Here is a 68,956-nt window from a genome sequence, read left to right as displayed (position 1 = left end):
CACCCAAGCGGGGAGCAAGAAGAAGGCTTTGCTCAGAGACAAAGGTATCCCCCGGCCCATGCCAGCACCCCATGCCCACATCTTTCTCCCTCATCTCCCATCCCTGCTCCTGGGGGACTCCCACCTTGTATTAGCAGCCCCAGCATCTACCTGTGACGTACACATCGTTGTTCAGAGCCACCAGGGAAAAGCCCCATTTGTTGTAATCAGGGAAGTCAGGCAGAGCCATCCATTGCCCTGAAACCCAGAAGAGCCAAGTGATGACCGGCCAGCAATGACATTTTTAAGCCAGCCCTGTTTTACTCTTCCCTCTCCCCCCATCTTCCCCAGGTGCCCCTCCTGACACCAGATCATTTGGCAAGAGGTGGCTTTGCGGTGGATCGGAGGGTTAATGAATATGCGAGGGTGGTGAGCGCTTGTCCCATCCCTGCCATCTGCACTTACTGCTTTTGGGGTTGTAGAAGGCAAAGTTCCTGGGGGCAGCTGGCATGCGCAATCCCCCATCCTCATCCTCGCTCTCCTCCAGCACACGGCCACCAACCACCACCAGCACCTCCTCCAGCTTCTGTGGTGGGCTTGGGGGGTTCTGGGCCCCGGCATCTCTCTGCCCCTGATGAAGAGGCCAGGGCAGGACTGTCAGGCTCTGAGCTGGGACTCCCTGCTGGCTCAGGGGGCACATTTGGGGCAGGGGTACTCACCCTGGTGCAGGATCGGGCAACTAGAGCCTTGCTGGCATCTGAATCACGAACGAGGGGCTCAGTGGCAAGCAGGTTCTGCAGGTACTGGTCAGGCAGTGAGACGAGGTGACTGAGTTCCAGCAGCTCTGGCAGAAACTGGGCTCGGGGCCCAGGATCATGACGCACCCAGCGCAGCACAGCCTCGGCCAGGCTCTGCTCCTCCTGCACCTGCAGCTGCTTGTTGGAGAGATAGGTGGCCAGCCTCTCCTTGGAGAGCTGGAGGAACTCCTCCTGCTGAGACACAGCTTCAAAGTTCTCCTGCAAGAAAGCCCAGGCCTTGGAGGAGACTTCAGGGCAACCGTGGCTCTCACCGAACTCACAGATACCTAAACAGTTGGTGGCGTCCATCTGCTGCCGGAGGTAGCGGCTGCAGACCTTTTGGATAGTGGGGAAGTGGAGCTGGCTGGCAGTCCGCATCAGCCCCTCCACGTTGCCCTGGTTGATGGTCACCTTCCCCGTGTAGGCGAAGTCAAGCAGCATCTCCAGCGCGCTGGAGTCCACCTCCTTCAGCTCCACCCGTGCTGCAATGCTCTCCGCAAAGTCACCAGAGAACATGGCATGGAAGTAGTGGCTGCAGAGGGCCAGGACACTGCGATGGCAGGGGAACTCCCGTCCGCCCGCCAGCAGTGTCACATCCGCCAGTTTGGGGTTGGCGCGCAGCCGTTGCAGCCCCTCCAGCACACCCTGGGCGTGTGAAGGCAAGCAGAAGTCGAAGTCATCCACATTCCTCACCATGCTGCTGGGGATGGCCGTGGACACTTGCTGGCAGACAGAGCCCAAGCGCAGCTTGGCGAGGGTGTCCCTGACAGGAAAAGGTGATGACATCTCCATCCTTTTCCTTCTCCCCCCCCCCCATGCACAACTGCATCTTCCCAGCACCCGATTTACAGGCACAATCAGGGGCAGGAACCCCCCCACTCCCGCTTCCACGGGTGGCCATGATTTGTCCTCCCCACATCCCGAGCTGCCCTTCAGGGGCTGCCACCAGTTTTCTGGAGGTGGGGGTCGTTTTGGGGCTCCGCTGAGCCTCGCTCCGGCTCTCTCCCTCCTGGTCTCACCTGGGCTATGCAGCCCTCCGGCTGGCCCACCGGGAGGGAAGCGGCCGCGGTCCCGGCACTGGGAAGGGACACGCCGGCGCGACACGGGATCCAGCCGGGACGGGGGAGGGACACACTATTTTTAGGCAGCACCGGGACACCGCTCCCTGCTCTTAAAGGTACAGTACGGGCAAAGCTGCCCGTTGCTGTCCATCCCCGCCGCCGCGCGGCTTTGATGCTCTTTGGAAAGCATCTAATAAAGCGATAGCCGGGCCCCACAAGCCTGGGGTAAAAGGCTCTCCTCAGCAACGCCCCCCATTTCTGCCTTATCGGTCGCCGGGGGTCCTCACAATGTTCCTCCTCCCCCTGGCTGTGGCTGCCGATGCCGAGTGTTAAATATAGGATTGTTATCTCACTTCTCGGCGGCCATAAATAAAATGCGGCAGCCGCCTCGCCGCAGGGAGCCGGGGCCAAGACACCGATCATGGGGAAGGTGAATACGGGGTGCTGGGGCGGTCCCCCTTAAAAGCTTTCTCCGCCTCCCCCGCAAGCCTCGCTCAGCTCGAACAGACCCGAAAAGGCATTTATTTCAGCCCGCGGCTTCACGCAAATCTCCGCCCTCCCCGCCAGAGGGCATCACCCCTCCAAGCTGAAGATCTCGGCTTCCTTCTCCTTCCAGAAGGCGAAGCTGCGGTCGATGTAGCGGCAGATCTCTTCCCCCTCTCCCTCGGCCTCCCCCGGCCGCCGGGCGGAGGTTTGAGGGGATCCAAAATACCTGGCCTTGATGTCATCGAAGCCATCCAGCCAGCCTCGTCGGCCGGCAGCGATCTCGTCGGTGACGGCGCGGTGGAAGGAGCGCACCGCCCGCCAGCCGTGCCGGCCCAGCTGCTCGAAGACCTCGAAGCAGAGGAGGTGGCGGCCGCGGCGCTCCTCGGGGGGCAGCTCCTGCTCAAGGATGCGGAAATAACCCAGCATGAAGAGCTCCAGGGACAGGCTGTCATAGTCGGCTGCCCCCCCCCCCGGCCTGGCTACGAACTGCTCCGGGGAGAGCGGGGCGCAGGCGGCGGCGGGGGGCGGCGGGGGCGGGGGGCGGCGGGAGGCCGCGTCCCTCCAGCCGCCCAGAAGCCGCTGGATGGCCGCCCTCTGCCGCGCCAGGCGGGCTGCTGCCCCGTCCCCGGTCCCCGCTGTCTCCCGGGGGTCCCCGGCTGCCGTCGGGGCGGGCCCGTAGGCGGACCGTCTCCAGTGGCTCAGGAAGAGCATCACGATTCGCTCCTTCCTCAGGCTGCTCCACTCCGGCCCCGGCACCGTGGAGCCGCCGCCGTCGGAAAATGCCTCCTCGCAGCTAATGCCCGAGTCACTGGCGGCCTCCACGCCGCTCCCCCCGGCCGCCTTCCCCGATGCCGCCCTCCACGCGGGCTCGAAGGCGCCGCGGAGGCTGCGGACACAGACCCCGCACTGCCGAATCTCCCGCTGCGCCAGGCTGCCTGTCGGCTCCCGGGGCTGCCCGTGAGCGGCGGCGGGGGGAACGGCAGCTGCGGCGGCGGGGGAGCCGGGCCGTGCCCCCTCTGCATGGGCCAGCAGCGCGGTCAGGCTGCTGACGGCGCCTGCCAGGCGGCCGCACCAGAGCGGCAGGGGTAGCCCGGGGGCAGGCGGCGGGCTGCGCACAGTGATGCTGAGCAGCGGGGCGGGCAGGAGGGCACGCAGCTCCCGCGCCAGGCGCCGCAGCTCACCCTGGTACACCTCGCCCCGCCGCCGCAGCCGTAGGCTCTCCACCGCCCACTCCAGCTGCTGCAGGTCTGCCTCTGTCAGCAGCTCCCCGAAGGGGCCCAGCAAGGCCTGGCGGGAGGACGAGAAGTGCCAGGAGCCCTCGTCCTGCAGAGAGAGGCGGTCAGCATCCCCATGAGCCACCAGCCTGTGACCCCATCCCCAGGACGCCTTGTACCTGGGTGCCCATTGCCTCCTCGTCTGCCAGCCGGGCCTGCAGCCGCCGCACCATCACCTGCCGCTTCCACTCAGGTATGAGGTGGCCCTGCTCGTCATGTGTAGGCACAAGAGAGTCTGCATCTGTCTCTGCGGGGTCCAGCCCGGAGGTGTCTGCTGGCTCCGCCACCCCATCCTGCGTGGACAGAGTCAAGAGAGGCTTGCTGGGGGCCCAGATGAGGGGATGAGCGGGGGCTGTGGTCAGAGCCAGCGACCTACCGGGTGGGTGAAGAAGGACGCTGGAATCCTGGCCCGCTGTGAGGGCTTGTGGAGCTTCAGGTCGGCTGGCATTGACCTGCCAAGCTCCATCCTCTGCCGGGCCAGGCGGCTGCCGGGGGAAGAGGCACAGGCCTCCTCCTAGAGGAGGACAGGCAAAGGGAGATGGGACCCCAGTATCTCCAGGATCCCCCACACGTGACTGGGTGAGGGCTGCCCCATGAGGATGCCCGTTACATCACCCCAGTCCTTGTGCTGAACCCTCCCCGCGAAAGACCCACTGGTGGGCTTTTCTTTCAGAAAACAAGACTGAGCTGCAAAGAGTGTTGCTGCCCCCTCTTACCCCAGGGGACACTGCAATGCCCCTGCAGCTGAGGACCAAGCCTGGGGCCGCCCCCATTGCTGTCAGCCCTTCTCCAGGCGCCCCATGACCCTGGCCCTCCTGCCCCGCTCTCCTGCAGGTGACAGACTGGCTGTCCCCAGGGGATGGAGGAACCCGCAACCTCAGTCCCAGCGGGCCTTACCTGCCGTGGGAGGCTGATCCAGCCACTGGGGACAGGAGGCACCAAGGAGCCTCCTACTGAGTGCAGAGGGCCAGGTCCTGCCCTGCACTGACTGGACAACACCCAAAGGTGGGTGCAGGTGCACCCCCAAAACCCCCGCACAGGGATCAGTGCACACAGGAGGGGAGGCTGGAGGGATCGCGCAGCCCTGGAGAGAGCAGGGGCCACAACTACGGCACTGGGACAGGGCAGAGAGTGCAGTGAGCATCGCATTAATATTTGACAGGAGCATCAAGTGGCAGCGCCAGGTCTCAGTGGGTGGCACTGGCAACTGGTCCGGGAAATAGCAGCTCGGTGGCTTGGCTCCCAGCCTCAGCTAACTCCTCGGACCAGTGGAGAATGGCTGAAGCTGGTCATGGTGCCTGCCCCTGCACACTGCCAGGCCAGGTTTTGGGGAGGGGGTTTGCGCTGGCTGACACAAAGGGCAGGTACTGGAAATGGGGGATCTTTGGCAGAAGGATGTGCTGCATTGCTTCCTGGACATCTGTTACTGATACTCAGCCACATTTGTTTTCCTTCACTCCGCTGCCATCCATTATATATGGCCAGGATGGATTAGTGTGGCTCGCTTACACATGAGAAATTCTATCAAGGAGCTGGAATATAATCAAGAAGCAGTAGATCAAAGTTTTTAAACACCAATCGCCTGGTGAGGATCCATTACAGATTCAGCCTCTTGATCTCTCCCTGGCCCTGGAGTGGGCTGACATCCAGCACAGAGCAGCTCTTGTGGGGGGATGAGCTGATGGCTCCCTGCTATGTTGCCATGCCGGCAGCGGGGCAGTGCTCTGCAATATTGATGGGGACGCTGTGCGGAACACAGGAACATGGCCTGGTGCCGGAGGCGCCGTGCGTCTCAGGTTAAGCAGACAGATGTTGTGAGCTGAGACACGAGTCCACTCCCTTCTCATTGTCAGCATGGCTGGGGATGGCTGGAGCTTTGCCAGCTATTGGGTCAAAAGGGACTTTGCAGAAAGCCCAGTGAGGGTTGGATATTTCTCCGGGTACCAGAAAGCCACTCACAATCATTCTGCCTCGTGCTCCCCTGGAGTGCTGGGGAAGGACAGAATGTACCTTACATGGCACCTGGCCTGTTAGTGGCAAATGGGATGCACTTGTCTCAAAAGGGGAAAGGGATCCTGGGCCAGGAGTTAGCAGGACTTATTGAGAGGTCTTTAAAGTAGATTTGAAGGGGAGGAAACCAGGTTTGGCAGAGGCACACCCAGGGGTGACATGTGGGCATCTGAGGGTAGTGCTAACAAGGCCCTTCAGTCTGCCAGGAGGCAGATGGGGTAGACATGTATGTTCGGAAGGGTTTGGATTGTCTAGAACTTGAGGAGGGTGATGCGTTTTGTGTTTATGCATATATATAGGGTTGAGTGTTTATGTATAAGAATAAAGGCAAAGGGCAACAAGGTGGACATCTTGGTGGACTCTGTTACAGACCACCCAACAGGATCAAGAGGCAGATGAAATATTTTGCAGGCATCTGGGAGAAGTCTCCTGATCACCAGCCCTTGTTCTTATGGGGGAGTTCAACCTACCAGATGTCTGCTGGAAGTACAACACAGCAGAGAGGAAACAGTCCAGGAGGCTCCTGGAGTGTATGGAAGACAAATCCTGACACAGCTGGTTAGTAAGCCTACCAGGGAAGGAGCCCCACTGGATCTATTGTTTGTAAATAGAGAAGGACTCATGAGCAACATGTCGGTTGGAGGTTGCCTTGGGTATAGTGATCATGAAATGACTGAATTTACTATCCTTGAAGAAGTTAGAAGGGTGGTCAGCAGAACTGCTACTTTGGATTCTAAAGGGCAGACTTCGACCTGTTCAGAAGATTGGCTGGCAGAGTCCCTTGGGAGACAGTCCTAAAGGACAAAGGAGTTCAGGAAAGCTGGTCTCTCTTCAGGAAGGTGATCTTAGAGATGCAGGAGCAGCTGTACCCATATGCTGGAAGGCGAGCCGGTGGGGAACAAGGCCAGCCTGGTTGAATAGAGAACTGTGCCTAGAACTTTGGAATAAGAAGAGAATTTGTAACCTTTGGAAGAAGGGCCAGGCTACTCAAGAGGAATACAAGAACTTTGTGAGGTTATGCAGGGAGAAAATTAGAAAGGCAAAAGCCCAACTAGAGCTGAGCCTGGCCACCACTGTGAAAGGCAACAAGAAATGTTTCTATAGATGTATTAGCAACAAGAGGAGGGCTAAGGAGAATCTCCATCCCCTGATGGATGCGGCGGGAAACACAGTGACAGAAGATGAGGGAAAGGCTGAGGTGCTAAATGCATTCTTTGCCTCAGTCTTTAATAGTCTGACCAGTTGTGCTCCAGGTACCCAGCTCTCTGAGCTGGAAGACAGAGACAGGGAGCAGTATGAAGCCCCAATAATCCAAGAGGAAATGGTTTGCGACCTGCTACACCACTTGGACACCCATAAGTCTGTGGGGCCAGATGAGATACTCTCAAGGGTGCTGAGGGAGCTGGCAGACGTGATCACTGAACCACTTTCCATTATCTATCAGCAATTCTGGCTAACTTGGGGGGTCCCAATTCAGTGGAAGTTGGCCAAGGTGACACTCATCTACAAGAAGGGCCAGAAGGAGAATCTGGGGAACTACAGATCTATCACTCTAACTTTTGTGCTGGAAAAGGTCATGGAGCAGATGATCTTGAGTATCATCACACAGCACATACAAGAGAACCGTGTGATCAAGCCCAGTCAATATGAGTTTATGAAAGGCAGGTTCTGTTTGACCAACCTGATCTCCTTCTGTGACAAGGTGACCCACCTAGTAGATGAGGGAAAGGCTGTGGATGTTGTGTACTTCATTAAAGCCTTTGACACCATATCCCACAGCATCTCCTGGAGAAGCTGCAGCTCATGGCCTGGATGGTGCATCTATGATGGATAAAGAACTGGCTGGAGGGACAGGTCCAAAGAGTTGCGGTGAACGAAGCCAAATTCAGTTGGTGGCTGGTCATGAGTGGTGTCCCCAGGGCTCAGTATTGGGGCCAGTTCTGTTTAATCTCTCTGTCAGTTATCTGGATGAAGAGATTGAGTGCACCCTTAGTAACTTTGCATATTACACCAAATTGGGTGGGAATGTTGATCTTCTGGAGGGTGGGAAGGCCACACAGAGGGATCTGGACTGGCTGGATCATTGGGCTGGGGCCAGTTGTACGAGGTTTAACAAGGCCAAGTGCTAGGTCCTGCAGTTGGGTCACAACAACCCCATGAACGCTACAGGCTCGGGGAAGAGTGGCTTGAAAGTGCCTGGCAGAGAGGGACCTGGAGGTGTTGATTGACAGCCAGCTGAATATGAGCCAGCATGTGCCCAGGTGGCCAGAAAGGCCAACAGCATCCTGGCTTGTATCAGGAATAGTGCGGCCAGGAGGACTAGAGATGTGATTGTGCCACTGTACTCGGCGCTGGTGAGGACAAACCTTTAATCCTCTGTTCAGTTTTGGGCCCCTCATCGTAAGAAGGACATTGAGGTACTAGAGAGAGTGTAGAGGAGGTGACGAAGCTGGTGAGGGGCTGGAGCACAAGTGTGATGAGGAGTGGTTGAGGGAGCTGGGGCTGCTCAGCCTGGAGAACAGGAGCTGAGAGGAGACCTTCTTGCTTTCTGCAACTGCCTGGAAGGAAGTTGGAGCATGGAGGGTGTTGGTCTGTTCTCCCAAGTAGCAAGTGATAGGACAGGAGGAAATGGCCTCAAGTCATGCCAGGGCAGGTTTAGATTGGATACTAAGAAAAAATTCTTCCTGGAAAGGGCTGTCAGGCATTGGAACAGGCTGCCCAGGGCAGTGGTGGAGTCACCATCCCTGGAGGGGTTTAGAAGGTGTTTAGACGAGGTTCTTAGGGACATAGTTTAGTGCTGGAGTTAGGTTAGGTTATGGCTGGACTCGATGATCCTGATGGTCTCTTTCAACTGAAATAATTCTATGATTCTTGATGCTCCGTGTGGCCTGGGACCTCCAGTGAGAGGATGTTACTCAGAGAGAACCTTTAGGAAGTACCAAAGAGCCACCTTCTGCTTGTCAGCATTTTCCAACCTAAATCTCCATGAGACTTTCATCTTTGCGTTGATCTTCAGGGCCCAGAAGGCACTGAGAGGCTGTGGTCACACGGAGCAGCCTCACCCCATGCTCAGCTACCCTTGCTGGGGTAGAGGCAGCCCCCAAAACTCTCAGCAACAAGTTTGGTTCTGCTCACTGAGGAGCAAGGTCTGCCAAGGTGGCAGGCAGGTGTGGGCAGCAGCTCAGTCCCCGTGCTGGGAGCTCGCCAGTCACCCAGTCCATGGAAGCGGATGGAGCAGGGTAGCAGCAGCAAGGGTCTGGCACTCTTTGAGGCATGCAGCCATTGCACAGCTCTTGGGGATACCCCAGAGTGCAGAAGGTCTACAGGTTTCCTTGAAGAGGGTCCCTAAATACAAGGCACACTCCAGCTGGGGCTGCTTCTCCCACCGGCAGGACAGGCAGCTGCCCTTTGGCAGGGGCTGTGCCAAGGCTGACTCCTCCAGCCCCGAGAGCCTCCCCATGGGACGGCAGCCCTCTGCAGCACAGGGGTGTGTGGGACCAGAAGAGGAGACAACGGTGTCCCTCCCCTCTCGGCCTCTTCCCTTATCCTGACCCTCAGGAGAGAAGACACTGACCCCCTTGTGGACATGCTTGGGAGAGTCCCGGGACTGTGCTGGTTTGACTGAAAGCAAGTTGATTTTCTACATGCACTTAGAAACTTTGTTTTTTTTCTTTTTAGCTAGCATGGATGTTATTTGGATTTAGTTTGTGTATAGTAAAATAACACCCCGAGACCGTTAAATGCTTTTCTCCAAGTACATCTCCTGTGGCTTTGAGTTGGAACAAAGAGAGTGTAAGAACTCACAAAACAAGACAACAAGACAAACAAGTCTACCATCTCTACATTAATTCGATCACTGTTCCCCATAACACCTTAACATCTCTTCTCCCCTTTTATTCTTATTCAACTTCAAGTCTTGCAAACAGGTTACCAAAACTTATACAGCATACTCAGGATAAGACTCTCAAAGATATTAATACAACTGCACTAATTCTTCCCACTTTACAATAAGAACATCACCTAGATTCAGTAAGTAACTTGTTCTCAGTTGAGTTCATCACATTGACTACATAGGCTCCTCCACTCCAGGAGCAAAGATGCTCAAATCCAATTCAACTCTTTCCCTAAGTTCTGTAAAAGAAAATTTTTAAAAGGAAATCCAGGCACACATATCATCAGTAACAGAGTTACTGTATTTGTGACAAAGAAGCCCCAATACTTGCTAATGTGCAAATAGGTTGTTCTCACACTCTTCAGTTGACATTGAGTCTTCAACTTAAGCCTGGCTTAGAACACCAGCAATAAAATGAAGACCAGCATTCATAAATCCAACAGCTTATTATTTTAGTGCTATGAATTTCATAGCATAGGGAAAAAATTAACATTGTAACCAACTATAAGCTCCAGATTGAAGAAGAAAAAGTCACCTGATGACAATTATAAAAGAGACAATTAAGCTTTTCAAGACAAAATTGCTTTGGGCAGGGATGGTTGTTCACAAATAGCGTTCTGTGTTAGAGACAATTAGTTGACAATTAATTTCTCAGCCAGCTGAGAAAGCAATATGAAAATAAAACCCAAACCTATAATCAGTTTTGAGGAAGTTTCTGCTGCCTTTTCAGAGACCTGCATTAGTTAAAACACCACAATGATTTTGGAGACCTGAGACAGGTTCCTAACAGCAGAAATGAGCCACAGCCAGTCCCACATAATTGACAAATGTTCAACTCCTCAGGCCATAAGCTAAACCCTTATTTCTGCACTTAATATCATCTGACCTGCAGCCACAACCGGTCAAATCTTTTTTACACATCAAGAAAATAAGAAGAGTCAACACAAGGAGAAAGTAATTTCAGATGATCCAGACAGACAACTTCAGTGTTTTGTTGTTTGGGTATTTGTTAAATAGTGAGTGCAGTCAGTGCTAAAAGTTAATATCATCATCATCTATGTGGAATTCAGCTCCCTGGAACAGGCTCCAAAGCCCATGAGCAGCCATCCAAAATGCCACCACACCAACTGTACTTACCCCAAGCCATCTCGCTCCTTCATCAGCAGCCTGCTGGATCTGCACTCTTTTCAGGGTGTCACAGTAAACAGCTCCTTCTGCTTCTTCACCCGCATCCTCAATGGTTCTCTGCCAGGAGAAGAGCAATGAGAAAAAAGAGAGAAAGGAACACGGTCCCTGCACAAGCACCGGCTGCAGACACCAGCATGCCAACACGAGGATCTCAAACCACCTCAACAACTATTTCTGGTAGGAAATGTTCCCAATATCCAACCTGAGCCTCCCCTGGCACAACTGGAGGCTGTTTCCTCTCGTCTCCTCACCTGTCTCGTCACCCTTCTCTTGGCACTCCGTGCTGCCACCCCCCGGCCCCGTGTTCCCCGCATGCCCGGGGGAGGGAAGGTGCCGGGGCCCAGCCTTGCTCATACCCACCCGCAGCAGGGCCCGCAGCTGATCCCGCACCTGGCGCTGTGTCCGCGTCCGCAGGCAGGGCTGCTGCCGGCTCCGCCAGCCCCGCACTCCCGGGAGCTGCTTCACGCACACGCACCACACACTTTGATTTTACTCCTGGACCTTGCAAACGTAAACCAAAACCCCACTGCCTGACCAGTGCCTCCTGCAGTTAATTAATTTGTTGCCCTCAAGCCAGTTTCTACCATATGCATGTCAACAGTCCACAGGCTACAAGCACAGCTGCAGCCAGACTGTGGCTTCCCAGCTGAGGCAGCTTTGGTGGAACACAAGACAGATCCCATGTTCCTCCTCAAGCAAGAAGGTGGTTCTGCAGGGAACGCTGGGACATGAATCAGGTTTTCACACCAGCTGCTTCCTTAACAACGGAGGGGTTTAGACACACATAGATATGTGTGTATGTGTATTTTTTTCTAGGGCTCCTGCCTTCCATGAAGAGGAACCTCATGAAGGTGTGTAATGTTCTGATTAGTAAGAAATATTGAAGAGGATAATATAGATAACATGGATCTACGCAGTCCAAGTGTAACTGGAAAATGGAAAAAAAAGCATTTCTGTCATTTAGAGCGATGTTTTCACTTTGCGATTCAATAGTTTCATTATTCTACTAAAGGTTTTAAAGAATAGGCAACTGAAATCACAAACATGTTGTTCCCCAGCAAAAGGGGGTTCCTTCCCCAGAAATGTTAATTGTGGATAAACACACTGGCTCATTTTGTGGAAGTCAGTGTTTCTGCTCTTTTTTTTTTACCCTGTCTATAGTCAGCGCAATTATGTATCTGAATGAAAAGATGAGGCTGCTTCCCAGTGGGACCTTAAACACCCTTCACTTCAGCAGAGGTGACCCCACTTGTTCAAACCTTTTCTAACCTCAAACATTTTTCTGAGTCTCTTATGACTCTAAGAGAGGCAGAAACGTGCTGGAATCCACCAGACCCCTTGTAAGAACAAGTGATTCAGGCTGGCAGAAAAAAGCAGAGATCTGAACAAAAGCCCTCTCAAGCTTTTGTAAAACAACAAAACCAACCCAACCTTGAATAACGTCTTTCTACAGTTCCTTGTGTAGAATACTGTATTTATAGAGATTAATAGGTGTACAAGTGTTCATACCTTTCTGGATAGCTGTAACTAGGCGGCTGTGTAACTGCTACTCCTCGTAGGTTCACAGGCTTTTTCTAACCCCGTTCACTGGGAGAAACTGAGAGTGAGTGTTTGGGTTATTTGGGTTTGTTTTTTCAAAGGGAGTCAAGGTGGTTTCCAAAACCCTTCAGCTCACTGGAGCAGCGCTCCTCTGCAGGGTCATCTCCTTCATCACATGGCAATAGAAAACTGTTGCTGGCTCCCCCTCCACAAATCTCAAAACTTGGCACATCTAAAAGGGCCTCCCAGTCCAGAGCTGCTGTCTTGGCATGCCTAAAATCCTGGGAGCTGGCAGTAAGGGTGGAGGTTGCAAAAGGGAGGAGTTAGTCCATGTCATGTCCTGCTTCACCCCCTGTGCCTCCATTTATTCCTTCAGGAAAACAAAGCCTGACAACCTGTTTGCAGGCCTGTTTAATTAGGCCCTAAAACCAAGTGTCAGGACTTTTAGGAACTTTAAATTTAAAAAGTCTGGTTACAAACTGCTTGACATTATCAAACCAAAACCACCTACAGAGATGTTTGTGTCGTCAGCTGTACTGTTCTTGACAGCCTCTATAGAGTTATTGCACATTACAGGATGGAAAGGCAACTTGTCTGGGTATTTTTTAATGTGGGAAGCCAACCTGTCTCATTTTTGGATGAGTTCGGCTCTGCCGCGGGCACCACGCGCAGCTGGGGCATTGCTCTCTGGCAGCTCCTCTCCTTTCCTCCTCAGCTCTGGCTTTATGAGTGGCAACCCTGAGCTGTTTGAAGCGCCGTCGAGCACGGCGATGCTTGAGACGTTGGCAAGACGCTCGGCATGGCCTTCAGAAGCAGGACGTGTGTGAACCACTGAGCACCCAGCGTGTTGTTGGGTGCCACTGTGGGTAGGAGCAACACATTTGTCAGCACAGCTCTGGTTTTCCCAGCCCTTCCTCTTCTGACCTTTCATGATCCTCCTGAAGCAGTTTCTCCATGAACACCTTGGCTGGAAACGCCCCTGGTGTTCCTCACGGTTCTCCCCACGTTGGGCTGGGGGCTGGAGAGGGAAGGGACAGACACGCTGGGGAGTTTTATTTAACTTTGATTTCCCTAAGAAGAGCAGTAGCAATTTATTAAAAACTGCTCAACACCAGAGCTGGGGTTTGGGTTTTTTTTTTGTGTGTGTGTGTGCGTGTGTGTTTTTTTCTTTTAGTTGACTCAAGAAGCGAGTTATTAACAGTACAAGGGGTTTGGCGGTTTCAGGGGCAGGAGGGAAAAAATTAAGAATTAAAATGTAATGAAGTAAATTAATGTGTTCATTTCAGAGCAGACATGGCCTCAGTCAAGCTGACTGTTCTTTCCCCTGTAGATGTATGTGTGTAGGTACAGTTTTCCATTTATTTCCATCTGCAAGACCCGGTGGTTGCCCAGCAGTTCCACAGCTCTGACAGGTGCTGGTTCTCCGTCTGTACTTTCAGATCCTTGGCAGGTGTTGTCCGGGCTTTGCCCTACTCAGAACTAACTGTGATTTGTAACAGTAGGAGCCACTTGAAACACTTCTCTGTTTCTCTGATATTTTTCCCCTTTCCTGTGCAGCGGGCTCGTGGCTCCGCTCGGGCAGGGCTGTCCCTGTGGAGCCTCTGGTGGGTTTGGCACCCGCAGTCGCAAACCTGGAGCTGTCTCGTGTGGGGTCACACGTGAGGCTGTAGCTCTGGAAAATGAGATGCTGTCAGCAGAACCCCACAGGGATGTTTGCTCGGCTGCTTCATGAACCATCATGGGCTTCTTTTATTCTTTTTTTTTCTTTCTCCTTTTAGTGTGGGGTTTTTCCTCTGCTATGGAGCATCAGAGTAAAACCCCTGGAACCCCAGCTGATGGAAACTGGCCCAGTGAGGGGTGACAGACCCGCGAAGCTAGGAGCAGGTTTCCCCAGTGTCAGTAGGAAGTTCGACTGCAAAGGCAACTGCTCACAGAAAGGTCACAGGCAGGGCTGGTGCAGATCATGGTTTCTAAAGCTGTCACCATAACCTGACAACTGTGTCTGTGCTTTTTTAAGGTGGGAGAATTGCTCTTTTACCCTCAGTATGGCAATGTGAAATTCCTGCTGCACTTACAGTATTTATCTGAGGGAAACGGATTAAGGTTGTATTGTTGTGTTTTGTCTCCCTGGGTAGTTTAATTGTTAAAAAAAAAGAAAAAAAAAGCAAGAGGCAGCTTAAATTCAGGGTCATCTTGGATTTGCCTTTGCTGTTGTAACATGAGAGGCCCTTTGGTGACAAAGGCTACGGCTATGGCTCAGGGATTCTGGGTGTGACTTTGGGCTGGTTCAGGACTCCCTCCGCTGTGTCCACTGGGATGTGAACTCCAACATGTCTGTTGTGTGCAGTGGGTTGAAAAAACTCAACAGGGTCATGGTTGTGAGGCCAGGAGCAAAAAATGTCGTGATGGAGACAATGGGGAAAAAGATGGAAATTCTCAAACCGTTTTTTCTTTGTGTGAACTTGGAGCAGAATCCCTGAGAGAAACAGCAGCTGCCTCCCAGCAGCTTCAGTAACTAAACCCAAAGTGCCCCAGTGGTGGGAGCTGGAAGAGGTCGAGGAGTTAAAATGGGAACGGGGATGGAGAGAGTGACAGGAGAGAAGGGAAGCAGGTGAGGGGAAATAAAAACCCACAACTGCCAGGAGTGATGAAGTCTAAGAGAGGAAAAGATATTAACGGCAGACACAGATTAGTGGGAAAAGTTTACATATTTATTATAGAAACATTGAATGCTATATAAAGATTAAATATAATACAAAGATGAAATACATATACATATACATATGGAGCACCCGAGGGCTCAAACGAACTGCCGGGAAAAAGAATAAATTGGCAGATTACAGATTATACTGCTAGACAAGCTTCTAAAAAGACAGAGACAGATATGAAGCTAATGGCTGCCTCCTCAAACCAACATCAGGAAACTATTCCTTGTAGTGTGTTATGGGAAATTGTATTAGAATACAACAAAACTAATTAGTGAGCTGATGCTCTATACCAAGATTTGATTAAAAGGTAAGAGTGAATCTATATACTATTTAGAAACAAGTGACCCAGCAATGTGAAATATGTCTGGAAAACAATCTTAGTACTGTAAATGGGGTACAAATAAGAACAATTGGAAAAGGGAAATGTACCAGGACAACACTGGGAAATTGATTTCTCCAAACTCCCTAGAAAAGAGGGGTATCGGTATTTGCTGGTGTTAACAGGTCCCGTTTCAGGCTGGCCAGAAGCATTCCCCTGCCAAGCTAGTAAAGTCAGAAAAGTAACTAAAGCTTTGTTAAATGAACTCATACCCCGATTTGGGGTACACTCTGATAGAGGCCACATTTTGTTGCACAGCATTAGAGACGCATGGGCAGTTGCAAACTCCCTACAAGCCTTAAGCAAGTGGGCAGGTAGAAAAGAAAACTAAACATATAGTGAAACAGCAGTTAAATAAGCTTTGTCAAGAAGCTAATTTGAAGTGGAATGAAGCACCACCTTTAGTGCTGCTCAGAATTCGAGTGAAATCTTGAGCCAAGGAAAACTTAAGTCTTTCTGTTTTTTTTTTTTTTGTAATTGCTCCGTCTCTGTCCTGCAGCCCATTGCTATTTTTTTCCTCTCCTGCCCCTTTGTCCTGCTCCTCGTCCTTTTTTCTCTGCCTGCGTTCTGCCCCCCATACTTTTTCCCCTTCCTCGCTCCTTCTCTCAGTCCTGCTCCCTGCCCACCCCCGTTCCTGTTTCTCTGCCCTTCTCCTTGACTTTCCCCTCGTTTCTCTGTCCCGCTCCCTCTTTGTTTTTGTTTCTCTGTCGGCCTGCCCCGCTCCCTGTCCCGCGGTCCGGCGCCCGCTTCTCCTTCCTCTGTCTCTCCTGCTGCTCATCCTAGGATTTTCCCCCACCGTCTCTGTCCCGCTTCTTGTCCTTGTTTTTGGCCTCTCCTTCCCTTTGCCTAGCCTCCCTGATCGTTCCAGGGCGAGGAAGGGAATCCTGGCTACGCTCAGGCTTGGGGAAATGTGTGTCGGTACGTGTGTCTGCCACCTGCGCGGCTCTGGGAAAGCACGTTCAGGGCAGCTCAGGCTGCCCGCGGGTCAAGAAAAAGGGCCGGGGTGTAATAAATTTTGACTTAGTCTTGTAAGTAACAAAAGTTTTATTTCTAATCAAGCAATAAGCAAAGACAGCGCTGGGTACGGCCTAGGGACCTCAGTCTCCCTTGCGGCACACGCACACAGCTAATTCAGTTCTCTGGGTTTTATAGTCCATCTCTGGTCCACAGCTTCCAGGTGTAACTTTTCACTCATGTTGAAGGCTCGTACTGTGGTGCAGCTCACGGTGTGCCTTGCATCATGTGAGGTTGACTGCTGTGTAGCCAGTTTCAATGGCCTAACTTTGGTTACTTATGAGGTAAATACATCAAGCAGAACAAAGCAAGTAAGAACTCAAACAACTGTCTCCTTGTTAGGTAAATACATCAAGCAGGACAAAGCAAGTAAGAACCCAAACAAACATCTCCTTGTTAGGTAAATACATCAAGCAGGACAAAGCAAGTAAGCATACAAACACTTCTCAGAACTCAAACAAACATCTCCAGGAGCTTTAATGAACAAACATTTCTCGGAACTGCTTGTGACAGGGGGGCTGACAAAAAGCGCCCGCGCTGCGGGACCCGGGGGGCGCTGCAGGACCGCTCTCGGTGCTGCCGTCTGGTGGGCACAGCCCGGTACTGCAGCTGGGGAGCGGCGCCCTCTGCCCGTGCCGTGCCGCGCTGCCGCTGCGGGCGGGGCCGTGACCGCCGGAAAGGGGCGGGGACGGGGGTCGAACGAGCCGCCGGGAGAAAAAGAGGAATAGAAAAGAAACAGAAAGAGAAATGAACCAGAACTAGAATAGAAATAGAAGTATATGGGGCGGAATAGGAAGAGAACTCCGCGCCAAACATGCAAATCGCCTCGGGGCGATTTTTAGGCAAACAGATGCAATTATATATATACATTTCTCTCTCTCTCTATTTCTGTATGTTGTATATTTATATATATATTTATACACATTTTTATATGTTTAAATTTTGGCATATTTTTATCTTTATTATATGTATGTTTTTATATATGTATTCATATATGAATGATACTACTACTACTACTACTAATAATAATAATGAGATGCCTTTTTTTTTTCTCTTCTTGCTTTCTTTTTTTCATGCCATCTCGTTCTGCCCTGGAAATATAATTGCTACTGCAACTCTGGGCGCAAAAATAGAGGCCAATACAGTTTTACCCGTTCCCCAGAATTCTATGTTATCCATAAAATCTTTGGCAAAGGCATGAATTCTTTTTCCTCTTTTATGCATTTAAATGGTTGATGTGTTTGAAGGTAACAAGGTTAACCTCCCTAAAGAACATGGGCCCTCCTTTTATGGGGGAAGGAATCTCATGCCAGGCTCTATGGCCACAAATTAAAGATATTCCTGGGGGGAATTTCAAAGGGATGTTGGTGGCCTTAGATACCTTGGGACTGGTATAATTACACCAACAACTCTGATTGCGATATACAGCTGATGAAGCGTAATGAGCTGAAAGTACGGATGGTTCTTGCGCCTTGGATGTTTGCAGTCAGTTGTGTTTTATAGTGTCGTTCTGGGCTGTGTCAGCAGCTCTGCTCTCTACCCATCCAGTTTAATGGGCTGGCACTTCTCAGCATCTTGAAGTTTTTAGGTCTTGCAGAGGCTTCTTGCACTTGCATCGTCTCTGTTTCTCCAGTCCCGTCTCATGAGGAGCCATGACATTCAGCTCCTTTTTCTTCTGGGGTTGCAATTCTGGGCGTACCCCACACAATCCCCACCCCGAGTGGGCTGTCAAGGGGTGAGGCTTGTACAGGCTCCTCCCACAGTGCAGAGCATAGAGGCTCCACCCTCCACCCCAGGCGGGGCTCCCTGTGGGCGTGGCCTCCCACAGTCCCCGCCCCTTCACACTGACCCTACCCCCTGTGGGTGGGGCCACACCCAGCTGCCCCTCCTCCTCAATCGCGGCAGCCGCTGCTGCCTCCCACCGGTTGGCTGCCGGCGCCCGGCGCGAAAGCCGCCCATGGGCTCACCACCTCGCAGCTTTCTCTGAGGGAGTGGGAAAGGTGCTGATTGGTCAACGCGACGCGGAGGGGAGGAAGGCGCTGATTGGTTGCTGCCTTCCCGCTTACGTTCGCCCAACGAGGTGCTGATTGGCAAGCGCGGCTGAGATGAACGGCTTGCCCATTGGCCGTAGGGCGGGCGGAGGGCGGGACAACGAGGTGATAGAGGGGGTGGTGCAGGTCCAGGCACGTGGCGACAGCAGCGGCTCCGCGCGCTCGCCAGCGCTGTGGATCCGGCTGATCAGCGCCCCCTGCGGGACCCGCAGGGACCCCCGAGAGCCGCGGGAACGGGGTTGGAATCAGTTACTGGGGCCAGTTAGGGCATTAATTATCGTTCGGGTGTTGATTTGGGCTCGGCGTGTTAATGAGTGACCGGCAGGCTTGGGTGTATTTGTGGATTTTGGTTGAAATTGGGGGTTTAAAGCTGCGGGTTTGTGGATTGGGGTGGGGCAGGAATTGAGGCTCCTGAAGCCACTTTAAACTGTTAAAACTGTTAAAACTGTTAAAACTGTTAAAACTGTTAAAACTGTTGCGTTTAAAGTGGGAGGAGCCGGTTTGGGGCTTTTCTCGGGAATCGGGGGTGGTTTGGGTCGAGTTTGGCTTTTAAATGATTTTTTTAGATATTTTTGGGTGCCGATCTGTGCCAAATGACACCTTTAAAATCTGTTTATTGACATCTTATCAGGAGAATTAATGTTGAAAGCTCAGGGGGAGATTTGAGGCTTTTTCCCGGGATTTTGAGTCAAAATTATTATTATTATTATTATTATTATTATTATTATTATTATTATTATTATTATTATTATTATTATTATATTTATTATATTATATTATATATTATATTATTATATTTAAGCCCTTATTTATTGTGATTAAAGGATTTATTTGGGGTTTTATTTGGAATGTTTTGGGTGGGTTTGAGGCTCCTAAAATTTAATAGTTTGATTTATTAAACTTAATGTTGAAATTATTGTACTTAAAGTTGGGAGGGGCCATTTTGGGTTGAATTCGGGTTTTAAAGGGTGATTGAACGTATTTAAAGTTGAGGATCCCACTTTGGGGCTGATCCGTGCCTTTAAAACTTTAAACAACTGTTTATTGGGAACTCCTTATTGAGTAGTTTAAAGCCGGGGGGATTTGGTTTTTCCGGGGGTTTTGAAGCCGAATTTTTTAAAACCGGCTGATTCATTTAAACTCCTGTACTTCAATGGGGCTTTTTGCGGTTTTATTTTACCGAGTTCGGGGTTTTGGGTGGTTTGAGGCTCCTGAAGCCGCTGAATGGTTTAAAGTGTTTTGTTTCAGGGTTTTGTTTCAGCTTTTAAAATGTTCGTTTAAGGTATTTACAGTTTGAGATCCACTTTGCGGCTCATTGCTGCTTTTCAAAGATTGAAAAATATATTTATTGAAAGCTAAATGATGAAACAAGTTAATATTTAGATGGGGGGAGTTGGGGCTGTTTGCCCAGATTTTGAGTCCAAATCCGGTTTTCGTTTTTACCGCATTGATGTAAATAACTATTTTGAATGGCTCTTTGGGGCTTTATTCGGGGGTTTCGGGCGGTTTGAGGCTCCTGAAGTTGCTGAATTGCTTGAATTATTTAAAGCTGGGAGGTGCCATTTTGGGGCTGTTTGGGTCTAAATCGGCTTTTAAAAAGGTTTATTTAATGCATTTAAAGTTTGAGGGGCCGATTTGTGACTTTAAAGCTTTTAGAATCTACTCGTTGACACTGAATTTATTAAATAGATTAATATTTCAAGCACGGGGGGAGATTTGAGTCTGTTTCCCAGGATTGCGAGTCCAAACTCGGCTTTTTATTTTAGCTGCTTGTTAATTGAATTATTATATTTAAGTGGGGATTTATGAGGTTTTATTTTAATTGAGTTTGAGTTTTTTGGAGCATTTTGGGCGGTTTTGAGGCTCATAGAGCTGCTTGTTTACATTATTAATTGTTCAAATAATTTAAATAATTGTTTAAGTAATTGTGTAAATTACTGTATTTAAAGTCGGGAGGGGCATTTTGTTGCCTTTTGAGAGGAGGCCTCCCTAAACCCACTTAATTATTTAAGTTGGATTGTTTAAATATTAATATATTATTTATTATGTTAATATAAAGTATATAAAATTAATATATTACTATAATAATATGAATAATATAATATGGTAATATGGTCAATTTTGTATATATATATATATATATATATATATATATATATATATATAATTAGTCAGAGCCCCATTCAGCCTGGCCTTGAATGTCTCCAGGGATGGTTCATCCACCACCTCTCTGGACCAGTATTTTACCGCCCTCATTGTAAAAAATGTCTTCCTCATGTCCAGCCTGAATCTCTCCTCCTTTAGTTTAAAACCATCACCCCTTGTCCTGTTGCAACTGGTTCTACTAAAAAGTCTGTCGCCATCCTTCTTATAGGTTCCTTTTAAGTACTGAAAAGCCGCAGTAATTTCCGCCGCAGGCTGAACCAGCTCTCTCAGCTTGTCCTCACAGGTGGGAGTGAGAAGCCCCCCTGGATGCAGCCACCTCTGCCTCGCTGGCCTGGCAGGACAGCCCCACATGGTGTGGGGTGCCCCTCTCCGCTTTCGCGCATCCCTCCCTCCCACAGGATGGCGGAGAGATCCCCCAACACCCCCAGTCTGGCCTGGGTGGAGCCCAGCAAGACCCGAGCTCCCAGGTCCAGTCCCGAGCCCGAAGACTCATGGAAGGTGCAGCCGCTGCCGGCGGGTGAGTGTGCAGGCGCTGCAGGCAGGGACTGCCTGCCCTGTCCCAGCACAGGGGACACCGGTGTCCTGGCCTTGAGCCAGGGCTGGTGACATCCCTGGGAACTGGGCAGAGGGGTGGGTCAGCTGTTGCCCCCTGCCTGCCCCGCAGCTCTGCCTACTGTCTCTGGGCCCACCTGGGCTGTGCCCAGGAAGGAAGACCCCCTGAACACCATCCAGGCGTTCCTCAAGAACCGACCAAAGGTATCTGGGGCCATTTTTATGAGGCTGCACCCATGTCTCCTGGCCGATCTTTCTGTCCTCATCCCATGCTCACAAGGTGCCAGGGGCTGTGCTGGGCCCTCCCCAGCCGTTTCTCATCCCTGATTTTGTTTGTCCTGTCCATCTGCACTTTCCCTGGCTGGTAGCAAGAGGACCAGAAGATGAAGTTCCTGGACTCCATCATAACCATCTGCAGCACCCTCAGCCAAAACATTGGCATGTGCACCCTGGAATCCACGGAGTGGGCCAAGCTGTACTTCTGCCAGGAGGAGATGGTAGAGATGATTGTGGTGAGGGGAACGGCCATGGGCACAGCCCTGGGGGCGGGAGAGGGCATGGCCGGGCTGGGGGGTGGCCGGGCTAGAGCCAGGACTTGGAGCCAAGGACGTTTGCAGGTCCCTTGGCCAGCTCGTGTGGCTCTGAGATAGACATAGCTCTTCCCACCATGGGGCTTGGGACCACTGTGTGCTGGGTGGGGAGAGGGTGCCTGGATGGGCGCTCCCAGGCTCTGCCAGCCCTGCAAGTTCTTGCTGGATGAGGGAGACTGCCCCATCGCAACCCGACCCACCCTACTCTGGTCCCCAGGAGCTGGTGCGAGAGGATCCCCCTGACCAGCTGAGCATGTTGGTGTGGCAGCAAGCCATGTTGGCCATCTCCTGCATGAGGTACCTGCCCCAGGCCGGAGCTTGGCCTCCCCGGTGCTGGGTGGCACCAATGGTACCAGTCCCAGGTAGGGGCATCCCCAGTCCTGGCTCCAAGAGGGAGGCAAACAGCAGGGCAGGGGGTTCTGCAGGGTTTTGCCCTGAAGGCGAGTGTCAGTGTCATGGGAGGCTGAGATGCCCCCGCAGCATGGGGATCAGGCCAGTTCTCCAACCCTGGTGCCTGCCTCCCCCTTGCTGGGTTTGAAGAGCACCTCGCTGTCCCTGCAGTGAAGTGAGGCTGCTTCAAGAGGACAAGAGCAGCCTCCTCCAAGTCTGCTTTGGCAGCATCTTCCACCTGCCTCCACAGAAGGCCACCGAGGAGTCCATCTGCACCCAGGTATGCCATGGGGAGAACCATGGGGAGCTTTCCAACCCCCATGCCCTTTCCTGGGCACTGCATGGCCATAGCTGGCCCCCACCAGGCTGCCAGGGCTGCCCCCAAGACTCTGTCCCCCTTGCAGACCCTGGCCATGATGGACAACATGCTGAAAGTGCTGGTGTCCAGTGCTGGCAACCTCGGCTTCCAGGAGCTGCAGAACATCCTGGAGGTCTGAGCTTGGCACAGGACCCCCACAGGCAGTGACCTTTTGCTTGAGCGGTGCCCCCTCAGTGCCTGGTGAAAGGACAGAGGCAGGAAACATCCCTCCTTCCCTGCCGTGCCTCCCAGCTGCTGCCAGAGCCCCTTCTCGTGCCCCAGCTGACCACAGGTGGACCTGCCTGTGTGCCAAGGGGAGTGCAGCCCTGGGGCTTTCACCCTCTGGCTCCACCGTGGGCCATATCCCAGAGCCCTGATCATGGATTTCCAGGAAGGTGGTCACCCCAAAGCCTTGGGGTGCTTGGGTTGGGGTGCAGGGACGTTTTTTCAGGGTGAAGCGGAAGGCAGCAGAGGCAGCAGCAGGATACAGTGACCTGCCTGGCCACAGCAGGTTGCTGTGAGGGGCAAGAGAGACATATGCCACATCCCAGGCACTGCCCCACAGCAAGCTTGGCTGTGACGTGCTGTGCCATGCCACCTCCCTTGCACAGCAGCAGTTTTTCTCCTTCCCTCCTAGCTCCTGCTGCCCTTCGCCATTTCCCAGACAACAGAGGCACAGGAGCGGGCTGTGGCGCAGATTGCCAGTCTGTTCGAATTCATCAGCACCCATCCCCTGATACAGGTACTGGGCTCCTGCTCTGGGCAGCCCCAGTCCCCCTTCCCTGTGCCCCTGAGCCTCAGCACATTCCAGGGAAGCTGGGTACCCCGTCAGCTGGAGGACAGGAGTGGGAGGCTTTGCCCTGCCCCTGTCCTCTCCACACTCTCTGCTAGAGCAGGGCAGGGCTGCCCCAGGCACAGGCGGAAACCTGGCTCCAGCAGCCCTGCCCTGCTCTGGGCTGCTGCTTGGCTGCTCTGGGAGCAGGTGGGGCTCGGCTGCTGCCCAGGCTCACCTTGTGCCTGCGCTGTCTCTCTTCCCCCAGATATGCCACTGCTCCATCCAAAGGAAAACGTTGCCACATCAGTGCTCTGAGGCACAGCAGTTTCCCATGCTGGGGAGGCTGGTGGGGCACCTCACCCTCTGCTGCACCTGCAAGAACCAGAGGACCTGTGAGAAGGCTGCACAAGCTCTCTTTCACCTGCACAAATTCATCCTGGTGCAGAAACGTAAGAGAAATGTCAGGCTGGGTCCCTCCAGGCATGGGCAGCCAGGGGCCACTCTCCTTGCTGAGAGAAAGCCTGATCAAACCTGCCTCCCTGCAGCCTGAAAAGCCATTTTCCCTTGCCCTGGCTTGCCATAGGCCAGGACCCTCCCTTGGTGTCTGCTCCCCAGATGTGTCTGGGTGCCCTCTTTCTTTGCCAGTGACTTTTCTGCCCAATGGTTTCAGACTGCACCTCCAGCTCTGCACCCCCTCTCTGAGCACCCTGCTTTTGCTCCTTCACAGGCAGATGGCCTCAGTTGGATAATTCAGAGGAGCAGCAGCACCTGGAGCACTGGCAAGAGAGACATTCCCACCAGCTTTGGCTAAACACCTATGCTAGAGAAAGCTTTAAGGTAAGATGTGCCTTTGGCTCCTGGCCAGGGGCATCAGCATGAGTGAGGGGACATCTGACATGAAGAAACAACTTTTTCTAATGAGAGTGGTACAATATATGAGTGGGTCCAGAGAAGAGCAACAAGACTGGTGAAGGGACTTGAACACAAGACCTATGGGGAGAGGCTGAGGGAGCTGGGGTTGTTTAGTCTGGAGAAGAGGAGGCTTAGAGGTGAGCTCATCACTCTCTAGAACTACCTGAAGGGCAGTTCTAGCCAGGTGCAGACTGGTCTCTTCTCCCAGGCAGTTAGCAATAGGACAAGGGGCCATGGACTTAAACTCTGCCAGGAGAAATTTAGGCTGGAGATTAGAAAGCAATTCTTTGCAGAGAGAGTGGTCAGGCATTGGAATGGCTGCCCAGGGAGGTGCTGGACTCACAGTCCCTGGAGGTTTTTAAACTGAGATTGGACATGGCACTTAGTGCCATGATCTGGTAAACGGACTGGAGTTGGACCAAGGGTTGGACTCGATGATGTCTGAGGTCTTTTCCAACCCAGTCAATTATGTGATTCTGTAATACTGGAACAGCTTGCCCAGAGAGGTGGTGGATGCCCCATCCCTGGAGACACTCAAGGCCACCTGATCTGGGTGAAGGTGTCCCAGCTCATGTCAGGGGGTTGGACTAGGTGAGTTGTGAAGGTGCCTTCCAACTCAAACTATTCTATGATTCTATGATGCATGGGCATGAGAGGGGCTCACTCTGTTTCTGAGCAGGGGCTAGGCAAAGGCCCACAGCAAGCTTGGCTTCCCTGCGGGACCCTGACCCCAGCATCAGTCTCCTCCCCAGTGCAGCCTGGATGTGTGTCTCACTCTCATTGCACAGCCAAGATGGTCTGGGTGACGTTCCAGGTGACAAATCTCCCCTCCTCTTCTTCATCCTGCAGCTTTTTACAAAATACCTCCAGCCCTCTAGCCGGGCAAACATCATTCTCATAGCCATCAAGAACATGAGAAGCCAGAGTGACCACAGTATCAGCCTGGCTGCCTACATGGTGGAAACCCTTGTGAGTGGCTCTGCCTTCTACTCAGAGCAGGTAAGTAGCCCATGGGTGGCACGACCAATGTTCCAGCCCACTAGGGGATGGTTCCTCCTCCAGCTCCACGCCTGGCTGGTGCATCTCAAGCTGGCAGACTGCAATGGGGACAGAAGCAGCTCCCAGTAGGAACTGGGGAAATAGCCATGCTCGCCCTGCTGACACCCCCGCTCCCACCGATGTCTCCCCTCCAGGTGCAGAACATTGTGGGGGCCATTTACAGGGACCTGCCCTCCATCACAGAAGAGCTGGCCTCTGAGAGCCTGAACAAAGCCCTACAGAGCCTGATGGATGAGCACCCCAGAGAGGTGGTGGCCAGCCTGCTGCAGTGCTCCCCAACATGCACCTGGTATGGGGCCCTCCAGCCTTTGGGGCACCTCTCACACTGGGAGAGGGCCCCCATGACTCTCCTGATGGCCTTCAGCCCAGCCATCTTCCAGAGCATACCCGCTGATATAGCCCCACGTCCCCACAGCGTTGCCGTGGTCATGTGGAAGGCAATTGTCTCTGAGCCCCAGAGTGCAAAGAAGGTGCTGCAGGACCTGCTCAACAGGCTGAGGAACAAGTCGTGGCACAAGATGACCACCTCAGATGACCCGCGCATCCTCTCCCTGGCTGTGGGTTGCTGGATGAGCCTCCAGGGCTGCTCTCAGCTCTCTGGGGCCACTGCTTCCCTTCCCTGCCCACCTCAAGCCTCGATTTCCCCAGGGGCACAGGAACATTTCAGTTTCTGTGTGTCTTCTGCAGGCAGCACGGATGATAAGCAAGATCTTCCCAGAGCCCACCTTCCAGGCTGAGGCCCGGGAGATTTTTCCCCAGCTTTTCCTGGCACTGCTGTGCCAAGTGTCATTCACTGAGGAGTTGACGCAAGAGGAGGTGCAGATCTTCTGGGTGCAGGACCCAGAGGCTCAGCTCAGTCCCATCAGGTGCTGCATCCCTGTCATCCCATCCTTGCCAACCACCCGGATCCAAGCTGGGGGTCCTGGTGCAAGCTGGGCATTTCTCCTTGTGCAGGTCTGCGGTGCAGGTCTTGAGAATGCTGCTCTGCAGCATGGGCTTGGAGAGCCAGGTGCTGGCCATTGAGGTGCAGGGTGGCTGGGATGCCCTGCTCAGCCCCCAGGGACACCTCATGGGTGTGGGCATCGTGGCCAGGTAAGAGCCCCTTTTCCCCACTCCTGGGGGACTGGGCATCCCATGCCACCCCATCCCTTGGGGTTGATGGCAGGGGGGTCCCCACTGCTTGGAGAAATTGCTGCAGACTGGTGATGTCCAGCCTGGTGCAAACCCCAAAGAGGTGTGCCTGGCTGCCTCAGGCCTGATGGTGTCTCCTACCCCCTGCCAGAGAGATGGTGAATGTTGAAAAAACCCTGCTCTCCAAGATCTTCTGCCATCTGGTAGAGCTCCTCAGCGTGCAGTACTCTGGCTGGGAGATGGTGGCCATGGTTGTCTTTGTTGAGGTGAGCCTAATGGCACCGTTCCAAGCTTCCTCAGACACTTGGCTTTCCCGTGCCCACCACTGACTGGGGAGCTGGGCTGGCGGGTGCGCTCCAGCTGCTACCATGCAGGAGCAGGCAAGCAAGCGGTGCAGTGTGGTATGGGGCATGGAGGTTCTCCACAAGCCCTGCTGCCTCCATCCAGGCTGGGCTTTGCTCCAGCATCCTTGCCCTGAGCTGATGGGCAGAGCCAGCACTGTGTCACGCCAGCTCCTGCTGCCTGTGTTGCAGATGCTGGACTGCTCTGACCTAACAGGAGACCTGGACTGTGCACTGACAATCTTCCCCAGGTGTCTGCAGAGCAAGTGCCTGGATATGCCTAGCCTGGCACTCAGGGGAATCTTCAAGCTCCTGGCGAAGCCCAGCATGGTGAGGAGGGGACAGCGGTCCAGGGTGGAGCAGTGGGTGATGCAGTGGCTGGTGCTTTTCTGGGCACGAGGAACTGTGCTGGCTGCTGCGAGCTCTCCTGCCTGCCTGGCCCTGTGCCCTGAAAGGAGGGAGGCATCAATGCCTGCAGGAACAGACCCCTGCTGCCAGCACATCCCATCAGGGATGTGAGCGTGGGGTCTGCAGAGCCTGGCCAGGGGATGCTGAGCTGCAGGGTGAAATGCAGCAGCTGTGGTGGGGGCTGCTGGCAGCTCAGGCAGCTTTCGAGGCAGTGCTGGTTGCCCAGCAGCTTGCCCAGGGGGTCTGGTGGAGAAGGGGGCAGCTGAGGGGCTGGCAAGGAGCCAGTGCCATCCATCCTTCCCCTCTGCACCCTGCTCTTCCCACCACCATGGTGGTGAGCCCTGCTTGATGGGACCTTACTCTGAGAAGCCAGCAGGAAGGCCAGTGCTTGCAGAGAGGGTTTTCCCCCCTGTAATTGGTTGCTGTTTTATGAAAAAGAGATGGTGTGTCTCATGCAGGCAAAGAAAACCCTCGTCCTTCTGCCGCATATCGCAGAGCTGCTGCAGGATACTGATAACGATGCTGCCAGCAATGCCAGCGCCATGGCCCTGTGTGTGCTCAGCAACATGCTGCGGATGCTGGAGGGGGCGGCAACCAGCCTCACCGTCCTGCAGCTGGCTCCCACGCTCCGGCTGCTCTTTGACAATGTAAGGCTGGTGCAGAGCCCTGTGCCTCCTCCTTGGGCCACTCCATTCGTGCCTCCCGCCACAGCCCTTGTGCTGTTCAGGGGGATGCTTTGCCCCACAGCCCCCAGACCTCACTGCTGCCTTTGGTGGCTCTGTGCTGCATCCCAAACCACCTGCGTGGACTCATCCCAGCTTGGCCTTCCTTCTGTGTGGGGACAGCGGTGGCAGATGACGGCAGGCACGCTGAGCCCTGCTGACGTGCATCCTGCCCCGGCAGCATCCCCCAGCCCTCCCCGCAGGGTCTCCCTCTCTAGCCCCCAACCCCAGGGTACCCAGCCCGCCCCGGGCAGACCTTCTGCACACTGCAGTTCCCTCCCTTTTGGAGCAGGGCTGCCTGCAGTCATTTTGGCGATGTTTACGTCCATGTCAGCCCCTTGCTCACCATGGGCTTGGGGCTGAGGTCTTCTTACCTTCTCCCCCAGGAGTCAGTCATCGTGCGGGAGCTCTCCATCCAGTTCTTCCAAAACACGATGGAGCTCGTGGTGGGTGCTGAAAAGAAGATGATGAGACAGGAGGTGTGGGACAGCCTGCTGCCACTGCTCTTCCACCTGTACGACCAGGACAGGAACGTGGCCCAGGTGGGATTCCCAACCTGACTGGTCCTTTGGGCAGGGCAATGATGGCACTGCACCCTTCCAGTGTGTGTCACCATAAGGTCTAGCTGCATCCGGCAGCATCAGTCCCCAGCTGGTGCATCTTCCCTACACGGGCTGGGACAGGCTGTGAGCCCTGCCAAGTTGGGTGACATAGGGTTGCGTGCCCCCGGTGGTGATGGTGGCATCTCTGCTGCTCGCCAGGCTGCCCAGGAAGCCCTCTGCCGTGCTGGCCGGTTCCTGAAGTGGGAAGAGCTGCAGAAGCTGGCCAAGACTGTGCAGGCATGGAGGATCAGTGAGCTCCTGGTAAGCACAGTCCTAATGTCCCACATCTGGCCCTGGGCCAGCGCTGTCCCGTGTCCCGTGCTGGGGATGGAGGGCTGTACCCCATGGGAACACGCACCCTCCCACAGCAGATTCTGCTCCAGGCTGTCCTTGCCCCCAGGGTCTCAAAGGCGACCTTGCAACCAGGATGACAACCCAGGGAGCCCTCTGCTCCCTCCAGACCCTGCACAGCGGGGGGCTGGGAATGTCCTGCTGGGGGGAAGGAAGGTGGTCCTGGGCGAGGGTAGGGCCCGACCAGGGGCAGCTCAGCACCTGCCTGGTGCCCTTCTCTCTTCAGCTGTCCAAGGAAGAGCACAACTACAGGAACTATGTGCGCATGAGCCAGTTGTACTTGAAAAGCCCCCAGGAGCCCCTGCGGCAGGAGGCTGTCAGGTTCATCGGTGAGCCTTGAGCCCCAGGGTTCCATCCTCTCCTGGGGTCCCCATGTCCCTGCACAGGAGCGATGGGGCACCAGTTCTCCCCCTCCCACCCCTGCCTGCACAGGTGTGGTGGCAGCAGGCTCACCTCTCCCCTCCCCTATGCTGCACCCCAGGGTCTGCCCTTCCTGGGCAGCTCTGTGGCCAGACGGGCTGGGTGGGGGGATCCCCAACAGTGGGGTCCCCGATGCGCTGTGTCCCCCTAGGGCTCATCAAATGGCAGACAGGTGATCGGAAGGTGCAGGAGTACATCACAGAGGGTGAGTGAAGGCAGTGGGGAGGAGGAAGGACCCCACTGTGGAGCCCCCTCCCCCCCCTCCCCAAGCATGGGAGAGGGGAGCTCTGCTCCCAGCATGTCTATGGGAAGAGGGGGGGTTTCTGGAGGTGGGTTATTCCTGACCAGAAGCCTCCAGCCAAACCACCCACCCCCGTGCTCCCTCCGGACTGTGGGAGTCACAGGGTGTCATATGCCCTGCCTGGAGGCCACACAGTACTGTCACCTCACCTCTGCTCTTTGTCCCCACAGTCCTTGAAGGGGCAATTAAAGAGGGAAGGAAAAGTCCAAGCCAGTGCTGGAGCCCAAGGTGAAGCTGAAGCGTTCTCTCCAAGGCCATGCTGGGGTAAATCACTTTTTCTGCTCCCCACCATCTGAGGAACCTGCGCTGCCTCAGGATGATATGGTCGAGTCTGGGAGCTCCAAAGCCACTGACGCTCTGGCTCCAGCAGCATTGTCCCCTCTGTGTCCCTGACAGGACGGGCAGCTCTCCCTCCTGCCTGCACCACCCATCCCCACCAGCCCTGCAGCCGCTGGTGCCTAGGGACGTTGGAAGTCAGAGGAGCAATGGTAAAAGATCACAGCACACAATGCAGCCCTCTGTGGAGCCATCGCCATTGAGTGATCTCCAGATGGGAGAGCGGTGCAGCCATCTCCAGGATGCTCTGGGTGTCATGGTGACACTCTTGACTGCTTCTCCCTTGGGAAGTGCGCTGGTTACCTGTCATTGCTGTATCATTAACCCATCACTGACTGTGCTGGGTTGACTGAGATAGGGTTAACTTCCACGGGTAGCTGGGGGTGTGACACAGCTAGGAGACTGACCCAAAACTAGCCAAGGAGTATTCCGTACCGCATAAGATCACACTCAGTTATAAAGGGTGACCCCCATGGCTGTCATCTACAGGCTTGGATGGTGGTGGAGAATCAAAGAAGCCAAAACCAGCAACTGCATCATCCCCCTGAAGCAGACGGTTGCAGCCTCAAAGCCCCTGATGATTCCTAGGCCCTGTAGCTGGGTCATTAAATCCTGTTTCTGGAGCTGTGCCCTGTGTCCTTTGTGCGATAACCTTCCTGTGGCTGGCAGGACATCAGCAGAGGATGCTGTGTGGCCCACCCAACCCTGCTGGTCCCTGTATCATGATGTGGGTCTGCCCTCTGCGAGACTCTGCGCCTCTCTCACACTCAGCCAGACCTGAGCTCTGGAAGAGTCCTTTTTTTTGAAAAAAATAAACCCATTTTATTTATATAAGTTACCAAAAAAAAAAATCACATTCTTGCTCACAGCAAAATTTACTCTTAAAAACTTGGGCTTGATTATATGGGTCCTGTTACTCCCTGGCCTGGGCTCTGCAGGGGCTGGTGGGGCAGTGGGTGTTGGCCCCGCTCCTGCCCTGTCTCCCGTGAAGGGGTGAGAAGCACTACAGCCAGCAAGGGGTGGGATGGAGGGGGCTTGGGCCCAGCCCAGCAGTGCTTGGCAGCTTTCCTGGGGCCAAAACCGAGGAGGAAACGGTGAAACTGTGCAAAGCGCTGTGGGAAGGGTGACATATGGCACAGCTTGGCAGAGGGGGTGACAGGGGAAAGTGGGTACGTGGTGGGGCGAGAGCAGTGGTGGGTGATGTGGCAGGGGCACGGACAGCGTGTGCTGGCACAGGGCTTGGTGTGAGCAAAGTGTGAGTTGTGAGGTGGGTTGTGCATCATGGCCAAGTGCCAGGGGCAGGGGATGAGCTCAAGGGCTCAGTGTGGGTGGCGAGGGGGTGGGATTTACACCAGGGCTCAGGGCAAGGACAAGGTTGGGGGGCTTGCACTGCAGCTCGGTGCAGGGAATGGGGAATGTGCACTACAGCTCAGTGCAAGGGATGTGTGATGTGTGCTACAGCTCAGGCCAAGGGCTGGGGGACACTCACCATGGCTCAGTGCAGGTGATTTAGAGGGACATGCACCATGGCTCGTTGCAGGTGATGGGGGGGCGTTCACCATGGCTCAGTGCAAGGGACAAGGGCAATGTTCACCATAGCTCAGTGCAGGGGATTGTGGCCCAGGGCTCAATGCAGGTGACATGTAACATGGCTCAGTGTAAGGGCAGAGTGAAACCCCATCTCCATCTCTGGACTCAATATCAAAATTGACATTGAGCATAAAGTCCTTGTGGAACCTTTTGCCATTGATGGGCTTCATGGCATCGCAGAGCTTGGTGGTGTTGGGACACAGCACCTGGTGCGTGTTGTGGAAAGAGTGAGCCATGGCACAGACTGCATTGACCACGAACGTGACCTTGGACCCAGCTCAAATTTGCCCATCTTGAGGGAATACCAGTGGCCGGAGCTGTGTTCCCTGTCCCACCACGTGTGTGTGGGGTGGCGGGAATCAGGGAGTCATTTTTGTGGGGAAAGAACCCCAGGATCAGCCGTTGCTGCTGCTACCCGTCCAACCGCTACCCCAGCTGTGGCACTCACCGCTGTCCCTTAGAGCCTTGTCTGCGCATCTGTTCAACCCCTTCAGGGCTGGTGACTCCAGCCCTGCCCTGGGCAGCTGTTCCACTTGTATTTATTACAACCGGGAACCTCCCCTCCCCCGCCCCCTTTCTGGGCAGGTGAGCACCTGCAGGGCAAGTGTGAAGTTCCAGGAAACGTGGTGCTTGTTGCACATCTGTACCGCAAAAGCTATAATTCCCTAAAGACTAACAGCCTCCTACTTCAATGTCCCTGTCACCTCAGTCTCCTGTTCTCCAGGCTGAACCCCGCCAGGTCCCTCAGCTGCTCCCGTCGCACTTGTGCTCCAGACCCTTCCCCAGCTCCATTGCCCTTCTCTGAACTTACTCCAGCACCCCAAGGTCTTGCCATGAGGGGCCCAAAACTGACCCCAGGATTTGAGGTGCAGCCCCACCAGCGCCAAGTATGGGGGGACGATTACTGCCCTGGGCCTGCTGGTCATACTGTTTCTGGACCACTCTCCATCATCTTTTCCAAGTCTTGGGAAATGGGAGAGGTGTCTGAGGCCTGGAGGAAAGCAAATGTCACTCCAGACTTCAAAAAGGGCAAGAAGGAGGACCTGGGTAACTATAGACCGGTCAGCCTCACCTCCATCCCTGAGAAACTGATGGAATGACTAATCCTTAGTGCCATCTCAAGGCATATCTCAAGACACATTTGGAGTTCACATCCCAATGAACATGGGGGGAGAGTCCTGAACCTGCAGAAGTCACCCTGCGAGTCACTGTCACCAAAGGGCCTCTCGTGTTACAACAGCGAGGGCAAAACAAAGCTGACCTTGCAGTTCACGTGTCCAGGCGCACCAGTCTCGTTCGCACCTGAGCTGTTGCTGCGTGTCTGCGTGTGTGAGCACAGCTCAGCACCACGTCTGCTGTCACCGCCGTGTCAGAAGGACATTCGCTAGAAGGCATGTTTTTCAATATTCTGGTTCTTTGTGTTTCAATGAAAGGCCAAATGTGATTCCCTCCCACCAATAATGTTTTAAAATAATTACTATATTAGTGTTCGGCATAGTCTGTTTCAAATGTGTGGCAGCTACATATAGAAAATTGAGATCATATGTTCCCTAAATAGGATTCCTAGCTTTTAGTATTATTTTCTCATTTTAGCCTTTTCATCTGAGCAGATCTATTAATAAAATTAAGATCTTTACAAACATTGTGCAATGGCTACTCAGAGAACTTTCAAATAAATCTCACTTCTTTTTTAATTATTAATATCGTAATACTGCATTGTATTTCTGGCAACCCCATCATCTAAGGTCCCTTCTTTGGAGGTAATAATTTTTAAAAATATCATTAATATTAATGATTTATTGTCAAAACCTAGAACATGGAGTATGTTCCTTGATAATAAGTTTTCTATTAAATGCAGAAAATAATTGTAAAAGATTCAGATATATAATAAGGATATTGTTGTACTTTCTGGAAAGGTTTCAAATAAAACACATTTAAGTATCAGTTTTTACCAATAAACAGAAAAGTACACTATTTACATGTGTCTGGTGGAAATTGGCTTGAGGGCAACAAACGAATTAACTGCAGGAGGCGTTGGTCAGGCAGTGGGGTTTTGGTTTATGTTTGCAAGGTCCGGGAGTAAAATCAAAGTGTGTGGTGTGTGTGCGTGAAGCAGCTCCCGGGAGCGCTCGTCCCTCACTCTGCCGCAGAACAAGTTCTGTCCCACGCTCAGTTTGATTCCCAGCGCTCCCAGCTCGGTCCGTTTGTCCCGTTCCCGGCGGTTCGTCCGTCTGAGCAAGGGCTTCAGCTGCAGGCGGGCTGCGGGCGGGACAAGGGGGCAGGCGAGGGAGCAGTGGCGAGCTGCGGTTGGCCACCTGCGGGCGGCACCTGTGCTGCCGAGAGCCCAGTCACCGTGATGACGCCGGAGCCGTTGCCATCGGGCCGAGCAGTCGGTGCGAGAGAGAGAGCTGGAGTGCGGGGCTGGCGGAGCCGGCAGCAGCCCTGCCTGCGGACGCGGACACAGCGCCAGGTGCGGGATCAGCTGCGGGCCCTGCTGCGGGTGGGTATGAGCAAGGCTGGGCCCCGGCACCTTCCCTCCCCCGGGCCTGCGGGGAACACGGGGCCGGGGGGTGGCAGCAAGAGAAGGGTGTTTGTGACTGCTGCCGAGTGATGGGACGAGAGGAAACAGCCTTCGATTGTGTTGGGAGAGGTTCAGATTGGATATTGGGAACATTTCTTCCCATAAAGGGTTGTGAAGCACTGCCCAAGGCAGTGGTGGAGTCACCATCCCTGGAGGGGTTGAATAGACAGAGATATTCTCAGGGACATGGGGCAGTGCCAGGGGGGAGGGGGGCTAATGGTTGCACTCAATTACATTAAAGGTGTTTTTCAACCAAAGTGATTCTATGATTCTGTCATACAATCTATCTTTTGTATTGTAATAGTGCCTAAAGGTCAGGGTTCATATGATCTTGTCCTGGTACTTTTGCAAGGACACTAAAAGTAAATGTATTGCTATCTGTAATTCAAAACTGCCTTTCTGTTGTTTTCTAGCAGGCTCAGAATTTCTCCTTTAGGAACCTGTCTCTTTGGAGATGTTGGAGGAGACAAGGGAGGAGGATACCTAGGAGTAAGACACACAAGAAAGATGTGGAGTCGCTGCACAGCCTTCAGGAGAGTCTGACCAAGCCAACGGAGAAAGATGTGGAGACTCCAGAGCAAACTGAGGAGACTCTAAGCAAGCCAACTGAAGAAGATGTGGAGGCTCCACAGAGTCCAGAAGAGAATGTGAGGAAACAACCTGGGGAAGATGTGGAGGTTCCACAGAGCGTTCAAGAGGCAAGTCACTGGTGTACAGACAGTTCTATATGACTAGGGGATATTTTGGAGATAAAGGAGGTAAAAACAAACAGAAAAGCAACTCAAAAAACCTCAGACCCCAGCCTCCCCAAACCAGGATTTTGTTGCACTGCACTAGGAAGAAATCCTTTTTAATATAGTTATTGCTGTGCTTAAGACTGTGGTGGTTAGTAAAGCCCTGAAATTTTAATTGTTCAAGTGGTATGTATGATGAAAAAGCATTATGTGGTTGCAGAGGGACCAGTGTATGTATTTCTAAAGTTGTTACATCTATTTTCACAATTCTCTTGTTCTTTGCTCCTTAATATGTATCAGCATGTTAACGCAGTGGCTATTAGTGCTGGGGTTCAGGAGATCTGGACTCTCTGGTTTAATTCTTACCTCTCTTACTGACTTGTACAGTAATTTGTGCACTCAGCTCCTCTCTGCTTTCATTTATAAGTCAAAAAACCCCCAGGTAACTAAAGGCAGGTAAGAAGTGGCAACTGAAGTGAGTGTTTTTGAGGTGGTTTGAGATCCTGGTGTTGGTATGCTGGTGACTGCAGCTGGTGCTTGTGCAGGGACTGTGTTCCTTTCTCTCTTACTTGTTTTTCTTTGTCCTTTTCCTGGCAGAGCACAATTGAGGATGGAGGTGAAGAAGGAGCTGTTGACTGTGACACCCCAAAAAGAGTGCAGATCCAGCAGACTGACAAGGAAGGAGCGAGATGGCTCGGGGTAAGTCAAGCTGGTGCGGTGGCATTTCGGATGGCTGCTCATGGACTTTGGAGCATGTTCCAGGCAGCTGAATTCCACATGGATTGTCATGATATTAACTTTTAGCACTGGTTGCTCTCACTATTAAAAAAAAAAAACAAACCCAAACAAAAAGAACACCGAAGTTGTGTGTCTGGATCATCTGCAATAACTTTCTCCTTGTGTTGACTCCTTTTCTTGATGTGTAAAAAAGATTTGACCAGTAGTGGCTGTGGGTCAGAGAGTACTTAGTGCAGAAACAAGGGTTTAGCTAATGGCCTGAGAAGTTGAACATTTGTCAATTATTTTGCACTGGCTGTGGCTCATTTCTGCTGTTAGGAACCTGTCTCAGGTCTCCCAAACAAATAGTCTTGGTGTTTTGACTAATAAAGGTCTCCGAAAAGTCAGCAGAAACTTCTGCAAAACTAAAGTGAATGCAGGTTCGGGTCTTATTTTCATATTGCTTTCTCAGGTAGTTGAGAAATTAGTTGTCTGCCTTTCTGCAGGAATTACAGCTCTGTACTGTTTTCAAAGGTATTTCAGAGCACGAAGGCTTTAGGGGTAAGTGTAATGAGCTGAAATGCACAGGCACTCAGTTTGGCAGCTGCTGATGCCTGCACCATTGTCAGGTCAAGTCCCCACCTGATTGAAGTGTCCTCACTTGATTGCAGTCAGTGCAGCTGTGGCAGGATGAGCCAGATAGTCAGGAGGTGGGTAGAACTTTCATGTTATGTTGTGATGTTTCTACATTTTCTTCAGGATCAAAGGCAATAATATAAGAACTTGCTTTGGTGCAGTGTCCAGGTTGGCAGTATAAAGATGTTGAGTAGCAGATTTCTCACCTCTGCCTCCTGTTTTTACCAGGAAAAATATTATAAAGTATTTTTGACCTCCCGTGCATTTCTCAGCTGATGGTTTTGTGCAGCAAGTGGGGAGCATTTTGAGCATGTCTGTGTCCCACAAAGATACCTTAGAAAAGTAGAATTTTTTTCCTGTTTCAGGGGTGTTGTTCCTTGTACGTAGAAGGAGTTTGCCAGGTCTTGGTCATATTCTCAAGGGAAGAGTTCTTAGTGATGTTGCATTTGTAGAGTGATTTGGAGGCTTTTCAGCTGAAAAGCGTTAGATGGAAAACTATTGGATGCATCTGAGAGAAATGCAGCTTAACTGAAGATTTCATAGAACCCATGTTGAAAGGAATATCAAGGTTTTTGTCCATTTATTACCAATTCCTTTAAGTACTGAGAAGCTTGAAATCTTGCTTAGTAACTTCTTGTAGAGGTACCAGAAAGTGAAGGAACTTAGATCTTTTATGCTTCAAACATCCTGGGTTCTTGAATGGTTGGCCCTGTTATGAGAGAATGGTCAGTTTAAAAGTCAACCATAAGATTACAACTTAAGCACTGGAAACACTTGCCTATTTAAAAAGAAAAACATCTTTCTTATGTTTCAAAATTTGACAATTAATGAAAGCAAAAGAAAAATAGGCTGTGATTGACGCAGTCATCCACAGTTCCTTAAATTTCCAAAGTGTGAAGCTTTCATAGAAACAGCAAATTTCTTAGCTTTAAATTTAATATTAGACATCAAAGCATGGCAATCATAGCTATTGTTTTTGTCACTAAATATTGAGTGAAGCTTTAGACTTGAGTCACTACAGTATTAGAAAATATTAAAAGCTGTGGTAGTAGCTCATTATTGTGATAGATGCTGCACAAAGGCACTGTGCTGTCTGAAAAGAGCTTGCAGACTGAATATCAAGCGCCACTTGTCTGTACACGTGTTGTCTCAGCTGCTGGTTGGTATCTGAGGCCGTGGTATCAGTTTGGCAACAATCTGATGTTTCTGAAGTTATTTGTAGACATCGAGGCAACAGAGAGTCTTAACAAAACTTGCAAAGACAAAAGTAACTTGTGGAGATGCTGAGAGACAACACCTCCCTCTGTTTGAAGAGATGGAAACCTGTGGCACTTCCAGAAATTGTCTTACAGCTTGTTTCTTTTAGATAACAATATATGATGTGATCATAAGATAACCTGATAGCAGTTGGACTATATAATATTTTGTGGAGCATGTCAGAGAAATTTCTTGAAGATAAACTTATTAAAATCCTCCAGTATTTGATACAGCATTTGGTATTTGGAGAGCCAAAACTGACAGAATTGCTTAGTAACTAGAGATGGACTATTCCTGTGAAAAGATGGAATTTGATCTGTGTTTCATTGTGCAAGCAGTGTCAGGGCTCTGCCTTCTGTCTGAGCTTTGTGCTTTGTTTTTGTTTCCACTTTGTAGGCTGAAGGGGACCAGTTACCTGCAGAACACACTGTCAGCCAGGACAAGACGTGCAACAGCAGGACCCTGAAAGCTGGAGCTTTGGAAAACCTTGTAGAGACCCTTCTGATGGCTTTTGGGGAGAATGATTTTACGTACATCAGCATCTTTCTCTCCACATACAGAGCTTTTGCTTCCACCAGCACAGTACTGGAACTGCTCCTGGACAGGTAAGTGCTGGCATGGAATGGAAACTGAGCCATCATTTATGGAGGGAGATGTTGACAGGAATTTCTTCCTTTACATTTAGTGAATATGGACTTAATAATCTGATGGACAGAGGTCAAGAACACTACCAAATTCAGGATTTCAGTATAAACATACAATGTGTAAATGCACGCTGCCCACATCCTAACTCTCATTAAAGCTCAGGTGCCAGCTGGGGAAACTGTGCGGGGTCTGACTGCTAAGGAACCAAACTGGGACCGGAAAAAAAATCAATACAGCTTTTCCCCTAAAAAAAAACACAACAGAATGTGTGGGCCATAAAGTCACACCTAGAATAGATTCCTACTTCTTCCATCTTGCAGTCAGTTCTGGGTTTGATTGGTTTGTGGTGTTTTATGACCAGCCATTAAAATGTGCACACTCAAATCCTAGATAGATCATCCTAGATAAAGCATCCCAGATATAGCACCCAGATACAGGATTCCGGATATACCATCCCAAATACAGCATCCCAGATACAGCATCCCAAATACAGTATACCAGATACAGCATTCTAGATACAGCATCCCAGATACAGGATTCCGGATACAGCACCCTCGGTACAGTATCACGGATACAACATCCTAGATACAGCATCCCGGATACAGCATCCCGGATACATCACACTAGATACAGCATCCCAGATGCGGCATGCCAAATATAGCATCCCAGATACAGCATTCTAGATACAGCACCCCAGATTCAGCATCCTAGATACAGCATCCCGCATACAGCATCCGAAATACAGCATCCTAGATACAGCATACCGGATACAGCATCCTAGATACAGCATCTCAGATACAGCATCCCATAGACACTATCCTAGTTATAGTATACTGGATACAGCATCCTAGATACAGCATCGCAGTTATCGCATCCCACATACATCATCCTAGATACACCATCCCAGATAGAGTATCCCAGATAAAGCATCCCAGATAAAGCATCCCAGATAAAGCATCCCAGATAAAGCATCCCAGATAAAGCATCCCAGATAAAGCATCCCAGATAAAGCATCCCAGATAAAGCATCCCAGATAAAGCATCCCAGATAAAGCATCCCAGATAAAGCATCCCAGATAAAGCATCCCAGATAAAGCATCCCAGATATAGCATCCCAGATACAGCATCCTAGATACCCGCATCCTAGATACAACATCCCCAATACAGCATCCCGGATACATCATCCTAGATACATCATCCTAGATACAGCATCCCAAATACAGCATCCCAGATACAGCATCCTAGATACAGAAACCCGCATACAGCATCTGAAATACAGCATCCTAGATACAGCATACCGCATACAGCATACCAGATACAGCATCTCGGATACAGCATCCCATAGACACCATCCTAGATATAGTATACTGGATACAGCATCCTAGATACAGCATCCTGGATATAGCACCCCAGATACAGTGTCCTACGTACAGCATCTTAGATACAGCATGCCAGATACAGCATTCTAGATACACCATCCCGGATACAGTATCCCAAATACAGCATCCTAGATACAGTATGTTGGATACAGCATGCTAGGTACAGCATCTCAAATACAGCATCCCAAATACATAATCCCAGATACAGCATCTTAGAAAACGCATCACAGATTCAGAATCCTAGAAAGAGCATCACAGATTCAGCATTCTAGATACAGCATCCTATATACAGCGTCGCAGCTATTGCATCCCACATACACCATCCTAGATACACCATCCCAGATACGGTATCCCAGATAAAGCATACCAGATATAGCATCACAGATATAGCATTCCAGATACAGCATCCTAGATACCCGCATCCCAGATGCAGCATCCCAGATGCAGCATCCCAGATGCAGCATCCCAGATGCAGCATCCCAGATGCAGCATCCCAGATGCAGCATCCCAGATACAGGATTCCAGATAAAGCATCCCAGATACAGCATCCTAGATACAGCATTGTAGATACACCATCCCAGATACAGAATCCGAGATAGGGCATCCCAGCCATAGCATCCGAGATACAGTATTCTATATACAGCATCCCGGATACGGCATCCCAAATACAGCATCCCAGATACAGCATTCTAGATACAGCATCCCAGATACAGGATTCCGGATACAGCACCCTGGGTACAGTATCCTGGATACAATATCCTAGATACAGCATCCCGGATACAGCATCCCAGATACATCACATTAGATACAGCATCCCAGATACGGCATACCAAATACAGCATCCCAGATACAGCATTCTAGATACAGCATCCCAGGTTCACCATCCTAGATACAGCATCCCACATACAGCATCCTAGATACAGAATCCCGCATACAGCATCTGAAATACAGCATCCTAGATACAGTATACCAGATACAGCATCCTAGATACAGCATCTCAGATACAGCATGCCATAGACACCATCCTAGATATAGTATACCGGATACAGCATCCTAGGTACAGCATGCCGGATACAGCATCCCAGATACAGCACACCAGATACAGCATCCCAGATACGGCATACCAAATACAGCATCCTAGATAGATCATCCCAGATACAGCATCCCAGATACAGCATTCTATATACAGCACCCAGATACAGGATTCCGGATATAACATCCCAAATACAGCATCCCAGATACAGCATTACACATACACCATCCCAGAGACAGAATCTGAGATAGAGCATCCCAACCATAGCATCCCAGATACACACTCTGCGAGCAGGGAGAGATTCTGCTTACTCAGAAGGACAGGACATATGAACAAACCTCTTTGAATGTGAAACATAGCTGAAATGGGCTAGATCTTGCATTCAGATTCCAATGCAATAGTGCTTGGTTGGTCATGAGAGCTTTCTAGTTAGCTGGAGTAGTTAAAAGTGCTGTCTAAGAGTTATCAACATCCGGGAATGTGAAGCATTTGCATCAGAGATGCAAGTTCATAATCTGTTTTAAACCAGGATCATACTGGTCGTGGAGAACAGAATCATTTTACAATAGAATTTGGGATGCAGAGTGGTCTCTAGTCTCTGCAAAGTGTGGGCTGAGCAAAAAAACCACTCTGGCAGCATTTAGGAGAATGCTGACATTAATGTAGATGTTTACTGCGCCTCAGGAGGAGATCAGATTGAATTTTATGAGGCTGCATCACCAGAGGGGGCTGTAGACACTGGGTAGGACTAGGTGACAGAGAGAAATGTGTCTCCACATCCTAGGCAACCTTGTGGTGCAGCTTTATGCTACTCTGTGCAAGGCTATATCTAAGCAGATCAACCATGGTTACAGTTAAATGGACTGAGAATACTTTAGGACAAATGTAATTGGTAAGACTAAGTAGGCTCAACTTACTTATTCATCCTGTCATAGAGGATGAATAAATATTTGCAAGAGTATAAATGAAATTACTTTCAGCTGTTCACAACTTAGCTTTAACCCTCCGCTTTCTGCAAAACAGGGAAGCCTTGAGGAGACCTTTGAAATCAGGCATTTGTATTCACAGAGCTTACATTGACCCATTTCTGACTCAAAACATGCCTCACAGCATGAGTCTTCAAAAGCCTAAAGCCATAAAGCAAAACTATATCAATTGTTTGCCTTCACTCAGATCACAGCCAGCCAGCACTGACAAGACAGGTGCTATTGCGAGTGCTTAGAGACATATGAACTAGGGCAGATGCAGCCGCTGGTTGGAAACTTCCCTTGACTCAGCCTGAGGTCTGCCTGATGTGCTCAGGTCTTAGAATGAATTAACAGCAAGGAGAGGAAAAAAGATTCATTTTGGTGACTCAGACCACCTACTTGTGCTATTTCCCTTCAGTTCTGTGGGGAATAGCTTGGTAACGATGTCTGTAAGCTGTGTATACGGTGGTGCTGTTTGCTGACCAAAAAGAGAAGGAAATGTCATAGTGTAGCTGGTTCTCAAAGTGTTAACCAAATCAGACCCATGCTTCACTGATCCCAAGGGCACACTGAAGCTGCCCTGTCAACAGCAGTTCTGCTTTCTGATACCTGGTTTTATTTATATCACAAAGGCACTTTGTGCATAAATTGTGCTGCTCTGATGGCATTACCTGGCCACCAGACTGGGAAAGAAAGCAACCTTTGATAGAAGGCAGGTATGGGAAGAATAATGGTATTATTTCAGTGACATTTTTAAGAGTTTTTTTTCACTCTAGTTCCCAGATCTGTTCTGCTGGAAATCAGAAAGTATGTTTAGTTTTGGGACAGGTTCTCCTTTCTTTTGCTTTGGTCAACAAGTCTCATTCCAGAAAATATACAGTGGCATAAATGGTATGAATGAAAACAACTACCAAACTTTGGACTTTGAAATAAGGAAGGTGTGTGTGTGCAGCCTCTGCACCTTTTAAGCTTCCTTTGCAATAGTTCCCAGTGTCCCCATGTGCTGAGGTTGTGGCACTGCCACTGGCCTCACAGCTGCAGGACCACACCAGAGCAGCCAGCCTGCAGTCAGCACCCTGGGCAGTGATGCTCCATTAAGTGGCTTGCTTAATTCAGGTGTGATGCCCAGTTCTTTCTGTTGAAACACTTCAATCTCAGTGTAGGACCAGTGTTGATTCTCCTCCCATGAGGCAGAGAAAGCTAACACATTAGTAAAAAACAATGCCAAACGAAACAAATCACCAAACAAACCCCAAAAATATTGATGTTCCTTTTTCTATATTGCCAGATCAGGTTTATAACATTACTTTAAATTAATGGAGGACAACTGTTAAGCCACATTCTCAGCTGTTGCAGATCTTTAACTTTGCAAGTTATGCCTAGTATGCCATGGTGATTTTGGCCTACTTGTATAACACATAGTTGTGCATATGAACTTGGGTACTGTTGAAGTGGGGCCTAAAAATGAAGTCACTGGAGTCAATCTGGTTAGGAGAACAAATATTCAAAAAGGCAGGATAATTTTGTGACTGATGTGATGAGCTCTGCAAGCTCAGGGTAATTAGATTTCGTGCTTCATTTCTTGCACCTGAGCTGTTGCCTGAGGGACAGCAGAATTTCTTCTAGTGTTCATAAATCCAGTCCTGGTTGGAGAATCTTAACAACTTCTTAGCATTTATTTTTCCTGCTTCATTGATACAGACCCTAAAACCTTACAGACGTTTTAATTTATTGTAGCCACTACTTTTGACTTAAGATAATCAGTTATGTGATTCACAAGTAATCAGGCCTATCTTGGCTCTCAGAAACTTCCCTGTATTTTTTTTTTTTTTCTGAAAGTAAAATAGATGTCTTTAAGAAAGGTTCTAACTTCAGCAGAACAATTCCTTTCTGTGAAAAGCATTTATCAGTGAAGGGTTGGTGCCAGCTCTAAGGAAAGCCATTCGTTTGGGTGCAGTGTGGAAGAATGGAAAGAGCAGCTTATAGTGCTGCAAGTGTGAGGCATTGAGAAAGTCTTGGAACTGGATCACACACTTATCTTAGACACCATCCGCTTCTGTGCATGTGAATCTATGATTGCTTATTGCCAGCTTCTTGAAAGCAGAGTCAGATTTTCTCGAATCTGCACAAGGAAGGAAAATGCATGTTCTAGAGAAAGTGAGAACAAGTCTATTCACAATCAAATCACTGACACCCAGTATTACTTCCATGGGAGTGGCTCTCAGTCCAGCCAGTTGTATTCATCTGGCCTTTTTTGATTGGCATCATTAAGTACTGTGATTTATTTGGAAATAGAAACAAAAGGAACACTGTTGGTTCAGGGGAAAAAAAAATCATTTTACTCCAACATTTTTGTTACCTCCCTATGAAGGTAGAGCATGTTATGTGGATTAGAACAAACAATCTAAGATTTGTTTCTTTTGCATGTTTGAAAGGATTGTATGCAGAGGTTTTCCATTCATTTTGCTTGGATTTCTTCAGAAAAAAAGGAGGAAGTTTGAGCCATGTACTCCTCAACTTCCCAGAAGAGAAAATACTCTCAGAGAGACTGAACGGGAAGAGTTTTAGTAACCTCTGCTCTTTTTATTCGTTAAACTAATAGGAAGATCTAATTTTCATGAAGCAACCACACGAGTTTGAATCACTCACAGGCAGACATTTGTCACTCACCATTCTTGGAGATACACTACATTTGGAAAACCACATAAAACTAATATGGACAGAGAAAAAGAATGAATTGGCAAAGTTAAAATACAAAGTCAGTCTTATGCTGGTGAGAATCCTTTCCTTTTAGCAAGTAAAGTACTAAACAATCCTCCCTGCCTTGTTAAAGAACAGAGAGCTGTGGTATTAGTTGTAAAAACTGTATGTGAACAATGTAGGTCTGGAAAATGATGCCTATCTAAAAACTAGTACTGTATAACCTTCTGGTCTGTTTAGTTTCCCTTTTATTTACCTTCTCTTAATTCATCTGTGTCTTTGGGATACAGAGACCAGAACTGCGTGCTGTACTTAAGCTGTGGGCCAAGCAAGTATTTATATAGCAGCAAAATGATTTTTTCAAAATGTTGGTGTTTTTTTCCAAAACAAAATATTTTGTACCTTATTCCGCTTTATATTCAATTCAGAAATCAGAGTTCTAGAAAAGCTGTAGTTTACAAGATTTTATTTCCTCTGATTCAGATACAGGAAGCAAAAATTCATTTGAAGATTAACTTGGATTGAATTAGTCTGCAGTTATGCCGCATGTATTTTGGGCCTTTACATCAGTAATAAGCAGGAGGAGATGAAACAGCAGCTGTGTTGTTGCTGTACTTGAAATGACTGGTTTCTTATGAGGGCCAGTGGGGAGACACATGTTCTATCTCACTATTTCCCTGCAGGACACTTTGTCTGATGAGGTATCTGGAAGATAATTGATGCCTTTTGGTAACAGTATCCCACATACACAGGACATCTAGGTTTATGGCTGGTTTGTGGTGTTGAAGTAACAGCTAGTGCTGGTGTAAAAACTGGACCTTGTACAACTAAAGCTGCAAGTCACCTCTGTGCAGTCTGTCTTGATGGAGCTATGAATCAATTATCTCTCTGAGCTAGATATTAGTAACAAACCAGAAAGGAGCTTAGTACCAGCAGTTCCTGCGAAATCTGTCAGTGAATTATAAAAACAAGTCTTTAATTAAAATATTCCTGCAATTTTGTGGCCAGAGAAACTCAGACTAGGCTATCTGAATGAGCAAGAACCCACTAAGACTAGTTTGTTCAGAGCACCACAAAAGCATTGGTAGGGGAATTACTCTAGAAACACTGCTTTGCAAGGAGAAAGAAATCCCATTTTTTTTTTTTATCAATGCAGGACCTGCTGTTTAGCAATTCCTGAAAACTGTTTGGCCCTTTCACGGGAGTAACAGACATCTTAATGTCATATATGTTTTATTTTTCCTTTACCATTCCTACAGGAAAACAATTTAACTGCAAAGCATTTTTAAGTCTGACTAAACAGGACTCCATTTCAGTCCAGTCCTCCTCCTATCTGTGGTGCCCACATGTAAAACTTCATTTGAATTCATAATTTTAACCCACTTTCACACAAGCTGACTGCCCAGTGAAAATAGTACCAGTTACAGGCCGCTTCCCACAGAGCAGCAATCAATGCATATCTCTGTTAAACTAAGTCTTGCTTCACGTCCTAATTGTTGATACAAATCTGGAAGATCAATCATTACTTCCCTTCCTGCTTCCCAAAGATAGATGTTCCATATGATGACATTAATCATGGCTAATTTTTCAGGGTTTGAGCTAAGTCTCCAGTCTGTCTACCCAGATTCCAGTAAGGATTCCACAATCACCAGCCAGTGATTTACTGAGAGTTTTCTGCAGCAATGTTTCCTCTGAAAGGATATTGGAAGTTTTACTTGGACAAACTAATGGTATGGTTTGACTGTGTAAAAACTGTTAGATGTTTCCATAACTTTGGCCCTAAGATAGTCCTTCCAATGACAACTATGTAGTTTATTTTAGTGTTATGTGTTTACAATTCCTCTCTCATTTTTTCAGATGCTGTACATTTACTTGTTAGAATTCTTTCTGCTGCCTTTTTTTCTGTTTATTAGGATAAAGGAGAAAGATTGCACTTAATCCACAGCTCTGGATTTACTTTTATATGTTTGTGTGTGGACACAGAAACTAAAACTTTAAGAAAGGATGTTCAGATTAACAACTAAAATCCCTCTGTTTTCTCAGTTACTATAGACAAGGAATGCAGAAACTATTCAATGAGGACTCAAGTCTTAAGATAATGAAAAATGTTTTCAGGTAGCACGAGAGGAAAAATTTCCAGGATAGGTGGAATGTATTGAGTTACCAATTGTACCACTGATCTCTCACTTCTTCACTTCTATCCGTAAGAATTTATCGGCCTATCTTCATCAAGGAAGAACTCTTTCTGAGGTTACAATATACATGAATTCACATTTTCACTCAAGTATTTGTCCACCTTTTGATACTGCTGAAATGCCACACATTAATGCTAATCGCAGTGGAGGCAATTTGTGTCCTGAAAATTAGATTTGGAACATGAACAAGTTTATTCAGGTTTCAACAACAGCACCAAAATTTGTAATACTGATTTTCAATATAATTTGAAATTTATTTTGGTGGATTTGGTTCTTTCCTTCCTTGTACAGTGGTAGAAACTCTGTGAAAGAATAGACCCTTTAAATATCCCAAGTAAGATGTGTACAAGAGTGTTACTTTTAAGTAACAGAGCAACCTTTTCCTGAAGAAGCTGGGTGCTTACCAAACCCTGAAAACTCCCACTACCTCACTGTGATGCATTTTTAAAACCTGCTTTGCAGACAGGTCAACTGAAGCATGACAAGTAAAACCACAGCCAGAAATAAACCAAGACTAGAAAGCAAGTTATGTTTCCTCATTGCCAGTGTGTGCATGGGAAGAAGAGAGTTCTAAAAACGGGCAAATTGATTTTGTAGAGATATATTTGCAGAGGAAACTTTTGAAATCATTACTCTGTGTTTTCCCAGTTCTACATGGAATCCCAACATTAATTTTTTAGCTCCTTTACTGTATCAATTTATTTTAATGAGGATAGCCAGATGGTTTAGTTATAAAGAATTTACAATATTTTGCCATTTTGCATCTATATATACGAGTGTGTACTTAAAAGCTTCTGTTACATGAATTCAATAACCAAACCTGTTTGAAAAATAGATGGCACATGTGCAAGAATTTTATCTTCTGCCTTCAGTCGTTATTACTGAACAAATAAAATAATCTTTCTTACTCTACAACATGATAGGTGCCTCTGTTAAAAATACTCAGGATGCTGGATGACTTGTGGATGACTTAGAAATCATGAAGGCTTTCATCACCTTGATGGATGAGAGAGATAACCGAGCTGACAAGTGTTTTGGCTGCAGTGTTCTGCCTTGTTTCTAGTCCAGTTCTCACTTATCTTCAGACCACCCTGCCAAGCTCTCAGACCCATTGTTGATGGCAACAAAATGCTGTCACAGGTCACTGAATGTCAAGGCAGGAAAGAACATTCTTTCCACTTCTTGTTTCTATTTGTGTCTTTCACTTTCGTTCCTCTAAGCCAGTGTCTGCTCCCAGTTCCACCATCCATACAAATGGTATAACTGGTCGTACACAGAAAGTCTCTTTGTTTTATTTTTCTACTAGCTACGTAAATGGAGTAAGGAGCATATATAGATATTTCAATATCTTTACTGGGTCCTCAAGCACTTATACAAAACACTGAAGCAGGCAATCCCTTGATCTTACTTGGTTACTAGATAGGCTCACACTATGAACTGTTTGAGGGTGGCACTTCTAACTGTTCTCATTTACTTTGAATTTTGGTGTTTGAGAATACACTCATACACTTATACTTCACTTTTCAGTCATCGCATTTTCTGCTTCAGAATTCAGTTTGACACAGGAAAATTTACGTGAAATATGTAAACAAATGGTAGGAACCAGCTGCTTTGCATTTAGGTGAAGCAAACTCTTACTGTAGCTGGAAAGTGGATTCACCACTGATACCTGTCAATATTGTTAACTATTTACTAGTGTCTAAGTTTTGGGGACTACATTTATTCTCTTCTCCTCTCCCTCTCCCTCTCCCTCTCCCTCTCCCTCTCCCTCTCCCTCTCCCTCTCCCTCTCCCTCTCCCTCTCCCTCTCCCTCTCCCTCTCCCTCTCCCTCTCCCTCTCCCTCTCCCTCTCCCTCTCCCTCTCCCTCTCCCTCTCCCTCTCCCTCTCCCTCTCCCTCTCCCTCTCCCTCTCCCTCTCCTCTCCCTCTCCTCTCCTCTTCTTATTTGTGTAATCCTCTTGTTTTCAGGAAAGATTACGTACTTTTAAAATTAACGGCTTGTATACATTTTTGTTGGGCGTTTGTTGCGCAGTTACTTGAGCACAACTTGCCCTCTAGTGGTGAAGAGAAGAATAAGCTCAGACCTTACAAGAACTGTTAAAAACATTAAGAGCAATCTGCAGTATTTGACCAATGAAAAATCAGCTGCTTAGATCATCACACTTTGTGAACTACGCTTCGAGGGCTGGTGAGCCAACAGAATTGATGAGTTTTGAATATTTTCTAAATACTAGTTATTTTATACAAATAATGAAAATAGTTCTAAAGCGTCCAAGTGAAGTGTTTCAGTATTCATAGTAATTTCATTAGTTAGCGTACTACACCATCAGGGTTTACACTGGAAAAATGAGTTGTTTAACCAAATTCTAGCCCAAAGACTTACAAAGCTTCCCTTGAAAAGCCTCACTCTGTGAGACTAATATGTTAATTTTGAATAATTTTAATTCAGTTAGTCAAGCTCAAGATTCAGCTGATTTACACTAGAATGTGTCTTTCTTTAGTCGGTATTTTTTTATATCTCTTCAAAATCAGAGAGGCATTAGAGAAGCCCCAGTATTACTGATGTGCTGCTTTGCCACTGATGATGCTCTTAGCTTCCACAACACACGGAATTCCCTTTTGCTCATTCCAAAATAGGTTCAGGCTCAAACAAGTCAGAGCACTGAGTTGCAGGTGAGCTGTGTGCTCCCCAGCCCTGGGCAGGAGCCGTGTCTGCAGAGCTCCTCACACACCGGGGACTGTTCCTTGTGTGTCCAGCTGTGCGCTGGCAGGTGTGCAGGGGAAGAGGCACAGCTGGAGCACTGGTGCTGCAGGAGATGGTAGCTGGGGACCACAAATGCAGTCACAGAAGTAACTTCCATTCACAGGCCTGGCAGCTTGTTTGCTGTGTGAGGTGTCTGCCTCTTCAAGAGGCATTACAGGCTCTTAGTTCAGCACAAGTTCTTTCCAGCCCCGGATCCGGCTCAAACAGCTCTTCCTGAAGAGAACTCACGCAGAAATCACGGCCATCTGCACAGAGCACAGCAGATAAACCTGCAGCCCTTTGAACGAGCCGGTGTGACAGACCTTGCAAGGGGGGTTTGTCTCGGAACCTGGCAGGGGTTGGCAGGACACGTTGGGAGGGGACATGTGCCATGGAAGGGACTAACCACAGGGAGGCAGGGCAGGCAAACGTTAGTTACCCGGAAATTCTGTAAAATGCCAAGTGTTTCTGGCCGTACACATCCTAAAAGAGCCTCGGTTGCCTCGGTTCCTATTAACAGCATATTTGGCTTATGCATTTAAGAAAGACACAGACAAAGGATATAAACAAGTGATCAGATGTCCCCTGAAATAGTGAGTGAGGAGGTGGGATTTTTTTTCTCTTTTTTTGGGGTGTGTGTGTAGCTGTATAGTAGCTGCTGTGCAAAGGAAATGACCCCAATGAAACAATGGTAATGTCCACTGTGGTTTTTAGGACACCACAAAAGCGGCCCCGCTTAGTAATTTCCATGCCATGACCTTCAAAAGGCATTTACAATTTACATGCAAGGATAGGCAATTACAAAGGGAGCTGGAGGCTGGCAGGGCAATTCCTCCCCATGCACATTTTTAATCTTGAAACCCTCCGCTCAGGGTTGAAGCAAAAAGCAAGGTTCCCCTTACACATTGTACAAACAGCTGCATTTAGAAGTTGCAATTTACTATAGCTTTCCCTTAGCTGAATTAATTCTAGTCCTTGTGTTTCTAATTTTAAATTGAACACAGGCCAAGATCTGCAGCACATTCCTCTCATGACACTAAATCAGATGCCATGAAACCAGCAGCTTCTTCCAGAGCAGCCTCCCTCAATCTACTGTGAAATGACACCCCCATCTAACATTTTTAAGGACAGTCTGTGACATATTGGCACCAAGGTTTTCACTTGCAACTGAATAAGAATGGGATACAATTTGGAGTGGTTTTCAGCTGCTTTGGTTTTACTTTCAATTTGTTTTTTGGTCAGATAATAGGTGTTTGGCAGAGGAGAGCTGCTTTTGAGAATGGGTGCTAGTGGTTGTGACAGGTCCCTCTGCCTATGTTAATGCCACTGAAATTCATTATTTGCTTTTTTTTTTTGCCATTCTTGAAATACAACAGGCTTAAGTTATGGCACTTGGAAGAACTGAGATTTTGACCTCACCAGCCAGTTAATGTTATACTTCTGATTTACTTTTTCTCACACTGACTAAATGGGAGGGAAATAATGCGCTGTTCATATGAGAGGATCCAATGCAACTTCAAGCAACAAGGCAGGATGTGTTGCACAACAAGAAAGGCAGTTTTGCTGTACCAGAGGACTAGAAGAATTTCTCAGTTAAGTTATGCTTATGTATTCCTTAGTGCTCAGTGGTTTTCTATAGGAGCACTAACATTTTAACTTGTCTCAGGCACAATGGACAAGGCAGGTGTTACACAAGAATTGCTGCTATGAAGTAGCACTGTCTTCCAAGTCTGATCTTGTGTTAAACTGCAATGTGAAGGGAACTCTCCACAACATCTGGATCCTAATTACCGTACAGGTCTTTATACATAAATTACTTGGACCCACAGCTGCAGTTCTTTCCAATCTAGTTGGAAGTTTCATAGCAGAGGCCCAAGTTCAATGATTTAGGTGCTAGGTTTGGTTTTAAACCAAAGAAAATTCATTTTTTAAAGATCTCTTTTCCGAAGTTGGCAACTGATCTTCATTCATAAACTTTAGCTACCTTGGAAGAAGCGTGAATCCTAACCACATTCGAAAAAACAAGCAAACAACAAAAAACAAACTAGCCAAGAACAAATAAAAACTCTACTGCTTCAAACCTACTGTCTTTGAAACTGACTGTTTCCCTGCAAAAAACATCTACCTGTCAAAAGCTAAAAAAACTTCTTACAAATACTGACTGGTAGATTTTTCAATGTATGTTTACAGTAAATAGTCATTTTAAGCCTGTACATGCTGCATTATATAAGTTGAGAAATTTTAGGACACTTTTTTTTTTTTTGGTGAATAACATTTATTTTACAATGAAAGTGTATTACCAAGGGCTTTGGAAAATACTGTTTTCATCACCTTTCCTTGTCTGGAGACTATGAATTCTGTTAGGTGTCCAAAGATGTGCTAACTCTTAAAAAAAATTTGTTGTTGTTGTTTTCCTACTTTGAAGAAGAGAAATAGTAAGGCATACAGACAGAATTCCAGTTCTCCCTTCCTTTTCTGGGTTCCTATGCTTGCAAACTTGTCTCATTAAGGAAAAGGTTGGCCTACTACATTCCCCTTTCATCTCGCTCTCTGAGGAGTATTCAGAGGACAAATAACAATTAAGTGTAACAAACAGCGAGACACATCTCAGTTTATTGCAATCACATTAATTTCAAAGGTGCCAGAGGGATTTAAGAAACCTGAAGAGTACTAGAACCGTAAGGGACCCCTAGATGATCTTCTAAAAGAATAATGTTGAGCCTTATTAGGGTCCAAGGAACCAGAAGAAACACCAGTTAATTGAAACCTGCGGTCTTGTTACAGTGCAGCCTGCACTAGACACCACATCCCAAAAGCTATGAATCCTTTGTAAATTACCACTTTTCTGAGAAAGTTTTAAGGACAATTTTATTCAAATTTGGGATAGTGATTGAAATTTTAGAGCAAATTGATTGAAATGGCTTCCTGAGTAACTGCTTAAGACAATAGTTCAAGATGGCAAACTAGCACTTTGGCACTGTAAAGGTGGCATTTACCCTGCAGGGAGGTCTGAGAATCTGGGAGCTCTAACATGTTTTTCATCATACACGTGCACTTTAAGTAGCAGCAGTATCCTAACCCATGGCCTTCGCTATTCTTAAACTTTGTAACAACCTGTAATTTTATCAGCTTTTTCTAAGTTTTCAGGAGGAGGAAAAAGTACCGTGTATGTAATCTTTTAAACCGACTGAACCTTATTATGGTGAGATATGCGTTTCCTGCCTCAAATAAGGGCAGGTTACCACTGTCTCTTCTTTTCCTCAAAGGAAGAGGATAATTGTGCATTTATTTTTTTCAACATACCAGTATGCCCCAACTCATTTTTTCTGACATCTCTTTAATCCACATGATACAGATCATTAAAATATCCATAGTGCAATGGCACATTTCTATATCTTCCAGAGTCAGCTTCCTCATAAAGACCCTGCTCCCTCCTTCATCTAGTATTGAAAATAATAACTGATACTTGCATTTTCATCTTCCTGAGAAATGTTTTTCTTAGCTGAAACACAGCAGAATGGCTTCCGCTTCTGGGGAGAGGTTATCAGCCTGAGTAATCTACCACTTCAACAATGTAAGGTACTAGCAAAGAAGCTGGCAGTGTAGGGTAGCAGGAGGTTGTCTCCTGTTCCTGTACTGAAGGAGACTGGGATTAGCACAGACCAGACAGACAATCCTTGTCCCTGCTGAGGCAGAGGGCACTTTGGGAAATGGGCAGATAACTTCCTCTGAGCCCCGTTTCTTTTCTCAGCCCACAGAGCAAGCCCCAGCTCCTCTCAGGACAGTGCTGGTGGAGGAGCAGTTGTTGTTCCCTGTGGAACTGGCAATGAAGAGCAAGGAGCTGGATCTCCAGGAGAAGCAGTTATGCTACTCAAGTCTTTCAAAGCCTTCTACAGTAGCCCCCAAAGCTTGCTGATGTGAGAGCTCTTCTTTGAAACCTTATTGACTGCCTTTGCAGTTCACAGCTGTCCTCAGGCTTTTCTCCACATCCCAAATAGCTCCTTGTCATTTTCCTTTTCCTCTCAACTGACCATTTCTGTTCCACAAGGTACCATTGGCCTTGTCTCACTGCCCTCCAAAACCTGCTTTACCACAGCACTGAAATTTTGCTGCTCAAAGGTGTTTTGGGCCAGGAAAACTTAGTCTGATCTGTTCTTCTGAGGAGCTTTGAATGTGCTCTGACCTGTCAGAGGCAGAGTTGGGTACCACATTGTTTCTTGGTATAAGCCATCTCTGCCTAGATAGCTATTCAGGCTGTTAAAAATCATCAGCAGATGAAATACAATTTGCAGTTAGATACAGTAGCATGTTTCATGCAGACTTCCTATGTGTTTCCCATACTCTACTCCTTGCTTAGCTTGGCAGTCCTATGGAGGAAGCAATGGTTCATGTTTTTCCCCATCAGTGGTGTAGTAGGCAAGTAGGAGTCTATGAGATCTGTCCACCACTGCACATTACTAGAAACATGTCACGTTCACAGGGCCCCTACTCTCTCAAAGAAAGACAAACACGGTAAACAAATAAAGGAACTTCACAGGTTTTTTTCTGCTTCATTTTCCATCCCCCTACTCTCAGGACAGCTTTGCTTTAGAAGAACAATTTGCTCAAATTCTGAGTTCCTGTTTTCTGCTCTGTTGGCTCTCAAAGGGGCCACGATATAACACAACTGTCATTTATGCTCATTTCCTGCTTATGCTACCAGGACCTTTCAGGTTCAATATTCACGTTTGCCTAAAGTCATTACTGTGTCTGCTAAGTAGTGAATAATGAGGTTGCCAATAGAACAGCACTTTATTCATTTCATGAGGAAAATCTGCACTGACACTTAGCTGGGAGTCTATTTTGAATTTTTCTGACTATTGATCTACACTCAGAAGTGCACCTCAGACCTTCTGTCTCTTGACCTGATCATAATTTTTAGTCCCTCATTTACCATGAATTAAAAGATCATTTCCAGTAAACCAAACTATATCCCTGGAATGTAGCCTAATTTGCTGGAAAGTACTGTAACTGCTGTTTTCAGAAAGACATTTATACTTACATCCTTAAAACAGAGGCTTAGGTCCAAAGACTGACTTCATTTGCACCACAGTAAGTCTAATGTAATTATTCTGCTTGTAGTGGGACCCTTCTCTCTTGTCATCCTATCCCTGTTTGGGATTTGCAGGATATTATCAGGACTAGTAACAATTTCCAATGAAAACATCTCCAGGAAATGGTCAGTGAGTGTCAAATCTCACGTGGTTTCCACAGATCGGTCAATGAAAAGACAGATACATCAAGTAAGGTACTGCTTGGCCTCTGGTATCTTAATATCTCAAGATCTGGGCTCTATAGCATTTCTCAGAAGCTAGAGAAATATTACCTGGCGCCTACCTAATTCCTTTCTTAGCAAAGAGACTCTTTCTTCATTACCATTAGATTCTTATTTCCGAGAAAGAAACTCTGTCTGCTCAGAGAATGGGAGGAAAAGTGAGAATTGCAGACATTTACCAGGATATCACAAAGCACCGCACCTCAGCAGAACTGTGATGGTTTCATGTAGATCCTTAGCTGTATTTGCAACTATGAGGTAAATGACATTGAGTGTGATGGGAAGTAAGGTGCCTGTGCAGAGGGCACTGAGAAGTCAATGCATGCATTAGAATTCAAAGCACTCCTGTGTGTTTTCTGTCCCCCTGAGACCGGGCCACAGATGGTTTGCAAGATGTACCTCGGCCTTTTGAATATGAAGTTAGAGCTGCCAGCTGATGCCCTGTTTCCCGCTGCTGGTTGCGCGGTCTGGTTGGTGGAGATCAGACAATGTTACAATGTCAAATTGCCTGATATGTCTCTACCACATGCTTGCTCTTTTAAAAATACCCTCAAAAACTCTGATGTAAAAGCATCACCACATATTCCTTGCACTAAATCATTGCAGTTAGTGTGGGTAAGGGAGACCAGCTTCTAGGGTTTTGTTTTCCTTGTCACAAACGCCATTTTAATTACATCTCCTGTGGCCAAGCAGCACCTAGAATACTGACTTGAAACAAACACGTCAATTGGGGGTTTAAACTAATGCTTGTATGCCCATTTTGGCTTGCTTTTTGGCTTTTAAGTGTAGAATTTGCTCTGATAATGTTTCCAAGTTTTGTTCTAAATCCATAAAAGCTTGAAAAGTTTAGAAATGCATCACCTAGCTCTAGAGATGTGGAGTGCCCTGGAACCTGGAGATCAGCAGCTTAAATTCACATTGCTGCACATGGATGAAATAGTCATTGTCTTTTAGAAAAATTACAGCTTGCAGAATCAGACACAGAAGTTTAGTCTCCCTCATAACAGGAAGAAGCTATTGCGTTGAAAGACAAACAAATAGTGTGGCAAGAATAAAGCAAAGGAAAATGAGCTGTTTCCATATGACATGGTAGTGGGCTAAGGGAAAGGGCTTGCTTTGGGAAAGGAGCTATGCTGAAGGGGAAAGAAGCATCCAGAGGGGCAGAAAAGCTTTCATTGTGCCCACCCGCCATAGGAACCAAGCTGGCCAACACCCAGTCTGGCTGCTGTAGTCCTGGCAACAGCACAGAGGTAGAAAGATAAAGCTGCCTTAAATCTAGCTCTGTTGTAGCTTATCCCAACTTTCAATAGGAACAAAATTAGTTAGTTGTAATCTCTGCATGTTCGCAGACAAAGCAGGCTGTCAGGTGGGTAGATTTATGAATTGAAAAGCATTTTGCACAACACTGACAAAAAGTGGCAGAAAAAGCCTTGTTCTCATTCTATAGGCAATAAAATGGGCCACACAAAGCCTCTTAACTCCTCCGTATGCCTTGCACCAGTCCCAAACAGCATCAGGCTGCACCAGAGGCTGGCTGCTCCTGGGTACCTCCCAGTGCTCATGGCAGTCTGAAAACCCCCAGGTGCCTGGTGGGGAGTCCTGCCTACTGTCTGCTCACTTGGGAGGGATGGGCAGTTGTAACCTGTGAAAAAAATATCTGTTTTTTGTTCAAGCTTTAAGATAATTTTTTGAATATTTTGGAAAAGCTGTTCAGCTGGAGTTGCGTAAGGGAGGGGACTGCGCCAAGAGAACACAAAGACAGCAACTGACCTCCAGCATTTGCTTTTATCAGATAAAGACTAACCTTTTTTGTGCTTTGTTTGTTAGAAATTTCTGATAATTTTTAGAGGTGTTGTTTGAAGGGCAGCGCTGTGTGCGGATCCACGTACAAATGTCTGTCTTTTCAATCCAGGCTATCTAAAGCCTCTGTTCCGTACAATCATAGCCCTTGCACTTGCTTCCTTTGTTATTTTCTTCCCCCACAATCCTCATCTCACCTGCTCCTCCCAAAGTGCATGCAGAATGCCAGTTCAAATGAAGACTAATAATGAAATAAGAGTCATTTCTAATTGGGCTGTTACTGTATTGTGGTGTGGAATCAAAAGGATTAAGTTGATGCTGTTAGACCCTACGCTTGCTGTAGACAGCAAAGTTTAAACTGATTTAGACAGGCAGTCTGAATGAACTGAGCCACACAAACACATTTTGTCCTTGGTGATTTTTCTAGAAGTAAAATCAAGGCAATTTTGGGATACAAAGCTAAATAGCTGCATCTGGCAATTAGGAGAATTAGAGGAACGGTGGAGGGTCTGAAAGAAAGGCAGCTTGATGGTCATATTCTTTACTGCTTTCATTATGTCACTGTTATGGAGATAGGAGCACAGTTGTGCTTAGTGCTTGTTTACCCATCAGATCCAGCTGGGAAAATGCAATCAGGGCTTCCATGAATGAGGGGTGAAGTTTCTAGGTTTGGTACACGTCCTGTCTGCAAAGCGCTGAAGCTCTAAAATTCCACCTCTCTGAGGCATTTTCTAATTTACAGGTGGATTATTCTGAAGAGTTCTGACATCCTTTTGAAGGCCTCCTGCGGGAAAGTTGACATTTCAAACATATATGTTACCTGAACCTTGATCATATCTTGTCTGCTATTGAAATATATGACCCAAAAGTGCTTCCTTATGAATTCGGCACTCGTCATGCATTTTAACCTCCTTGGAGAAAATTATGCAGACCTCTAAGTTGCCTGCATGAGTTATCTTTTATTCATTAGAGTTCTAAATGTTATTGAAATGTATTCTTAATTATTCCCTGCTGAAAACAGTAGTGTTCTCGAACAAGTATTTTGCATTTGTTATGTCCTACTGCTAGCATAGTTAATAATGTATACAATAATAAAATAAGAAACTATCACAGCAGAATAAGAGAACCTATTAATATGATCCAATTTAAGAAAATTGTTACTTCTGGCTTTCACAGCCTATGAAAAAAATTGTCTGAATATTTCAAGCATGCAGAATCTTTGCTGTAGGTCTATCAGAAAAATAACATTGCTGAAAGAGAAGCTGGTAAGACATCACCTGCTATCCCTGCTATACACTCTGAAATCACTTACTGCAATAGTATTTTATTTAGTGGAACTGATGTTGCCAGAAGCTTTCAAAAGCCATCTTTGGATATATTTCTGGAATCACTGTCTGTTTATTCGAACAGAAAATCACAACCCTTAGAAATGATATTTTTGCTTCAGTGTTTCCCCTGTCTTTCCTCTTTTCCCATCTCTCTCCCTCTGTACACAAACATACTTTCATTTGCTCTTCTCTGCATGGGAAACAAAAAGGTTTCTAAAAATTCAAAAGCTGTTTCTGAAAAGCTGTACAATATTCAAGGTTGCTCTCTGATAGGAAACCCAGAAGCATTGAAAGAGTCAGTAAAAATTACAGCCTTTTGTTGAGTTCTATTTCTTGTGCAGCTGCATCATACCCCTTTGACTCACCACACAGAGTGTGGGTGATTTGCCAGCATGTCCAGATCTCTTTCCTTAGTCATTTCCAGCCGACCGCAGTTCCTTAAATACATGGCTTCACACGCTCTGCAATTAAATGTCATCCAGTTCATATGCTGTCATCCCCAAGATCTTTCATTTCATTCTGTAGGTTATTTCAGTCCTCTCTGATATTGATAAAATGGCCCATCTTTGACAAATATTACCTCCCCCATCTTCTTAATGACAATGGCAAAATTAAATACTAAAGAAAGCGGTAGTTCCAATTTCAGACCTTGAAAAGACCAACTAGGAACCAATTTTCAGCCTTCTCTTTTTGTCACAAATTATCAATTCCTTAGTCTAATCAGATCCCTTGCTGGTTTATACTTATTGTACTAAATATTTTACTCAGTCTGAAGAACTTCCAACATAAAGTGCTATTTAAACACAGCCGGTCTAAACTACCTGGAATTTCTTATCAAAGAAGATAGTAGAATGATCCAAAAGATGTGCTGCTGGTAATCTGATACAGTATATTATCTTGGTGTCCATTCATCACCTAGTCTTCAGTATTTCTTGCTTTTAAAATGTATCCTAAAGTCTTAAAAAACATTGAAGACAGGCCAAGAGGTTGCTTGGATTGCTTTTTTACCTGTTATTTTCCAGCCATGTGTAGGTGAGCTGTCAGCAGCTTGCTGTAGCATTTCTTTCTATATCTAGGAATCATAGTGTCAGAGAATAATTTGGGTCGGATGGGATGTCCAGAGGTCAGCTAGTCTAACTCGCTGCTCAAAGCGGGTCTCACAAGATCATATTGTGCTGCTATGTGTCCAGTTGAGTCTTAGACACCTCTGTAGAAAGATTCTACAACCTCCTGGGCAGCCTGCTCCAGCTTTTGACCACTGTCATGGTAAAAAGATTTTCTTTATATTTGATCACTTTCCCATGTTCCAACTGTGTCTGTTGCCTATTGTCCTGCCCTTGTGCACCTTCAAGAAGAATTTGGCTCCATATTCTCTGTACCCTTAAATCAGGTAGCTGTCAACAGCAGTAAGGACTCCCTTCAAGTGTTTTCTTTGCTGGGCTGAACAGACCCACTTCTCTCTGCTTCTCCTCTTACACCATGTTCTCCAGCCCTCTAACCATCTTGGTGAGACCCACTGGACTCAATCCAGTATATCAAGGTCTTTCTTGTTCTGGAGAGCCCAATACCGGGCAATATATCCCAGAGAGGTATCACAAGTGCCAAGTAGAAGACATTACACTGTACAGATCTCAACACTGATCCTGGAGGGACACCAGTAGTTGCTGACTACTAGGTAGACTTAGCATAAATAGGTGTTATTGAAGCCCTGCATGTGCTTTGGGCAATTGAAGTTTTAATTCCACTTCAAATGTGTAAACTGGCAGTTACCAGAGAGGACTTCTAGTTGATCCTACTTTTTCCTCTGTGTCCTTTATTACAGATGTTACTGCAAGCTGAGGCAATACTCATGTGGCTCTTCAGGTAATATTCAAAGCACTCACTTTGGTTTTTGGCAAATCAAGTCCAGGGCAGTATTCTGTGCATAGAGGCTGTTTTCACTGGGTTATTGCTCTCTGCACATACTCTCAGAGTGTAATAAACCATATTACAGTGATCACAGCATGATTGCTATATCTGTGATAGCTTTAATTCAGCTGGCAGCTGTAGGAGCACAGCAGAGATTTGGTGGCGTGCCCTCCAGCACAGAACGGCAGCCGTGTGAGAGCTCGCTGTTGTCAGAGCTGGCTGCCGCGTCCTCATGGCAAGTATTAGCAGAGCCAGCAAGGTAAGTGCCAGTGTAATGATATCCCTATTTTGCTGTATAGACATACTTTGGCTGCTTCAGTCCCTTGCTATTAAACTGTTCAACTGCAGCCAGCCTAGACATGCCTGGTATTAAGGAGTTTTACCTCATCTTTTGCCACTTTTGGGAAGTAGGACACAGCAGTTCCTCTATTTTTCCCAGATGTAAACCAGTAAACACCATGGCTGCTGAAACCTGACAGCTACAATTTCTTTTAGTACCTATTATATCCATAATGGATGAAGACTGATAGTGAAAGATGTTTAAAACAATCAGCAGAAAACAAATAAAATCAACTGATGGAAACAGTGGGAAAGATCTTTGGCATGGCTGTGGGTTTGCTCTGCTTGCTACAAGTAGTGAGCAGAACTTCTGTCATATACCTCACTTATTTCCATCACAGAACAGTTCATTTTATTACCTCAGCTATTACTCAGCTCTTACGGTTTCTCTCTCAACATGCCAGAAGCCAGCAGATTTGAGAGAGATTCGTGTATCTTATTCAGACTTGTAATGAGATCACCAGTGGACAAGACAGACAGTCTTGTCTACACAAAGTCTACACAAAGTACTGATTACTTTACTCGCAGTTTCCTGGTGAAGCTTAGTTTGAGCACGGAGTTCTGGGAACATCATTCAGGTTACACAATTTAAGTGTGTTGGAAATATAAAACACTGGATAATACTGAAAAACTTAACTCTTAAGAACTCATTCCAATAGTGATTTCTCATATTCCACAATGTTTTTGTTTGTTTGTTTGTTTCAAACAAAGTATGCACAGGTAAAACATTTTAACAGAATCCATCTGGGGATAATTGAAAAAGCCACCAAAATAAAATACAGCACTGGACTGAAAGCAACATATTTTTGTAACTGATAATACTAAATGAACCTTTACAACATTGTCTCATGAACGAAAAACTAAAGACAAAAATCAAGAAGCAAAACTGAAAGCAGAAAATGTTTTACCATTGTGGACACTTAAGGAACATTTGAGAGTTATTCTCACAGTCAGAATAATTGACTGATGCTGAAATACTCACTTTTCAAAGTAATAAGAATCACTAGCCTAAAAAAAAAAAAATTACGGTACATTTTACTATCAGCGTTATTGGATACGAGACTTGTGTTCTGTCACTAGCTTTGACAAAGAAGAGAAATCAATTATAGAGCTGAAACATGTTTGCTGTCACTTGTGTTTGAAAAGCCTTCAAGTTAGAAGTCTGTATGGCACCAGACCAGGTAATGTGTTAAAATATGCTTAAAATATGCTTAAAATGTACAAGAATAAAGACTAAATTATTTTCTTATAATACTCTTTAGCTTCAAGAAGTAGTCAAACTAACCCATATTTGATGTTGAGTAATATTTCTACTCTTCATCCATTCACAAGTTACCTGAAGATAAAACTCTGCAAGATGCCATAGATTTAGGGAGTTTGCTAACCCTGTAGGATTCTGGGTTAACAAAATAATTTCTCCACTCTCCTGTAACCTATATCAGAAGAGAGAACTGTAAAAAGAGAAGCTGAAATAATTAGAGTCAAGGCTGAAACACTAGGTGCAGTCTTTTGTTACACTCCTTTTTTGGAGAGAAAATTTGTAGAGCAGCTGTTCAGAAGTGCTACTTGGCATCATATAAGAGAAAACCATAACCTTGTGGGCAGATCTGTCTGACCTGATCATTTTCAGATTTTTAGAGCAAACAATGAAGTTGTCTCTTTTCAGGCAAGAAATTCCTCAGGATACAACTACTGTTTCAGCTCATTCAGTCTGAAGCTTCATCTGTGTTTTATCAGAGCGCTCGCTGATGAATGCCTTTGTGCCCACGTTCTGCTGACTTTGTGGGTGAGACAGTACATGATCATGTGTGACGTACAGGCTGCAACTCCAACAGGAGTTTGTCCTGTAATAACAATGATATACTGAGGAAAGGCAGAGGCATCCTAATTCACTCTTCATATTTGGTGGATTGAGGTCTGATCCTGCTTCCACTTCTCTTAGGATTTTTTTTTTTTGAGGGGGGAAGGGAGAGCGGGTAGTGTGCTCATTTACACTAAACTGTGCAACTAGAAACCCACTTTGCCAGACTGCTATTCTAATCTTTATGCACTGCTGCCAAGTGACACACAGCAAAGTCTTTCAGAGAATGAGATTAAACACACCATGAGTCTCCATTTCTAATGAAAGCTCCATGGGAACACCACTGGGATCCCTGCTACTTTGCCACAGTCAGTTGTGTGAGCCCATGTGCCATCCCTTTGTGCCTCGGGGAGACACCAGCATCACTGATACAATGCAGAGTATTCTGCTTTCAGGCTTTAGGGCATTCATTCCAAAGAATAGCAATGTTTTCCTCCTGTCCTCAAAGACACTTGTTTACCCACCTCCTTTGTTCGGAACTGAAATGTTGTGCTTTAATACCAGAGAGGAAAACTGTCATATTTTATTCATCAGCAGTAGGAAAGCCACACGAAATCACTGCCTCTTTTAATAAGCTTATTTGCTTAAGCATCCAGGGTGTTAAATTAGCTTTCTCATCTATTATGTGGTTTAATACCCCACCCATCTATCGGCTGAGAACAAAACAGGCCTTAACACAATATTGCCTGGTCTGACAAGTGCTTTGATGAATCAGATCTTAAAAGATCATATTATGAGAGCCAGTATCATAATGGCCAAAAATCTATCAAACCACATACTCACTGGACTATGGACTGCACATTGGTTGTAAGACTAATTATGTACACAAGAGAGGGAACAAATATGTCCAAGACTACTGGTGCTAGACATTTTGGGAAAGAGATCTTTTACCAGTTCTGTTGATTGCTTATTGTTTTCAATGAGAAAGCTGCTAAGAGGCTGAAGGCTACTACATTTAATCAACAAATTATTCAGTGTAAGAGTTTGAAGGCATAATAAAGTCTAGACTTAAATATTTTCCCCTCTGCAGGAGAATTCTAATTTGCCACAGTAGAAAAATCCAAAAGAAAACATACTTTCAATGCATTATAAAAGGAGCCTCTTAATGTTAGACAGTACCCTTGGAGAAACACAGGTTTCTGTATTATCTATTAAGAGTTAAACATTTGTTCCTCATGTGCAAGACATCAAATAAAAAACTGCATTTGAACAGTACAATCTCACTTTCCTTGCAGAAGGCTTAACCCACGAACCTGACTGAGACCTATACAGTGGTTTTATTTTTTAAGTACAAGCACCCAGAAAAAAAAGACATTTAATTTTCAAAGCACATCCTGTGTAGGTCTGGTTTTATTTGTATTATTTCCCAATTGCACATGGTCCCCCCTAAAAGGCTATAAAGCCTTGAAAGAGTTTACCTGAGTTACCTGGCATAGTTGGCCTGTCTGGTTTTGATTGTTCCTTTGAGACACCTCAGCTCATCTTTGTCATTCCCATCTGGCTTGGTTTTACTTCTCATGCAGGGATGTGAAGTAAATATGACACCAGCATAGCTGAGAGCAGAATGTAAGAGGCAGCTTGCTTTGTATTTGTGCCAACTTAATGGAAATTTGTTTGTTTAAATTGTCTTTAAACATGTACTAATATTAGCAGCAGTTCAGTGGAACTCAAATACGTATTAAAAGTACAAATGCTTTCCTCATTCAGAACTTGCACTTGGCTGTGGGCAAGAGGCATTCATTGCTATCTGACTTTTTAAAAGGGCTAATTCTCCTCTTAGTCATGCTGATTTAAACCTGAAATAACCCCACTGAGGTCACTGGGGAGATGTCAGAGTCCTCCTTGTGTATCTGAATCAGCCTACAAAATAAGCACAACCAATCTAGGCTACTTCAAAAGCTCCAAGAATCTACTCAGACTGCCATCGCATACGGGAAAAAAATATTCACGTAAATGCTGTTTCAATTTCAAATTCAAGTTTAGAACATCAGTTTTTGGGAAAAAAATAAAGGATATATATCAGTGGCTAATATTATTTTCAAACTTCTGGAGAGGAATATCAAACTATTGCAAGAAGGGAAGGGTAATGAAAAGTCTTAAAATAGAAAACTCTTTTTACTTGAAAGCTGTCAGTAAAATAGCCCCCTGGTTTCCTGCAGCTGTGAGAGCATGGAGAGATCATGTTAAGGACTGTCAGTGAGACAGAGGTGAGTTGCTCTGTTTTCTCCACACTTGGGCTACAGCTCACAATGTAGATAAATGTTTGGTTCTGGGATACAGATCTGAACCCCAGTTCTCCTATAGCACAGACGTGGAAAGAACCTTTGAACAAGTGTCAGACTGAGAGTATTCATGCTCTGCCTGTCTGTCTGCTTGGTAAGGTCCCTGGTATCTATTCCTTATCATGCTATATACAAGTAAGTAGTTTGATGGATCCCTCAGGCCTTCATCCCTAGGTAAGACCTGTGATCCCTCAGTTATGATCCCTAATTAATGTTTAACGGGGCCTGCAGCTTTTTTCCTGTATCTGAAAATGAAGCTTTTGAGACTGCTGCAGCTAGCTCACTTTTCATTTGGGATTGTGGGATTCATCAGTTTCTTTCTGACAGCTCCATTCATATGAATATGTTTGTTTTCAGACACGTACTTGAGCTAATAGGCATTTGGGCCATTGCTTGGTTGCTTCTTTTTATTATGGGCAATATGATGCTCATGCATACAATTTGTGTTACTTAGCTATTCTCTGCAGTGACTATTATCAAATGGTCTTTTTTATCATCACACAGCGCATAACTCATTTTTCTCTCTCACATTCCTGACTCAATACTCTCCCATCTTTTCTTGATCTTGTCCTGCCCTTGAAACATGCTAGTTAGCTCTATGCAAAAACTAAAAGACAAAGAAGTTGCAGATTTTCTGAAAAAAAAAAGAACACTAAACCATGAGTTCTCAGGGTGACAATGACAATGATCTATGCTGGCAGGCAGTCTTCGTGAATACTGAATGCTGACACAGTCTGTATTCATGCTAGACAGGGGTGACCTCTAGGGCCATAATTTGGCCTGTTATTTGTTCGTTTAACCTAAAAAAATATGCTGTCTTTAACATACTAAAAATAAAAGTATTACATTTCCCCTTATAACATGCAATAAAGGGTAACCCACAGGTAGCATTTTTATTTTCTATCATTTTAGAGAGTTCTTCAAAGCTTACAATTTTTTTCAACCAATCATCAGACCCACTGAAGTAGATTTTGTTCCTATCCCACTGCACATATTGAATCTTCAGCTGTGGGAAGGCGTCATTCTCCTGACCTACTATTCTATTTCAGTGTGGTATCCTCACCCTTTGCTTTTTTTGCCCGTGTTTGCCACATCTTATATGTATCTGAACTGATGGTGGAAATATACTACGAGCTGATTGTTGAGGAGCCAATGGTGCTATTTTTAGAATACTAATGGAACTGATTAATAGACAACACAATTCACTGAGGAAGGTGTCACTGGGCATGACTGTGAATCAGAAATGATTCCAGAGGCTCATGTAAGAAAGCAGCATGTGTCATGGCCCTGAGGGTGCTAACGGGCCTTAATGGTCCTGACCAGCCTCACCTGGTGTCCCCATCCAAAGCCCTGCCTGTGGACACAGGGGTCTATTTAAGCTTAGTTTGGGACCTTCAGACTTGCCATGAACTATGTTTGGGGTGCTGGTCTGTCATTTAGCTATATCTCTGACTCATCATAGACCCCTCTGATCTGTGGGCTGACTTTCTGGCTCGCCTTTCGGGGTGTCTTGTCTCTATGGACCTGCCTGTCAATCGCTGGGTCTGATTTTGCCCAGTGGTTTTACTTGCTGACTTGTCCTGGGACCTCCTTCCCCATCATGATCTTACTTGAGGACCCGGGCTGTTGGTTGAGTGCAGTTGCCACCACTGGCTCTGCCCTGCTCCCCTTGCTGGGTGCGGTGGTGAGGCCCCTGGAGCAGCTGCACCTTCAGGTCCCCCAGCACACAGCTGTGGTTTGGAAGCAGTAGGAATGGGGAGTGCACCCCAGGAAGTCATCAGTATAAAAGGCAATTGACTTCAGAATTTCAAAAGCCTGAGGTAAGTAGGTCTTTTTCTGATACCGCTTATGTGTCTTTAAATTAGCAGTAACTCTACTGAAGGTAGTGGAAGTATCTGCCTATGTAAGAAGTGCTACTAAATTGCATTTTCAGAGAAAAGAAGGAGAGCTTTAAAAAAGGAGTTTGGAGACAAATGTAAGCAATAGCCATTGAATTCAGGAAAGTAAGGACACTTGTGACCTATGAGGCTGTAGTAACATATCACAAATTCATTAACAAAACTTGAATGTCAAGAAACTATAAACACCTTTCCAAATCATGATTCTTGGGCCTGCCAATTTTACTTCACGTTCTGGCAGGATTTGTTTAGGGCTTTACTAGTGAGGATTAGATCTAGTGTGCTGTTTCTGCTAGGAAATGATGTTAGAAATGGGCTTAGGAATTCACATCTGGGAGTGTGCCCTGCTTAGTAGTTTCTCAGCTGTTTTACCTGCCTAAGCAGTGCAGAATACTCTGGCTCATTACTTCAATATTTAAGTAAGCTTATTGGGATCTATAAATTCTTTCCTAAAAGTCCATACATGTGGCTGCACATATGTTTATTTTCAGCTGCTGTTTATTTCCCAGTTTCTGTCCTTTTTCAGTTACCTTGTCAAAACCAAATTCTAACAAAGCTCTGGCTTTGATCCCTGAAGCCTCAGCTGTGCAGTATCTGAAAACTGTAAGCGGAAAAGCAAAGTATTCAAGTCCCTTAAAAATGACAAGGGAAGGATTAGGAATTAACTGGCTAAAGAGTCCACAGGTATACAGTAGAACAGGGATATTTTTTTTTTCCCTTTCTCTCACCAGAATATACTAGGCAAAGGTCTGTAAGAACAGAAGAAGATTAAGTGGCCTGAAAGGAATTGGGCAGTGTTACTATCACAGTTTCCTCATCTGGGTCTTCTCAGAATACTGTCTCTTGCCTGCTCATCATCATGTTGAATCAAACATTAAAATAAGGCTTTTTTTTCTTCCTCACCTGAAAGCAAGTTCTCCTAGGGCTGAAGCTACTCTTAAGTTACTGGATTTGTTCATCTGACAAACCCTGAAGTAGTGAGAAGGAAATGAATACTTGAAATACCCTGTGTGGGCACAGAAACAGAGGAGCCCAGCATAGTCACAACTGCTTTTCCTTTGCCAAGCTGAGAAAACACTACGCAACTCATTCACTCTCTATATTCTATCCCTTTCTTCCCTTTCTTACTTACTCCTACAACACCGGGGAGGTGCCTTCTGTATGTTAATGTAGAATTAAGTCGTAAAAATGAGCTGTACTCCTGACATGAATACTAAATACAGTTAGAAATGAATTATATTTAAGTGTCTGGCTTTATATCTGCTTAGTACGTTATTATTCTTGCCTTGAAGCAGTTCTATGTAGTATGTTCATGTATGTGTGTAGAAGTCTTTTGCCAATTCACAATATATCAGTCAGTGTTACTTTTAAGCAGTAAGGATTAAAAGTTTGGGAAGGTGGGTCTTACAGTACTATTTATCTTTACTTAAACCAGGACATGGCTCCAGACTATACATATCTTGCATTCTCAGCCAGTGGATTTGTTCACAGAAATAGGAAGCTAAGATACTTAGATACCAAAATTATTTGGTCTTACTCATATTTCAAGCAGCAATGACTTAATATTCTTATTTTAATGTTGTTTCTGCCATGTTATCTTTATTCATATCTACGTTCTTTCCTCCTGGAACGTCAGGTCAGTATGCCAACTGCAGCTGTACCTGCTGGCTTCAATGCAAACCGGTGTTACTCACTGTAGACGAAGGAGACTGACATGTCCTGTTCCAGCTGAGTTTCTGGACTCCCTGATGACAAAGGGTGCAGTATGAATAGTATTTGTATGTCAACATGGGCTTCTGTGTGTGTCTCAACTAAGTATTCCAAGGCATGTCTCCTCTTCAGATTTTGAAAAGCAGTGTGGGATGTACATTTGCTATATGGGTGTCCTTGGTATTGGTTTTAATAGAAGGCCAATGACTAAGGAGGAGCAGGCATCCCTTGTTGTGTCTGGTTGGGGCTCATCAGGAGCAGGTTTGAAGTATATCAGAGAACAGGGTAATAAGGAAGTTGGCAGTGATAATGTCAGTACTGAGAGCTTTTTTTTTCTCGGCAGGTTTCCCTAATTAGACTTTTAAAGTTGGCAGTTTCCCTGAGAACTACGTACAACAGGGAAGTAATATAATGTGCTTAAAATTCACCTGGCTTCATGGACAACTCTTTAGTTCCACCCACCAGAGGGGTGAGAAATCTTCCCTGGAAAAGTACCTGGGCATTCCTCAGGTGCAGGGAGGCATTCAGATACTCCAAAGCCAGTTTTGCTGGCATCTAACCATCTGGTCCCAACTCGCCCAGCAACAGAAGGGCTAAAAGATGTCACTCTGAATAACTTTACTGCCTACCACATTGGCAAGTCGAGTCTGAATTTAACTGAAATCACAGCTTGCAGCAGGAATATTTATGAACTAGGAAACCCTCCTGTGAATGTATAAGGGCAATTTTACATACATATATATATTTCCACACTCCCTCCCCTTCCTCCTATCTCCATGTAAGCAGTGCAGCAATGTGGCCACCCTGGTTGCCTAGGAAGCCAATTGCTGCTCCTAAGGGATCTGTTTAAAATTCCGATCCAGATTCTAGTCAGGTTTGTGAGACCCTGGGAATGGAGCTCTTGAAGTGGTGGGTACTTCCCATTTTTTCCTGTCTGCTCAGCTCCTCTGGACTGAGAGAAGGCAGCTGTGCTGCTTTGCTAGACAGAGCAGCTGGACTTGGTTACCCTTAGAACCAATTAAGTGCTGTAAGAATGGCTTGCCTTATTCCAGGGAGACACAAGGAGCTGTTTAGGATCATAAATGACACTGGAGAGTAGTTGTGTATGTATGCAGTTATTTTAAGGGTTGTTTTTGAGGCTTTTTCAAAGCACCTGCTGCCTTTTTGGGCATTTGTACTTTCATCTGAGTCATTTGAAATGCAAATAAAAGCAATGATACATATTCAGACAACCTGAGACCTGTGTTTCGGAGGACTATGCAAAACCTTTTGTGGGGAGTTTCTTTTCAGAAGTTAATCCTAGTGGAAAATTACCAAATGGACCTTTAAATAGATGAAATAATAAGCTAGCCAAATAGCGCACCTACTACAGTGGCAAATGTGGGTGCTCTCTCGAAGTTGGTTCCCATCTCATAGACCTACACTACTGACTACTATTTGGAGAGGCAAAGTGGGGTGATTTAAGAGCAAAGTTTCTTAACATTTAATTTTGGTTTAAGGCTGTTGTTCAAGAAGTTGTCTGTCATGTCTCATATGTGCTATTCAAACT

At 47.1% G+C, this 68,956-nt stretch overlaps 3 protein-coding genes across 15 annotated transcripts in view; 2 read left to right on the top strand and 1 right to left on the bottom strand.

Moving 5' to 3' along the window:
- The window catches only part of LOC102083474 (kelch-like protein 30), a 6,437-nt gene extending 2,220 nt beyond the window's left edge, over positions 1 to 4,217 (bottom strand). For 5 of the 7 annotated variants that reach the window (XM_065074146.1, XM_065074149.1, XM_065074150.1 and 2 more), the window contains exons 1-6: positions 3,974 to 4,217; positions 3,717 to 3,890; positions 2,550 to 3,646; positions 699 to 1,539; positions 445 to 610; positions 151 to 237 (exon numbers count right to left, since the gene is read on the bottom strand). In XM_065074146.1, coding sequence (XP_064930218.1) covers positions 151 to 237; positions 445 to 610; positions 699 to 1,539; positions 2,550 to 3,646; positions 3,717 to 3,890; positions 3,974 to 4,063 — 2,455 coding nt within the window. In that variant the 5' untranslated portion in view covers positions 4,064 to 4,217. Of the gene's footprint in view, positions 1 to 150; positions 238 to 444; positions 611 to 698; positions 1,540 to 1,795; positions 2,406 to 2,549; positions 3,647 to 3,716; positions 3,891 to 3,973 lie in introns of those variants that run through there. The other 2 variants (XM_065074147.1, XM_065074152.1) reach the window with 2 other exon arrangements.
- A 6,517-nt stretch (positions 4,218 to 10,734) lies between these two features.
- Positions 10,735 to 30,412, top strand: LOC110358132 (maestro heat-like repeat-containing protein family member 7). Of its 5 annotated transcripts, XM_065074155.1 has the most exons (24): positions 10,735 to 20,827; positions 20,943 to 21,061; positions 21,209 to 21,300; positions 21,465 to 21,608; positions 21,904 to 21,983; positions 22,248 to 22,356; positions 22,481 to 22,567; positions 23,072 to 23,176; positions 23,475 to 23,658; positions 23,937 to 24,046; positions 24,971 to 25,120; positions 25,315 to 25,469; positions 25,596 to 25,737; positions 25,868 to 26,046; positions 26,135 to 26,272; positions 26,463 to 26,577; positions 26,845 to 26,982; positions 27,519 to 27,707; positions 28,169 to 28,324; positions 28,544 to 28,645; positions 28,962 to 29,064; positions 29,307 to 29,360; positions 29,627 to 29,720; positions 29,853 to 30,412. In XM_065074155.1, exons 2-23 carry the CDS (start codon positions 20,944 to 20,946, stop codon positions 29,686 to 29,688), a joined length of 2,712 nt encoding a protein of 903 aa, XP_064930227.1. In that variant the 5' UTR covers positions 10,735 to 20,827; position 20,943; the 3' UTR covers positions 29,689 to 29,720; positions 29,853 to 30,412. The 5 variants fall into 5 exon arrangements, with proteins under 5 accessions (XP_064930227.1, XP_064930226.1, XP_021142024.1 ...); XM_065074154.1 differs by having other exon boundaries at positions 29,627 to 30,412; XM_021286349.2 differs by having other exon boundaries at positions 10,735 to 21,061; positions 30,282 to 30,412.
- A 3,212-nt stretch (positions 30,413 to 33,624) lies between these two features.
- Positions 33,625 to 67,282, top strand: LOC110358130 (uncharacterized). Of its 3 annotated transcripts, none has more exons than XM_021286345.2 (5): positions 33,625 to 33,882; positions 34,380 to 34,661; positions 35,295 to 35,396; positions 37,704 to 37,912; positions 59,232 to 67,282. In XM_021286345.2, the coding sequence occupies exons 1-5, from the start codon at positions 33,739 to 33,741 to the stop codon at positions 59,335 to 59,337; spliced, it is 843 nt and encodes a 280-aa protein (XP_021142020.1). In that variant the 5' UTR covers positions 33,625 to 33,738; the 3' UTR covers positions 59,338 to 67,282. The 3 variants fall into 3 exon arrangements, with proteins under 3 accessions (XP_021142020.1, XP_021142019.1, XP_021142023.1); XM_021286344.2 differs by having other exon boundaries at positions 34,377 to 34,661; XM_021286348.2 differs by lacking the exon at positions 59,232 to 67,282 and adding an exon at positions 45,623 to 47,124 and having other exon boundaries at positions 34,377 to 34,661.
- The last annotated feature ends 1,674 nt before the right edge of the window (positions 67,283 to 68,956 follow it).

This window comes from Columba livia, chromosome 9, assembly GCF_036013475.1.
Source record: "Columba livia isolate bColLiv1 breed racing homer chromosome 9, bColLiv1.pat.W.v2, whole genome shotgun sequence".
NCBI lineage: Eukaryota > Metazoa > Chordata > Aves > Columbiformes > Columbidae > Columba > Columba livia.
This window is presented reverse-complemented; position numbering and strand designations above follow the sequence as displayed.

Bases quoted from the DNA above. Each gene is read 5' to 3' on its own strand.
- LOC110358132 (XM_021286349.2), top strand. From the start codon at position 20,851: ATGCAGCCACCTCTGCCTCGCTGGCCTGGCAGGACAGCCCCACATGGT. The intron at 21,301-21,464 runs GTATCTGGGGCC...CCTGGCTGGTAG, and splicing joins TCCTCAAGAACCGACCAAAG to CAAGAGGACCAGAAGATGAA. The intron at 21,984-22,247 runs GTACCTGCCCCA...CTGTCCCTGCAG, and splicing joins TTGGCCATCTCCTGCATGAG to TGAAGTGAGGCTGCTTCAAG.
- LOC110358130 (XM_021286344.2), top strand. From the start codon at position 33,739: ATGACGCCGGAGCCGTTGCCATCGGGCCGAGCAGTCGGTGCGAGAGAG. The intron at 33,883-34,376 runs GTGGGTATGAGC...GTTGTTTTCTAG, and splicing joins AGCTGCGGGCCCTGCTGCGG to CAGGCTCAGAATTTCTCCTT. The intron at 37,913-59,231 runs GTAAGTGCTGGC...CCTTTATTACAG, and splicing joins CTGGAACTGCTCCTGGACAG to ATGTTACTGCAAGCTGAGGC.